Source organism: Ranitomeya variabilis, chromosome 2, assembly GCF_051348905.1.
Source record: "Ranitomeya variabilis isolate aRanVar5 chromosome 2, aRanVar5.hap1, whole genome shotgun sequence".
In the NCBI taxonomy this organism is placed as follows: Eukaryota; Metazoa; Chordata; class Amphibia; order Anura; family Dendrobatidae; genus Ranitomeya; species Ranitomeya variabilis.
This window is the reverse complement of record NC_135233.1, coordinates 1,011,336,702-1,011,408,790: the sequence shown is the minus strand read 5'-3', so window position 1 is coordinate 1,011,408,790 and position 72,089 is coordinate 1,011,336,702.

The following is a 72,089-nucleotide window of genomic DNA, read 5'->3' as shown; positions in this document are numbered from 1 at the left end:
AATAGAGATGGAGAGACAAGGGCTTCAGATCTTCAGCCTTTTTTGCATATCAATGCAAACGCTGATTTCTCAATAAAGGAGGAACAGACTGGCAATGGCAAAGTATTGCTGGACTTGTCTTTGACAGAGCTGAATGCACATGTAATTTGTTTGGGGTGTAAAATTTTGCTGACCAATAAAACAGTTTGCAAAGTTTACTTTCCTAGTTTAGGTTTTCAGCACCATGGACAGTGGATAAACCAGATAAACCAGATAAAAAGCAAAGTATGGTAGTATGATTGCAATTCTATATTAGGTATACAAAATCTTTGTCCTCTGGGTTCTTACATTTTGTCAATTTCTGTTTGTCAGGAGGGTCTACTGCAGTGCGACAAAGAGATAAATTACACAAAGTCTATGGAAAATATCAATAATCCAGAATAATAAAAGTGCTTTGTGATGCATCTAAAACTTATCTGTAGGTACAAAACAAAAGGACTCCATATATTAACTCAAAACTTGAAACTGCATTTCATTAATGTCCCTCACTGAGTCCAAATGGATTTTTAATCTTAATATTCTAGTTCCCAATACGGTGTCTGCAAATTGAGATTCTGGTTTGGCTTTTATCCTAAGTCATGTGACAAGGCTCTGTAAAGGGTTAACATTGACTGTTAGGATTGCTACTTCCAATAGGTGGCACTAGAGTTCTAGTCCTCTTCCTCTCTGAAGAGACAATTTGCATATTTCCCAGACGAGCATTGTGGCTTTAACCCCTTCCCGACCTATGACGCATACGCTGCGTCATGAAAGTCGGTGCCAATCCGACCTGTGACGCAGCGTATGCGTCATGGAATGATCGCGTCCCTGCAGATCGGGTGAAAGGGTTAACTCCAATTTCACCCAATCTGCAGGGACAGGGGGAGTTGTACTTTAGCTCGGGGGGGTGGCTTTGCCCCCACGTGGCTACGATCGCTCTGATTGGCTGTTGAAAGTGCAACAGCCAATCAGAGCAATTTGCAATATTTCACCTATGAAAATGGTGAAAAATTGCAATCCAGCCATGGCCGATGCTGCAATATCATCGGCCATGGCTGGAAATCCAGATCTGCCCCCCCACCGCCACCGATCTCCTCCCCAGTCATCCGTTCTGTCCCGTACTCCCATCCGTCCGCCTGTCCACTCCCCCTCCTCCTGTCCGCTCCCCCCGTGCTCCGATCCCCCCCCTGTGCTCCGATCCACTCCCCTACCACCCCTTCATACTTACCGATCCTCCCGGAGTCCGTCCGTCTTCTCCCTGGGCGCCGCCATCTTCCAAAATGGCAGGCGCATGCGCAGTGCGCCCGACGAATCTGCCGGCCGGCAGATTCGTTCCATGTACATTTTGATCACTGTGATAAAACCTATCACAGTGATCAAAATTAAAAAAAATAGTAACTGAACCCCCCCCCCTTTATCACCCCCATAGGTAGGGACAATAATAAAATAAAGAAAATATTTTTTTTTTTCCACTAGGGTTAGAACTAGGGTTAGGGTTAGGGGTAGTGTTGAGCGATACTTTCCGATATCGGAAAGTGTCGGTATCAGAAAGTATCGGCCGATACCGTCAAAATATCGGATCTAATCCGATACCGATACCCGATCCCAATGCAAGTCAATGGGACGAAAATATCGGAATTAAAATAAACCCTTTATAAACTTGTAGGTTCATTCTACATGAAGGAAAACAACTAAGAATAATGTAGGATGTATTGGGGGACGTGGCGGAGACATTAAAGGCACAGAGGTTTAGCCCAATGTAATAGAATAGCAGGTTTTTTTTTTTTTTATGACGTTCGGCGGTAGAAAGATTTTGACTATGTTAATTTTTTTTTATTTTGTCAGATATTGATGTTTCACTACTTCCACGCCCTTCACCTTCTTTTTTACTTCTCCCACACTTTCTTCTTCATTATCCTCATCATCAGCTTCTTTGGCATCAACTTCTTCACCTTATTCATCTTCTTCTTCATCTTCTACCTATTATTTTTTTCTTACATTGTTCATATTCTTTTTATTTTACTATTATCTTCATCATATTCTACTTCTTCATCATATTCTTATTTGTGACAGGCATTCCCGTAGTTGTTATCTATAAAAGTTTGAAGATTACACCTTCCGTTCTGCCTGTCACAAAAGAGTTACATTTGTCCGCGTTCAGTTTGGCCTGCAGCATCAGGCTTTATCCAGGGGCACCACGAGGAGGAACGGACTCACCCCCATACACTGCTTAGTCTTCTTCTGCTTATAATTTAGATAATATTTTTTGCTCTGATATTTAGTGTTATGCTTAATGTTCTTCTGCTCTTTGTTCTGCAGCCTCTTGTTCTTCTGCTTCTCGGTCTTCCAGGTCGTCGTCGTCTCCAGGGTCGTCGTCTCCGGGGTCGTCGTCATCGGGGTGGTCTTCAGGGTCATCGTCTCCGGGGTCGTCGTCATCGGGGTGGTCTTCGGGGTCATCGTCTCCAGGGTCGTTGTCATCACGGTGGTTGTCGTCTCTGGTGTCGTCGTCATCTTAGGGGTGGTCTTCCGGGTCATCGTGTTTAGTCTCTTGAACTTGGAAATGTAGCAGAAGGTACAAGAAGGCTGAGAAAATGCCGAGAACCAGCTGATGGAACTGGAACTCGGATGGCTACCCGAAGGTCCAAGAGCCAATGGAACTACCGAGGACCAGCTGACATTACTGGAACCCGGTTACTAAGCAGGAGGTACCCGTGCCTGAAAGCACTACCAAGGACCACCTGACGTTGGTGGAACTTGGATACCCAGAGGGAGGCACCTAAGCCAAAGGCTCTGCCCGGAACCAGCTGACGGTACTGGAACCAGGATGGGGAGCAGAAGGTACAAGAGCAAAAGACACTGCCGAGAACCAGCTGACGGTGCTGGAACCCGGATGGGTAGCCGAAGGTCCAAGAGCCAATGGAACTACCGAAGACCAGCTGACGTTACTGGAACCCGGTTACTAAGCAGGAGGTACCCGTGCCTGAAAGCACTACCAAGGACCACCTGACGTTGGTGGAACTCGGATACCCAGAGGGAGGCACCTAAGCCAAAGGCTCTGCCCGGAACCAGCTGACGGTACTGGAACCAGGATGGGGAGCAGAAGGTACAAGAGCAAGTGTCTGCGTGGCTTTTGCAGGACACGATGCCGGCTGCACAGCAGGGGAACAGCTGGCGGTGCTGAACCCCACTGACACATTGGCTGGTGTTTTTCTCTGTGCAGCTAGCAGTACTGGGCCCCAACTGGCGGTGTTAGAGCCCGGGGTCAGCAGGAGGAGGAGATGGAGCAGAGTGTAGGCCGAAGCCTGCACTGGCGGCAGCTTTGGGTCTGTTGTGCCTGCGTGGCTGTTGCAGGACACGTTGCCGGCTGCACAGCAGGGGAACAGCTGGCGGTGCTGAACCCCACTGACACATTGGCTGGTGTTTTTCTCTGTGCAGCTAGCAGTACCGGGCCCCAACTGGCGGTGTTAGAGCCCGGGGTCAGCAGGAGGAGGAGATGGAGCAGAGTGTAGGCCGAAGCCTGCACTGGCGGCAGCTTTGGGTCTGTTGTGCCTGCGTGGCTGTTGCAGGACACGTTGCCGGCTGCACAGCAGGGGAACAGCTGGCGGTGCTGAACCCCACTGACACATTGGCTGGTGTTTGGCTCTGTGCAGCTAGCAGTACCGGGCCCCAACTGGCGGTGTTGGAGCCCGGGCTCTGCAGGGGGAGCAGAGTGTAGGCCGAAGCCTACTTGAACCAATTTCAAAGGTAACCTTTAGCCCCCCCTCAGGGGTTACAAAGTAGAAGAGCCACAGCTTATGCAGCAGTAGTGCTGCACAAGTCAAAGGTTGCTCTTTTAATTTTGCTCCTTGCACACGCTGAATGAAACACGTATAACATTTAGCCCTTTATACAGTCAAACTGTGTTGGAGGCGCGAGTTCCCTTTGTAATGAGACGCAGCACAGATGTCAAGAATCCCACCTTGGTGCTGGGTGCAGCCTCCTGAGCGTTGTTATTTGCTGTACAGGAGTCTGCGCTGTCGTGTTATCCCCTGGCCTAGCGCTGTTAGCGCTGCCCATCTTCTGACCTCATTTAATGTCGGCCGCTGCGGTTCGCGATGACCATGAATCCCAGCCCCGCGGTGTCTTAACATTGTTAAAACACTGCGGGGCTGTGATTCATGGCCTGGCGCAGCACATATGTTCGCCTCTCGCACTCGGGTCCTTACACCCGCTGCAGACTGTGCGGCGTCAGCTGATCCCTTATCGCATGCCACGGCCATGAAGCCGCACAGTCTGAAGAAGGCGGAAGGAGATGAGGGACAGGCGAACTGATGCACTGCTCATGCCCATCAATCACACCCTCGCAGTCCCAAGAAATAAGACACCGAGGGGCGTTGTGTGGGTCAGGGTGGCCGCAGAGGCGCAGGCAGCCAAACAATGATGCCAGAAGACGGGCAGCGCTACCAAGGGGGTTGCAGCGTGTCATTACAAAGGAAAGGCACACCCCCGGGACGGTTAAATGGTCACACAGAGGACACATTTCAGACGTGTTTTCAGTTCCACATGTGCGAGGAGAATACGTTTATGAGCCACCTTGCACACATGCAGCATTACCGCTGTACAAGGTGGCCTTAAAAACGTACAAACGCCTGGGGGAGGGGGGACAGGTTCCCTTCAATTTCAGTTCTTGTGTCTGCGTGGCTTTTGCAGGACACGATGCTGGCTGCACAGCAGGGGAACAGCTGGCGGTGCTGAACCCCACTGACACATTGGCTGGTGTTTTTCTCTGTGCAGCTAGCAGTACCGGGCCCCAACTGGCGGTGTTAGAGCCCGGGGTCAGCAGGAGGAGGAGATGGAGCAGAGTGTAGGCCGAAGCCTGCACTGGCGGCAGCTTTGGGTCTGTTGTGCCTGCGTGGCTGTTGCAGGACACGTTGCCGGCTGCACAGCAGGGGAACAGCTGGCGGTGCTGAACCCCACTGACACATTGGCTGGTGTTTGGCTCTGTGCAGCTAGCAGTACCGGGCCCCAACTGGCGGTGTTGGATCCCGGGCTCTGCAGGGGGAGCAGAGTGTAGGCCGAAGCCTACTTGAACCAATTTCAAAGGTAACCTTTAACCCCCCCTCAGGGGTTACAAAGTAGAAGAGCCACAGCTTATGCAGCAGTAGTGCTGCACAAGTCAAAGGTTGCTCTTTTAATTTTGCTCCTTGCACACGCTGAATGAAACACGTATAACATTTAGCCCTTTATACAGTCAAACTGTGTTGGAGGCGCGAGTTCCCTTTGTAATGAGACGCAGCACAGATGTCAAGAATCCCACCTTGGTGCTGGGTGCAGCCTCCTGAGCGTTGTTATTTGCTGTACAGGAGTCTGCGCTGTCGTGTTATCCCCTGGCCTAGCGCTGTTAGCGCTGCCCATCTTCTGACCTCATTTAATGTCGGCCGCTGCGGTTCGCGATGACCATGAATCCCAGCCCCGCGGTGTCTTAACATTGTTAAAACACTGCGGGGCTGGGATTCATGGCCTGGCGCAGCACATATGTTCGCCTCTCGCACTCGGGTCCTTACACCCGCTGCAGACTGTGCGGCGTCAGCTGATCCCTTATCGCATGCCACGGCCATGAAGCCGCACAGTCTGAAGAAGGTGGAAGGAGATGAGGGACAGGCGAACTGATGCACTGCTCATGCCCATCAATCACACCCTCGCAGTCCCAAGAAATAAGACACCGAGGGGCGTTGTGTGGGTCAGGGCGGCCGCAGAGGCGCAAGCTGCCAAACAATGATGCCAGAAGACGGGCAGCGCTACCAAGGGGGTTGCAGCGTGTCATTACAAAGGAAAGTCACACCCCCGGGACGGTTAAATGGTCACACAGAGGACACATTTCAGACGTGTTTTCAGTTCCACATGTGCGAGGAGAATACGTTTATGAGCCACCTTGCACACATGCAGCATTACCGCTGTACAAGGTGGCCTTAAAAACGTACAAACGCCTGGGGGAGGGGGGACAGGTTCCCTTCAATTTCAGTTCTTGTGTCTGCGTGGCTTTTGCAGGACACGATGCCGGCTGCACAGCAGGGGAACAGCTGGCGGTGCTGAACCCCACTGACACATTGGCTGGTGTTTTTCTCTGTACAGCTAGCAGTACCGGGCCCCAACTGGCGGTGTTAGAGCCCGGGGTCAGCAGGAGGAGGAGATGGAGCAGAGTGTAGGCCGAAGCATGCACTGGCGGCAGCTTTGGGTCTGTTGTGCCTGCGTGGCTGTTGCAGGACACGTTGCCGGCTGCACAGCAGGGGAACAGCTGGCGGTGCTGAACCCCACTGACACATTGGCTGGTGTTTGGCTCTGTGCAGCTAGCAGTACCGGGCCCCAACTGGCGGTGTTGGAGCCCGGGCTCTGCAGGGGGAGCAGAGTGTAGGCCGAAGCCTTCTTGAACCAATTTCAAAGGTAACCTTTAACCCCCCCTCAGGGGTTACAAAGTAGAAGAGCCACAGCTTATGCAGCAGTAGTGCTGCACAAGTCAAAGGTTGCTCTTTTAATTTTGCTCCTTGCACACGCTGAATGAAACACGTATAACATTTAGCCCTTTATACAGTCAAACTGTGTTGGAGGCGCGAGTTCCCTTTGTAATGAGACGCAGCACAGATGTCAAGAATCCCACCTTGGTGCTGGGTGCAGCCTCCTGAGCGTTGTTATTTGCTGTACAGGAGTCTGCGCTGTCGTGTTATCCCCTGGCCTAGCGCTGTTAGCGCTGCCCATCTTCTGACCTCATTTAATGTCGGCCACTGCGGTTCGCGATGACCATGAATCCCAGCCCCGCGGTGTCTTAACATTGTTAAAACACTGCGGGGCTGGGATTCATGGCCTGGCGCAGCACATATGTTCGCCTCTCGCACTCGGGTCCTTACACCCGCTGCAGACTGTGCGGCGTCAGCTGATCCCTTATCGCATGCCACGGCCATGAAGCCGCACAGTCTGAAGAAGGCGGAAGGAGATGAGGGACAGGCGAACTGATGCACTGCTCATGCCCATCAATCACACCCTCGCAGTCCCAAGAAATAAGACACCGAGGGGCGTTGTGTGGGTCAGGGCGGCCGCAGAGGCGCAGGCAGCCAAACAATGATGCCAGAAGACGGGCAGCGCTACCAAGGGGGTTGCAGCGTGTCATTACAAAGGAAAGTCACACCCCCGGGACGGTTAAATGGTCACACAGAGGACACATTTCAGACGTGTTTTCAGTTCCACATGTGCGAGGAGAATACGTTTATGAGCCACCTTGCACACATGCAGCATTACCGCTGTACAAGGTGGCCTTAAAAACGTACAAACGCCTGGGGAAGGGGGGACAGGTTCCCTTCAATTTCAGTTCTTGTGTCTGCGTGGCTTTTGCAGGACACGATGCCGGCTGCACAGCAGGGGAACAGCTGGCGGTGCTGAACCCCACTGACACATTGGCTGGTGTTTTTCTCTGTGCAGCTAGCAGTACCGGGCCCCAACTGGCGGTGTTAGAGCCCGGGATCAGCAGGAGGAGGAGATGGAGCAGAGTGTAGGCCGAAGCCTGCACTGGCGGCAGCTTTGGGTCTGTTGTGCCTGCGTGGCTGTTGCAGGACACGTTGCCGGCTGCACAGCAGGGGAACAGCTGGCGGTGCTGAACCCCACTGACACATTGGCTGGTGTTTGGCTCTGTGCAGCTAGCAGTACCGGGCCCCAACTGGCGGTGTTGGAGCCCGGGCTCTGCAGGGGGAGCAGAGTGTAGGCCGAAGCCTACTTGAACCAATTTCAAAGGTAACCTTTAACCCCCCCTCAGGGGTTACAAAGTAGAAGAGCCACAGCTTATGCAGCAGTAGTGCTGCACAAGTCAAAGGTTGCTCTTTTAATTTTGCTCCTTGCACACGCTGAATGAAACACGTATAACATTTAGCCCTTTATACAGTCAAACTGTGTTGGAGGCGCGAGTTCCCTTTGTAATGAGACGCAGCACAGATGTCAAGAATCCCACCTTGGTGCTGGGTGCAGCCTCCTGAGCGTTGTTATTTGCTGTACAGGAGTCTGCGCTGTCGTGTTATCCCCTGGCCTAGCGCTGTTAGCGCTGCCCATCTTCTGACCTCATTTAATGTCGGCCGCTGCGGTTCGCGATGACCATGAATCCCAGCCCCGCGGTGTCTTAACATTGTTAAAACACTGCGGGGCTGGGATTCATGGCCTGGCGCAGCACATATGTTCGCCTCTCGCACTCGGGTCCTTACACCCGCTGCAGACTGTGCGGCGTCAGCTGATCCCTTATCGCATGCCACGGCCATGAAGCCGCACAGTCTGAAGAAGGTGGAAGGAGATGAGGGACAGGCGAACTGATGCACTGCTCATGCCCATCAATCACACCCTCGCAGTCCCAAGAAATAAGACACCGAGGGGCGTTGTGTGGGTCAGGGCGGCCGCAGAGGCGCAAGCTGCCAAACAATGATGCCAGAAGACGGGCAGCGCTACCAAGGGGGTTGCAGCGTGTCATTACAAAGGAAAGTCACACCCCCGGGACGGTTAAATGGTCACACAGAGGACACATTTCAGACGTGTTTTCAGTTCCACATGTGCGAGGAGAATACGTTTATGAGCCACCTTGCACACATGCAGCATTACCGCTGTACAAGGTGGCCTTAAAAACGTACAAACGCCTGGGGGAGGGGGGACAGGTTCCCTTCAATTTCAGTTCTTGTGTCTGCGTGGCTTTTGCAGGACACGATGCCGGCTGCACAGCAGGGGAACAGCTGGCGGTGCTGAACCCCACTGACACATTGGCTGGTGTTTTTCTCTGTACAGCTAGCAGTACCGGGCCCCAACTGGCGGTGTTAGAGCCCGGGGTCAGCAGGAGGAGGAGATGGAGCAGAGTGTAGGCCGAAGCATGCACTGGCGGCAGCTTTGGGTCTGTTGTGCCTGCGTGGCTGTTGCAGGACACGTTGCCGGCTGCACAGCAGGGGAACAGCTGGCGGTGCTGAACCCCACTGACACATTGGCTGGTGTTTGGCTCTGTGCAGCTAGCAGTACCGGGCCCCAACTGGCGGTGTTGGAGCCCGGGCTCTGCAGGGGGAGCAGAGTGTAGGCCGAAGCCTTTTTGAACCAATTTCAAAGGTAACCTTTAACCCCCCCTCAGGGGTTACAAAGTAGAAGAGCCACAGCTTATGCAGCAGTAGTGCTGCACAAGTCAAAGGTTGCTCTTTTAATTTTGCTCCTTGCACACGCTGAATGAAACACGTATAACATTTAGCCCTTTATACAGTCAAACTGTGTTGGAGGCGCGAGTTCCCTTTGTAATGAGACGCAGCACAGATGTCAAGAATCCCACCTTGGTGCTGGGTGCAGCCTCCTGAGCGTTGTTATTTGCTGTACAGGAGTCTGCGCTGTCGTGTTATCCCCTGGCCTAGCGCTGTTAGCGCTGCCCATCTTCTGACCTCATTTAATGTCGGCCACTGCGGTTCGCGATGACCATGAATCCCAGCCCCGCGGTGTCTTAACATTGTTAAAACACTGCGGGGCTGGGATTCATGGCCTGGCGCAGCACATATGTTCGCCTCTCGCACTCGGGTCCTTACACCCGCTGCAGACTGTGCGGCGTCAGCTGATCCCTTATCGCATGCCACGGCCATGAAGCCGCACAGTCTGAAGAAGGCGGAAGGAGATGAGGGACAGGCGAACTGATGCACTGCTCATGCCCATCAATCACACCCTCGCAGTCCCAAGAAATAAGACACCGAGGGGCGTTGTGTGGGTCAGGGCGGCCGCAGAGGCGCAGGCAGCCAAACAATGATGCCAGAAGACGGGCAGCGCTACCAAGGGGGTTGCAGCGTGTCATTACAAAGGAAAGTCACACCCCCGGGACGGTTAAATGGTCACACAGAGGACACATTTCAGACGTGTTTTCAGTTCCACATGTGCGAGGAGAATACGTTTATGAGCCACCTTGCACACATGCAGCATTACCGCTGTACAAGGTGGCCTTAAAAACGTACAAACGCCTGGGGGAGGGGGGACAGGTTCCCTTCAATTTCAGTTCTTGTGTCTGCGTGGCTTTTGCAGCATTACCGCTGTACAAGGTGGCCTGTTGTGAAATTGGATTTTGGGCTCCCCCGGTGGCCACTGGTGGAATTGAACTGGTGTGCATCATCCTCTCTGTTCACCTGTTTCCATCAGGATGTGGGAGTCGCTATTTAGCCTTGCTCCTCTGTCACTTCCATGCCGGTCAACATTGTAATCAGAAGCCTTTCTGTGCATGTTCCTGCTGCTAGACAACTCCCAGCTAAGTTGGACTTAGTCCTTGTTTGTTTTTGCATTTTGTTCCAGTTCACAGCTGTAGTTTCGTTTCTGTGTCTGGAAAGCTCTTGTGATCTGAAATTGCCACTCTGATGTTATGAGTTAATACTAGAGTCTTAAAGTAATTTCAGGATGGTATTTTGATAGGGTTTTCAGCTGACCATGAAAGTGCCCTTTCTGTCTTCCTGCTATCTAGTAAGCGGACCTCAATTTTGCTAAACCTATTTTCATACTACGTTTGTCATTTCATCTAAAATCACCGCCAATATTTGTGGGGGCCTCTGTCTGCCTTTCGGGGAAATTTCTCTAGAGGTGAGCCAGGACTATATTTTCCTCTGCCAGGATTAGTTAGTCCTCCGGCCGGCGCTGGGCGTCTAGGGATAAAACGCAGGCTACGCTACCCGGCTACTGTTAGTTGTGCGGCAGGTTTAGTTCATGGTCAGTTTAGTTTCCATCCTTCCAAGAGCTAGTTCTTATGTTTGCTGGGCTATGTTCTCTTGCCATTGAGAACCATAACAGTTTGACCGGCCTAAAAGGGTTAAATTAATTGACAGAGAAAGGAGAGAAAAGAGAAGTCTGCTGAAGATTTTTTTTTTTTTTTTTTTTTTCTCAGTTCTGAGTGTGCTTGTAGTTGAATCTCTTGCAGGTCTGCCTATGTTGCAGCCTTTCTCTCTCTCTCTCCTTCTAATCCTGGAATGGCTCTGTGTTCACCTGTTTAAAATGGATATTCAGAGTTTAGCTGCAGGTTTGAATAATCTCACCACGAAAGTTCAAAACTTACAAGATTTTGTTGTTCATGTTCCTATATCTGAACCTAGAATTCCTTTGCCTGAATTTTTCTCGGGGAATAGATCTTGCTTTCAAAATTTCAAAAATAATTGCAAGTTGTTTTTGTCCCTGAAATCTCGCTCTGCTGGAGATCCTGCTCAGCAGGTCAGGATTGTGATTTCTTTGCTCCGGGGCGACCCTCAGGATTGGGCTTTTGCATTGGCTCCAGGGGATCCTGCGTTGCTCAATGTGGATGCGTTTTTTCTGGCCTTGGGGTTGCTTTATGAGGAACCTCAGTTAGAACTTCAGGCGGAAAAGGCCTTGATGTCCCTATCTCAGGGGCAAGACGAAGCTGAAATATACTGCCAGAAATTCCGTAAATGGGCTGTGCTTACTCAGTGGAATGAGTGCGCCCTGGCGGCGAATTTCAGAGAGGGTCTCTCTGATGCCATTAAGGATGTTATGGTGGGGTTCCCTGTGCCTGCGGGTCTGAATGAGTCCATGACAATGGCTATCCAGATCGATAGGCGTCTGCGGGAGCGCAAACCTGTGCACCATTTGGCGGCGTCTACTGAGAAGACGCCAGAGAATATGCAATGTGATAGAATTCTGTCCAGAAGTGAACGGCAGAATTTTAGACGAAAAAATGGGTTGTGCTTCTATTGCGGTGATTCAACTCATGTTATATCAGCATGCTCTAAGCGTACTAAGAAGCTTGATAAGTCTGTTTCAATTGGCACTTTACAGTCTAAGTTTATTCTATCTGTGACCCTGATTTGTTCTTTATCATCTATTACCGCGGATGCCTATGTCGACTCTGGCGCCGCTTTGAGTCTTATGGATTGGTCCTTTGCCAAACGCTGTGGGTATGATTTGGAGCCTCTTGAAACTCCTATACCCCTGAAGGGGATTGACTCCACCCCATTTGCTAGCAATAAACCACAATACTGGACACAAGTAACTATGCGGATTAATCCGGATCACCAGGAGATTATTCGCTTTCTTGTGCTGTATAACCTACATGATGTGTTGGTGCTTGGATTGCCATGGCTGCAATCTCATAACCCAGTCCTTGACTGGAAAGCTATGTCTGTGTTAAGCTGGGGATGTAAGGGGACGCATGGGGACGTACCTGTGGTTTCCATTTCATCATCTATTCCCTCTGAGATTCCTGAATTCTTGACTGAATATCGTGACATTTTTGAAGAACCTAAGCTTGGTTCATTACCTCCGCACCGGGAGTGCGATTGTGCCATAGATTTGATTCCGGGTAGTAAATACCCTAAGGGTCGTTTATTTAATCTGTCTGTGCCTGAACATGCTGCTATGCGAGAATATATAAAGGAGTCCTTGGAAAAGGGACATATTCGTCCTTCGTCATCTCCCTTAGGAGCCGGTTTTTTCTTTGTGGCTAAGAAAGATGGCTCTTTGAGGCCGTGCATTGATTATCGGCTTTTGAATAAAATCACGGTTAAATATCAATATCCGTTGCCACTGCTGACTGATTTGTTTGCTCGCATAAAGGGGGCCAAGTGGTTCTCTAAGATAGATCTTCGTGGGGCGTATAATTTGGTGCGAATTAAGCAGGGGGATGAGTGGAAAACCGCATTTAATACGCCCGAGGGCCACTTTGAGTATTTGGTGATGCCTTTTGGTCTTTCAAATGCCCCTTCAGTCTTTCAGTCCTTTATGCATGACATTTTCCGTGATTATTTGGATAAATTTATGATTGTGTATCTGGATGATATTTTGATTTTTTCGGATGACTGGGACTCTCATGTCCAGCAGGTCAGGAGGGTTTTTCAGGTTTTGCGGTCTAATTCCTTGTGTGTGAAGGGTTCTAAGTGCGTTTTTGGGGTTCAAAAGATTTCCTTTTTGGGATATATTTTTTCCCCCTCTTCCATCGAGATGGATCCTGTCAAGGTTCAGGCTATTTGTGATTGGACGCAACCCTCTTCTCTTAAGAGTCTTCAGAAATTTTTGGGCTTTGCTAACTTTTATCGTCGATTTATTGCTGGTTTTTCTGATGTTGTTAAACCATTGACTGATTTGACTAAGAAGGGTGCTGATGTTGCTGATTGGTCCCCTGCTGCTGTGGAGGCCTTTCGGGAGCTTAAGCGCCGCTTTTCTTCCGCCCCTGTGTTGCGTCAGCCTGATGTTGCTCTTCCTTTTCAGGTTGAGGTCGACGCTTCTGAAATCGGAGCTGGGGCGGTTTTGTCGCAGAGAAGTTCCGATTGCTCCGTGATGAGACCTTGTGCTTTTTTCTCGCGTAAATTTTCGCCCGCCGAGCGGAATTATGATGTTGGGAATCGGGAGCTTTTGGCCATGAAGTGGGCTTTTGAGGAGTGGCGTCATTGACTTGAGGGGGCTAGACATCAGGTGGTGGTATTGACTGACCACAAAAATCTAATTTATCTTGAGTCCGCCAGACGCCTGAATCCTAGACAGGCGCGCTGGTCGTTGTTTTTCTCTCGGTTTAATTTTGTGGTGTCCTACCTGCCGGGTTCTAAGAATGTTAAGGCGGATGCCCTTTCTAGGAGTTTTGAGCCTGACTCCCCTGGTAATTCTGAACCTACAGGTATCCTTAAGGATGGAGTGATATTGTCTGCCGTTTCTCCAGACCTGCGGCGGGCCTTGCAGGAGTTTCAGGCGGATAGACCTGATCGTTGCCCACCTGGTAGACTGTTTGTTCCTGATGATTGGACCAGTAAAGTCATTTCTGAGGTTCATTCTTCTGCGTTGGCAGGTCATCCTGGAATCTTTGGTACCAGGGATTTGGTGGCAAGGTCCTTCTGGTGGCCTTCCCTGTCTCGAGATGTGCGAGGCTTCGTGCAGTCTTGTGACGTTTGTGCTCGGGCCAAGCCTTGTTGTTCTCGGGCTAGTGGATTGTTGTTGCCCTTGCCTATCCCGAAGAGGCCCTGGACGCACATCTCGATGGATTTTATTTCGGATCTTCCTGTTTCTCAGAAGATGTCTGTCATCTGGGTGGTGTGTGATCGTTTCTCTAAGATGGTCCATTTGGTTCCCCTGCCTAAGTTGCCTTCTTCTTCCGAGTTGGTTCCTCTGTTTTTTCAAAATGTGGTCCGTTTGCATGGTATTCCGGAGAATATCGTTTCTGACAGAGGTACCCAATTCGTGTCTAGATTTTGGCGAGCATTCTGTGCTAGGATGGGCATAGATTTGTCTTTCTCGTCTGCTTTCCATCCTCAGACTAATGGCCAGACCGAGTGGACGAATCAGACCTTGGAGACATATTTGAGGTGTTTTGTGTCTGCAGATCAGGATGATTGGGTTGCTTTTTTGCCTTTAGCGGAGTTTGCCCTCAATAATCGGGCCAGCTCTGCCACCTTGGTGTCTCCCTTTTTCTGTAATTCGGGGTTTCATCCTCGATTTTCTTCTGGTCAGGTGGAATCTTCGGATTGTCCTGGAGTGGATGCTGTGGTGGAGAGGTTGCATCAGATTTGGGGGCAGGTAGTGGACAATTTGAAGTTGTCCCAGGAGAAGACTCAGCTTTTTGCCAACCGCCGGCGTCGGGTTGGTCCTCGGCTTTGTGTTGGGGACTTGGTGTGGTTGTCTTCTCGTTTTGTCCCTATGAGGGTTTCTTCTCCCAAGTTTAAGCCTCGGTTCATCGGCCCGTACAAGATATTGGAGATTCTTAACCCTGTGTCCTTCCGTTTGGACCTCCCTGCATCTTTTTCTATTCATAATGTTTTTCATCGGTCATTATTGCGCAGGTATGAGGTACCGGTTGTGCCTTCCGTTGAGCCTCCTGCTCCGGTGTTGGTTGAGGGCGAGTTGGAGTACGTTGTGGAAAAAATCTTGGACTCCCGTGTTTCCAGACGGAAACTCCAGTATCTGGTCAAATGGAAGGGATACGGTCAGGAGGATAATTCTTGGGTGACTGCCTCTGATGTTCATGCCTCCGATTTGGTCCGTGCCTTTCATAGGGCTCATCCTGATCGCCCTGGTGGTTCTGGTGAGGGTTCGGTGCCCCCTCCTTGAGGGGGGGGTACTGTTGTGAAATTGGATTTTGGGCTCCCCCGGTGGCCACTGGTGGAATTGAACTGGTGTGCATCATCCTCTCTGTTCACCTGTTTCCATCAGGATGTGGGAGTCGCTATTTAGCCTTGCTCCTCTGTCACTTCCATGCCGGTCAACATTGTAATCAGAAGCCTTTCTGTGCATGTTCCTGCTGCTAGACAACTCCCAGCTAAGTTGGACTTAGTCCTTGTTTGTTTTTGCATTTTGTTCCAGTTCACAGCTGTAGTTTCGTTTCTGTGTCTGGAAAGCTCTTGTGATCTGAAATTGCCACTCTGATGTTATGAGTTAATACTAGAGTCTTAAAGTAATTTCAGGATGGTATTTTGATAGGGTTTTCAGCTGACCATGAAAGTGCCCTTTCTGTCTTCCTGCTATCTAGTAAGCGGACCTCAATTTTGCTAAACCTATTTTCATACTACGTTTGTCATTTCATCTAAAATCACCGCCAATATTTGTGGGGGCCTCTGTCTGCCTTTCGGGGAAATTTCTCTAGAGGTGAGCCAGGACTATATTTTCCTCTGCCAGGATTAGTTAGTCCTCCGGCCGGCGCTGGGCGTCTAGGGATAAAACGCAGGCTACGCTACCCGGCTACTGTTAGTTGTGCGGCAGGTTTAGTTCATGGTCAGTTTAGTTTCCATCTTTCCAAGAGCTAGTTCTTATGTTTGCTGGGCTATGTTCTCTTGCCATTGAGAACCATAACAGTGGCCTTAAAAACGTACAAACGCCTGGGGGAGGGGGGACAGGTTCCCTTCAATTTCAGTTCTTGTGTCTGCGTGGCTTTTGCAGGACACGATGCCGGCTGCACAGCAGGGGAACAGCTGGCGGTGCTGAACCCCACTGACACATTGGCTGGTGTTTTTCTCTGTGCAGCTAGCAGTACCGGGCCCCAACTGGCGGTGTTAGAGCCCGGGGTCAGCAGGAGGAGGAGATGGAGCAGAGTGTAGGCCGAAGCCTGCACTGGCGGCAGCTTTGGGTCTGTTGTGCCTGCGTGGCTGTTGCAGGACACGTTGCCGGCTGCACAGCAGGGGAACAGCTGGCGGTGCTGAACCCCACTGACACATTGGCTTGTGTTTGGCTCTGTGCAGCTAGCAGTACCGGGCCCCAACTGGCGGTGTTGGAGCCCGGGCTCTGCAGGGGGAGCAGAGTGTAGGCCGAAGCCTACTTGAACCAATTTCAAAGGTAACCTTTAACCCCCCCTCAGGGGTTACAAAGTAGAAGAGCCACAGCTTATGCAGCAGTAGTGCTGCACAAGTCAAAGGTTGCTCTTTTAATTTTGCTCCTTGCACACGCTGAATGAAACACGTATAACATTTAGCCCTTTATACAGTCAAACTGTGTTGGAGGCGCGAGTTCCCTTTGTAATGAGACGCAGCACAGATGTCAAGAATCCCACCTTGGTGCTGGGTGCAGCCTCCTGAGCGTTGTTATTTGCTGTACAGGAGTCTGCGCTGTCGTGTTATCCCCTGGCCTAGCGCTGTTAGCGCTGCCCATCTTCTGACCTCATTTAATGTCGGCCGCTGCGGTTCGCGATGACCATGAATCCCAGCCCCGCGGTGTCTTAACATTGTTAAAACACTGCGGGGCTGGGATTCATGGCCTGGCGCAGCACATATGTTCGCCTCTCGCACTCGGGTCCTTACACCCGCTGCAGACTGTGCGGCGTCAGCTGATCCCTTATCGCATGCCACGGCCATGAAGCCGCACAGTCTGAAGAAGGCGGAAGGAGATGAGGGACAGGCGAACTGATGCACTGCTCATGCCCATCAATCACACCCTCGCAGTCCCAAGAAATAAGACACCGAGGGGCGTTGTGTGGGTCAGGGCGGCCGCAGAGGCGCAGGCAGCCAAACAATGATGCCAGAAGACGGGCAGCGCTACCAAGGGGGTTGCAGCGTGTCATTACAAAGGAAAGTCACACCCCCGGGACGGTTAAATGGTCACACAGAGGACACATTTCAGACGTGTTTTCAGTTCCACATGTGCGAGGAGAATACGTTTATGAGCCACCTTGCACACATGCAGCATTACCGCTGTACAAGGTGGCCTGTTGTGAAATTGGATTTTGGGCTCCCCCGGTGGCCACTGGTGGAATTGAACTGGTGTGCATCATCCTCTCTGTTCACCTGTTTCCATCAGGATGTGGGAGTCGCTATTTAGCCTTGCTCCTCTGTCACTTCCATGCCGGTCAACATTGTAATCAGAAGCCTTTCTGTGCATGTTCCTGCTGCTAGACAACTCCCAGCTAAGTTGGACTTAGTCCTTGTTTGTTTTTGCATTTTGTTCCAGTTCACAGCTGTAGTTTCGTTTCTGTGTCTGGAAAGCTCTTGTGATCTGAAATTGCCACTCTGATGTTATGAGTTAATACTAGAGTCTTAAAGTAATTTCAGGATGGTATTTTGATAGGGTTTTCAGCTGACCATGAAAGTGCCCTTTCTGTCTTCCTGCTATCTAGTAAGCGGACCTCAATTTTGCTAAACCTATTTTCATACTACGTTTGTCATTTCATCTAAAATCACCGCCAATATTTGTGGGGGCCTCTGTCTGCCTTTCGGGGAAATTTCTCTAGAGGTGAGCCAGGACTATATTTTCCTCTGCCAGGATTAGTTAGTCCTCCGGCCGGCGCTGGGCGTCTAGGGATAAAACGCAGGCTACGCTACCCGGCTACTGTTAGTTGTGCGGCAGGTTTAGTTCATGGTCAGTTTAGTTTCCATCCTTCCAAGAGCTAGTTCTTATGTTTGCTGGGCTATGTTCTCTTGCCATTGAGAACCATAACAGTTTGACCGGCCTAAAAGGGTTAAATTAATTGACAGAGAAAGGAGAGAAAAGAGAAGTCTGCTGAAGATTTTTTTTTTTTTTTTTCTCAGTTCTGAGTGTGCTTGTAGTTGAATCTCTTGCAGGTCTGCCTATGTTGCAGCCTTTCTCTCTCTCTCTCCTTCTAATCCTGGAATGGCTCTGTGTTCACCTGTTTAAAATGGATATTCAGAGTTTAGCTGCAGGTTTGAATAATCTCACCACGAAAGTTCAAAACTTACAAGATTTTGTTGTTCATGTTCCTATATCTGAACCTAGAATTCCTTTGCCTGAATTTTTCTCGGGGAATAGATCTTGCTTTCAAAATTTCAAAAATAATTGCAAGTTGTTTTTGTCCCTGAAATCTCGCTCTGCTGGAGATCCTGCTCAGCAGGTCAGGATTGTGATTTCTTTGCTCCGGGGCGACCCTCAGGATTGGGCTTTTGCATTGGCTCCAGGGGATCCTGCGTTGCTCAATGTGGATGCGTTTTTTCTGGCCTTGGGGTTGCTTTATGAGGAACCTCAGTTAGAACTTCAGGTGGAAAAGGCCTTGATGTCCCTATCTCAGGGGCAAGACGAAGCTGAAATATACTGCCAGAAATTCCGTAAATGGGCTGTGCTTACTCAGTGGAATGAGTGCGCCCTGGCGGCGAATTTCAGAGAGGGTCTCTCTGATGCCATTAAGGATGTTATGGTGGGGTTCCCTGTGCCTGCGGGTCTGAATGAGTCCATGACAATGGCTATCCAGATCGATAGGCGTCTGCGGGAGCGCAAACCTGTGCACCATTTGGCGGTGTCTACTGAGAAGACGCCAGAGAATATGCAATGTGATAGAATTCTGTCCAGAAGTGAACGGCAGAATTTTAGACGAAAAAATGGGTTGTGCTTCTATTGCGGTGATTCAACTCATGTTATATCAGCATGCTCTAAGCGTACTAAGAAGCTTGATAAGTCTGTTTCAATTGGCACTTTACAGTCTAAGTTTATTCTATCTGTGACCCTGATTTGTTCTTTATCATCTATTACCGCGGATGCCTATGTCGACTCTGGCGCCGCTTTGAGTCTTATGGATTGGTCCTTTGCCAAACGCTGTGGGTATGATTTGGAGCCTCTTGAAACTCCTATACCCCTGAAGGGGATTGACTCCACCCCATTTGCTAGCAATAAACCACAATACTGGACACAAGTAACTATGTGGATTAATCCGGATCACCAGGAGATTATTCGCTTTCTTGTGCTGTATAACCTACATGATGTGTTGGTGCTTGGATTGCCATGGCTGCAATCTCATAACCCAGTCCTTGACTGGAAAGCTATGTCTGTGTTAAGCTGGGGATGTAAGGGGACGCATGGGGACGTACCTGTGGTTTCCATTTCATCATCTATTCCCTCTGAGATTCCTGAATTCTTGACTGAATATCGTGACGTTTTTGAAGAACCTAAGCTTGGTTCATTACCTCCGCACCGGGAGTGCGATTGTGCCATAGATTTGATTCCGGGTAGTAAATACCCTAAGGGTCGTTTATTTAATCTGTCTGTGCCTGAACATGCTGCTATGCGAGAATATATAAAGGAGTCCTTGGAAAAAGGACATATTCGTCCTTCGTCATCTCCCTTAGGAGCCGGTTTTTTCTTTGTGGCTAAGAAAGATGGCTCTTTGAGGCCGTGCATTGATTATCGGCTTTTGAATAAAATCACGGTTAAATATCAATATCCGTTGCCACTGCTGACTGATTTGTTTGCTCGCATAAAGGGGGCCAAGTGGTTCTCTAAGATAGATCTTCGTGGGGCGTATAATTTGGTGCGAATTAAGCAGGGGGATGAGTGGAAAACCGCATTTAATACGCCCGAGGGCCACTTTGAGTATTTGGTGATGCCTTTTGGTCTTTCAAATGCCCCTTCAGTCTTTCAGTCCTTTATGCATGACATTTTCTGTGATTATTTGGATAAATTTATGATTGTGTATCTGGATGATATTTTGATTTTTTCGGATGACTGGGACTCTCATGTCCAGCAGGTCAGGAGGGTTTTTCAGGTTTTGCGGTCTAATTCCTTGTGTGTGAAGGGTTCTAAGTGCGTTTTTGGGGTTCAAAAGATTTCCTTTTTGGGATATATTTTTTCCCCCTCTTCCATCGAGATGGATCCTGTCAAGGTTCAGGCTATTTGTGATTGGACGCAACCCTCTTCTCTTAAGAGTCTTCAGAAATTTTTGGGCTTTGCTAACTTTTATCGTCGATTTATTGCTGGTTTTTCTGATGTTGTTAAACCATTGACTGATTTGACTAAGAAGGGTGCTGATGTTGCTGATTGGTCCCCTGCTGCTGTGGAGGCCTTTCGGGAGCTTAAGCGCCGCTTTTCTTCCGCCCCTGTGTTGCGTCAGCCTGATGTTGCTCTTCCTTTTCAGGTTGAGGTCGACGCTTCTGAAATCGGAGCTGGGGCGGTTTTGTCGCAGAGAAGTTCCGATTGCTCCGTGATGAGACCTTGTGCTTTTTTCTCGCGTAAATTTTCGCCCGCCGAGCGGAATTATGATGTTGGGAATCGGGAGCTTTTGGCCATGAAGTGGGCTTTTGAGGAGTGGCGTCATTGGCTTGAGGGGGCTAGACATCAGGTGGTGGTATTGACTGACCACAAAAATCTAATTTATCTTGAGTCCGCCAGACGCCTGAATCCTAGACAGGCGCGCTGGTCGTTGTTTTTCTCTCGGTTTAATTTTGTGGTGTCCTACCTGCCGGGTTCTAAGAATGTTAAGGCGGATGCCCTTTCTAGGAGTTTTGAGCCTGACTCCCCTGGTAATTCTGAACCTACAGGTATCCTTAAGGATGGAGTGATATTGTCTGCCGTTTCTCCAGACCTGCGGCGGGCCTTGCAGGAGTTTCAGGCGGATAGACCTGATCGTTGCCCACCTGGTAGACTGTTTGTTCCTGATGATTGGACCAGTAAAGTCATTTCTGAGGTTCATTCTTCTGCGTTGGCAGGTCATCCTGGAATCTTTGGTACCAGGGATTTGGTGGCAAGGTCCTTCTGGTGGCCTTCCCTGTCTCGAGATGTGCGAGGCTTCGTGCAGTCTTGTGACGTTTGTGCTCGGGCCAAGCCTTGTTGTTCTCGGGCTAGTGGATTGTTGTTGCCCTTGCCTATCCCGAAGAGGCCCTGGACGCACATCTCGATGGATTTTATTTTGGATCTTCCTGTTTCTCAGAAGATGTCTGTCATCTGGGTGGTGTGTGATCGTTTCTCTAAGATGGTCCATTTGGTTCCCCTGCCTAAGTTGCCTTCTTCTTCCGAGTTGGTTCCTCTGTTTTTTCAAAATGTGGTCCGTTTGCATGGTATTCCGGAGAATATCGTTTCTGACAGAGGTACCCAATTCGTGTCTAGATTTTGGCGAGCATTCTGTGCTAGGATGGGCATAGATTTGTCTTTCTCGTCTGCTTTCCATCCTCAGACTAATGGCCAGACCGAGTGGACGAATCAGACCTTGGAGACATATTTGAGGTGTTTTGTGTCTGCAGATCAGGATGATTGGGTTGCTTTTTTGCCTTTAGCGGAGTTTGCCCTCAATAATCGGGCCAGCTCTGCCACCTTGGTGTCTCCCTTTTTCTGTAATTCGGGGTTTCATCCTCGATTTTCTTCTGGTCAGATGGAATCTTCGGATTGTCCTGGAGTGGATGCTGTGGTGGAGAGGTTGCATCAGATTTGGGGGCAGGTAGTGGACAATTTGAAGTTGTCCCAGGAGAAGACTCAGCTTTTTGCCAACCGCCGGCGTCGGGTTGGTCCTCGGCTTTGTGTTGGGGACTTGGTGTGGTTGTCTTCTCGTTTTGTCCCTATGAGGGTTTCTTCTCCCAAGTTTAAGCCTCGGTTCATCGGCCCGTACAAGATATTGGAGATTCTTAACCCTGTGTCCTTCCGTTTGGACCTCCCTGCATCTTTTTCTATTCATAATGTTTTTCATCGGTCATTATTGCGCAGGTATGAGGTACCGGTTGTGCCTTCCGTTGAGCCTCCTGCTCCGGTGTTGGTTGAGGGCGAGTTGGAGTACGTTGTGGAAAAAATCTTGGACTCCCGTGTTTCCAGACGGAAACTCCAGTATCTGGTCAAATGGAAGGGATACGGTCAGGAGGATAATTCTTGGGTGACTGCCTCTGATGTTCATGCCTCCGATTTGGTCCGTGCCTTTCATAGGGCTCATCCTGATCGCCCTGGTGGTTCTGGTGAGGGTTCGGTGCCCCCTCCTTGAGGGGGGGGTACTGTTGTGAAATTGGATTTTGGGCTCCCCCGGTGGCCACTGGTGGAATTGAACTGGTGTGCATCATCCTCTCTGTTCACCTGTTTCCATCAGGATGTGGGAGTCGCTATTTAGCCTTGCTCCTCTGTCACTTCCATGCCGGTCAACATTGTAATCAGAAGCCTTTCTGTGCATGTTCCTGCTGCTAGACAACTCCCAGCTAAGTTGGACTTAGTCCTTGTTTGTTTTTGCATTTTGTTCCAGTTCACAGCTGTAGTTTCGTTTCTGTGTCTGGAAAGCTCTTGTGATCTGAAATTGCCACTCTGATGTTATGAGTTAATACTAGAGTCTTAAAGTAATTTCAGGATGGTATTTTGACAGGGTTTTCAGCTGACCATGAAAGTGCCCTTTCTGTCTTCCTGCTATCTAGTAAGCGGACCTCAATTTTGCTAAACCTATTTTCATACTACGTTTGTCATTTCATCTAAAATCACCGCCAATATTTGTGGGGGCCTCTGTCTGCCTTTCGGGGAAATTTCTCTAGAGGTGAGCCAGGACTATATTTTCCTCTGCCAGGATTAGTTAGTCCTCCGGCCGGCGCTGGGCGTCTAGGGATAAAACGCAGGCTACGCTACCCGGCTACTGTTAGTTGTGCGGCAGGTTTAGTTCATGGTCAGTTTAGTTTCCATCCTTCCAAGAGCTAGTTCTTATGTTTGCTGGGCTATGTTCTCTTGCCATTGAGAACCATAACAGTGGCCTTAAAAACGTACAAACGCCTGGGGGAGGGGGGACAGGTTCCCTTCAATTTCAGTTCTTGTGTCTGCGTGGCTTTTGCAGGACACGATGCCGGCTGCACAGCAGGGGAACAGCTGGCGGTGCTGAACCCCACTGACACATTGGCTGGTGTTTTTCTCTGTGCAGCTAGCAGTACCGGGCCCCAACTGGCGGTGTTAGAGCCCGGGGTCAGCAGGAGGAGGAGATGGAGCAGAGTGTAGGCCGAAGCCTGCACTGGCGGCAGCTTTGGGTCTGTTGTGCCTGCGTGGCTGTTGCAGGACACGTTGCCGGCTGCACAGCAGGGGAACAGCTGGCGGTGCTGAACCCCACTGACACATTGGCTGGTGTTTGGCTCTGTGCAGCTAGCAGTACCGGGCCCCAACTGGCGGTGTTGGAGCCCGGGCTCTGCAGGGGGAGCAGAGTGTAGGCCGAAGCCTACTTGAACCAATTTCAAAGGTAACCTTTAACCCCCCCTCAGGGGTTACAAAGTAGAAGAGCCACAGCTTATGCAGCAGTAGTGCTGCACAAGTCAAAGGTTGCTCTTTTAATTTTGCTCCTTGCACACGCTGAATGAAACACGTATAACATTTAGCCCTTTATACAGTCAAACTGTGTTGGAGGCGCGAGTTCCCTTTGTAATGAGACGCAGCACAGATGTCAAGAATCCCACCTTGGTGCTGGGTGCAGCCTCCTGAGCGTTGTTATTTGCTGTACAGGAGTCTGCGCTGTCGTGTTATCCCCTGGCCTAGCGCTGTTAGCGCTGCCCATCTTCTGACCTCATTTAATGTCGGCCGCTGCGGTTCGCGATGACCATGAATCCCAGCCCCGCGGTGTCTTAACATTGTTAAAACACTGCGGGGCTGGGATTCATGGCCTGGCGCAGCACATATGTTCGCCTCTCGCACTCGGGTCCTTACACCCGCTGCAGACTGTGCGGCGTCAGCTGATCCCTTATCGCATGCCACGGCCATGAAGCCGCACAGTCTGAAGAAGGCGGAAGGAGATGAGGGACAGGCGAACTGATGCACTGCTCATGCCCATCAATCACACCCTCGCAGTCCCAAGAAATAAGACACCGAGGGGCGTTGTGTGGGTCAGGGCGGCCGCAGAGGCGCAGGCAGCCAAACAATGATGCCAGAAGACAGGCAGCGCTACCAAGGGGGTTGCAGCGTGTCATTACAAAGGAAAGTCACACCCCCGGGACGGTTAAATGGTCACACAGAGGACACATTTCAGACGTGTTTTCAGTTCCACATGTGCGAGGAGAATAAGTTTATGAGCCACCTTGCACACATGCAGCATTACCGCTGTACAAGGTGGCCTTAAAAACGTACAAACGCCTGGGGGAGGGGGGACAGGTTCCCTTCAATTTCAGTTCTTGTGTCTGCGTGGCTTTTGCAGGACACGATGCCGGCTGCACAGCAGGGGAACAGCTGGCGGTGCTGAACCCCACTGACACATTGGCTGGTGTTTTTCTCTGTGCAGCTAGCAGTACCGGGCCCCAACTGGCGGTGTTAGAGCCCGGGGTCAGCAGGAGGAGGAGATGGAGCAGAGTGTAGGCCGAAGCCTGCACTGGCGGCAGCTTTGGGTCTGTTGTGCCTGCGTGGCTGTTGCAGGACACGTTGCCGGCTGCACAGCAGGGGAACAGCTGGCGGTGCTGAACCCCACTGACACATTGGCTGGTGTTTGGCTCTGTGCAGCTAGCAGTACCGGGCCCCAACTGGCGGTGTTGGAGCCCGGGCTCTGCAGGGGGAGCAGAGTGTAGGCCGAAGCCTACTTGAACCAATTTCAAAGGTAACCTTTAACCCCCCCTCAGGGGTTACAAAGTAGAAGAGCCACAGCTTATGCAGCAGTAGTGCTGCACAAGTCAAAGGTTGCTCTTTTAATTTTGCTCCTTGCACACGCTGAATGAAACACGTATAACATTTAGCCCTTTATACAGTCAAACTGTGTTGGAGGCGCGAGTTCCCTTTGTAATGAGACGCAGCACAGATGTCAAGAATCCCACCTTGGTGCTGGGTGCAGCCTCCTGAGCGTTGTTATTTGCTGTACAGGAGTCTGCGCTGTCGTGTTATCCCCTGGCCTAGCGCTGTTAGCGCTGCCCATCTTCTGACCTCATTTAATGTCGGCCGCTGCAGTTCGCGATGACCATGAATCCCAGCCCCGCGGTGTCTTAACATTGTTAAAACACTGCGGGGCTGGGATTCATGGCCTGGCGCAGCACATATGTTCGCCTCTCGCACTCGGGTCCTTACACCCGCTGCAGACTGTGCGGCGTCAGCTGATCCCTTATCGCATGCCACGGCCATGAAGCCGCACAGTCTGAAGAAGGCGGAAGGAGATGAGGGACAGGCGAACTGATGCACTGCTCATGCCCATCAATCACACCCTTGCAGTCCCAAGAAATAAGACACCGAGGGGCGTTGTGTGGGTCAGGGCGGCCGCAGAGGCGCAGGCAGCCAAACAATGATGCCAGAAGACGGGCAGCGCTACCAAGGGGGTTGCAGCGTGTCATTACAAAGGAAAGTCACACCCCCGGGACGGTTAAATGGTCACACAGAGGACACATTTCAGACGTGTTTTCAGTTCCACATGTGCGAGGAGAATACGTTTATGAGCCACCTTGCACACATGCAGCATTACCGCTGTACAAGGTGGCCTTAAAAACGTACAAACGCCTGGGGGAGGGGGGACAGGTTCCCTTCAATTTCAGTTCTTGTGTCTGCGTGGCTTTTGCAGGACACGATGCCGGCTGCACAGCAGGGGAACAGCTGGCGGTGCTGAACCCCACTGACACATTGGCTGGTGTTTTTCTCTGTGCAGCTAGCAGTACCGGGCCCCAACTGGCGGTGTTAGAGCCCGGGGTCAGCAGGAGGAGGAGATGGAGCAGAGTGTAGGCCGAAGCCTGCACTGGCGGCAGCTTTGGGTCTGTTGTGCCTGCGTGGCTGTTGCAGGACACGTTGCCGGCTGCACAGCAGGGGAACAGCTGGCGGTGCTGAACCCCACTGACACATTGGCTGGTGTTTGGCTCTGTGCAGCTAGCAGTACCGGGCCCCAACTGGCGGTGTTGGAGCCCGGGCTCTGCAGGGGGAGCAGAGTGTAGGCCGAAGCCTACTTGAACCAATTTCAAAGGTAACCTTTAACCCCCCCTCAGGGGTTACAAAGTAGAAGAGCCACAGCTTATGCAGCAGTAGTGCTGCACAAGTCAAAGGTTGCTCTTTTAATTTTGCTCCTTGCACACGCTGAATGAAACACGTATAACATTTAGCCCTTTATACAGTCAAACTGTGTTGGAGGCGCGAGTTCCCTTTGTAATGAGACACAGCACAGATGTCAAGAATCCCACCTTGGTGCTGGGTGCAGCCTCCTGAGCGTTGTTATTTGCTGTACAGGAGTCTGCGCTGTCGTGTTATCCCCTGGCCTAGCGCTGTTAGCGCTGCCCATCTTCTGACCTCATTTAATGTCGGCCGCTGCGGTTCACGATGACCATGAATCCCAGCCCCGCGGTGTCTTAACATTGTTAAAACACTGCGGGGCTGGGATTCATGGCCTGGCGCAGCACATATGTTCGCCTCTTGCACTCGGGTCCTTACACCCGCTGCAGACTGTGCGGCGTCAGCTGATCCCTTATCGCATGCCACGGCCATGAAGCCGCACAGTCTGAAGAAGGCGGAAGGAGATGAGGGACAGGCGAACTGATGCACTGCTCATGCCCATCAATCACACCCTCGCAGTCCCAAGAAATAAGACACCGAGGGGCGTTGTGTGGGTCAGGGCGGCCGCAGAGGCGCAGGCAGCCAAACAATGATGCCAGAAGACGGGCAGCGCTACCAAGGGGGTTGCAGCGTGTCATTACAAAGGAAAGTCACACCCCCGGGACGGTTAAATGGTCACACAGAGGACACATTTCAGACGTGTTTTCAGTTCCACATGTGCGAGGAGAATACGTTTATGAGCCACCTTGCACACATGCAGCATTACCGCTGTACAAGGTGGCCTTAAAAACGTACAAACGCCTGGGGGAGGGGGGACAGGTTCCCTTCAATTTCAGTTCTTGTGTCTGCGTGGCTTTTGCAGGACACGATGCCGGCTGCACAGCAGGGGAACAGCTGGCAGTGCTGAACCCCACTGACACATTGGCTGGTGTTTTTCTCTGTGCAGCTAGCAGTACCGGGCCCCAACTGGCGGTGTTAGAGCCCGGGGTCAGCAGGAGGAGGAGATGGAGCAGAGTGTAGGCCGAAGCCTGCACTGGCGGCAGCTTTGGGTCTGTTGTGCCTGCGTGGCTGTTGCAGGACACGTTGCCGGCTGCACAGCAGGGGAACAGCTGGCGGTGCTGAACCCCACTGACACATTGGCTGGTGTTTGGCTCTGTGCAGCTAGCAGTACCGGGCCCCAACTGGCGGTGTTGGAGCCCGGGCTCTGCAGGGGGAGCAGAGTGTAGGCCGAAGCCTACTTGAACCAATTTCAAAGGTAACCTTTAACCCCCCCTCAGGGGTTACAAAGTAGAAGAGCCACAGCTTATGCAGCAGTAGTGCTGCACAAGTCAAAGGTTGCTCTTTTAATTTTGCTCCTTGCACACGCTGAATGAAACACGTATAACATTTAGCCCTTTATACAGTCAAACTGTGTTGGAGGCGCGAGTTCCCTTTGTAATGAGACGCAGCACAGATGTCAAGAATCCCACCTTGGTGCTGGGTGCAGCCTCCTGAGCGTTGTTATTTGCTATACAGGAGTCTGCGCTGTCGTGTTATCCCCTGGCCTAGCGCTGTTAGCGCTGCCCATCTTCTGACCTCATTTAATGTCGGCCGCTGCGGTTCGCGATGACCATGAATCCCAGCCCCGCGGTGTCTTAACATTGTTAAAACACTGCGGGGCTGGGATTCATGGCCTGGCGCAGCACATATGTTCGCCTCTCACACTCGGGTCCTTACACCCGCTGCAGACTGTGCGGCATCAGCTGATCCCTTATCGCATGCCACGGCCATGAAGCCGCACAGTCTGAAGAAGGCGGAAGGAGATGAGGGACAGGCGAACTGATGCACTGCTCATGCCCATCAATCACACCCTCGCAGTCCCAAGAAATAAGACACCGAGGGGCGTTGTGTGGGTCAGGGCGGCCGCAGAGGCGCAGGCAGCCAAACAATGATGCCAGAAGACGGGCAGCGCTACCAAGGGGGTTGCAGCGTGTCATTACAAAGGAAAGTCACACCCCCGGGACGGTTAAATGGTCACACAGAGGACACATTTCAGACGTGTTTTCAGTTCCACATGTGCGAGGAGAATACGTTTATGAGCCACCTTGCACACATGCAGCATTACCGCTGTACAAGGTGGCCTTAAAAACGTACAAACGCCTGGGGGAGGGGGGACAGGTTCCCTTCAATTTCAGTTCTTGTGTCTGCGTGGCTTTTGCAGGACACGATGCCGGCTGCACAGCAGGGGAACAGCTGGCGGTGCTGAACCCCACTGACACATTGGCTGGTGTTTTTCTCTGTGCAGCTAGCAGTACCGGGCCCCAACTGGCGGTGTTAGAGCCCGGGGTCAGCAGGAGGAGGAGATGGAGCAGAGTGTAGGCCGAAGCCTGCACTGGCGGCAGCTTTGGGTCTGTTGTGCCTGCGTGGCTGTTGCAGGACACGTTGCCGGCTGCACAGCAGGGGAACAGCTGGCGGTGCTGAACCCCACTGACACATTGGCTGGTGTTTGGCTCTGTGCAGCTAGCAGTACCGGGCCCCAACTGGCGGTGTTGGAGCCCGGGCTCTGCAGGGGGAGCAGAGTGTAGGCCGAAGCCTACTTGAACCAATTTCAAAGGTAACCTTTAACCCCCCCTCAGGGGTTACAAAGTAGAAGAGCCACAGCTTATGCAGCAGTAGTGCTGCACAAGTCAAAGGTTGCTCTTTTAATTTTGCTCCTTGCACACGCTGAATGAAACACGTATAACATTTAGCCCTTTATACAGTCAAACTGTGTTGGAGGCGCGAGTTCCCTTTGTAATGAGACACAGCACAGATGTCAAGAATCCCACCTTGGTGCTGGGTGCAGCCTCCTGAGCGTTGTTATTTGCTGTACAGGAGTCTGCGCTGTCGTGTTATCCCCTGGCCTAGCGCTGTTAGCGCTGCCCATCTTCTGACCTCATTTAATGTCGGCCGCTGCGGTTCGCGATGACCATGAATCCCAGCCCCGCGGTGTCTTAACATTGTTAAAACACTGCGGGGCTGGGATTCATGGCCTGGCGCAGCACATATGTTCGCCTCTTGCACTCGGGTCCTTACACCCGCTGCAGACTGTGCGGCGTCAGCTGATCCCTTATCGCATGCCACGGCCATGAAGCCGCACAGTCTGAAGAAGGCGGAAGGAGATGAGGGACAGGCGAACTGATGCACTGCTCATGCCCATCAATCACACCCTCGCAGTCCCAAGAAATAAGACACCGAGGGGCGTTGTGTGGGTCAGGGCGGCCGCAGAGGCGCAGGCAGCCAAACAATGATGCCAGAAGACGGGCAGCGCTACCAAGGGGGTTGCAGCGTGTCATTACAAAGGAAAGTCACACCCCCGGGACGGTTAAATGGTCACACAGAGGACACATTTCAGACGTGTTTTCAGTTCCACATGTGCGAGGAGAATACGTTTATGAGCCACCTTGCACACATGCAGCATTACCGCTGTACAAGGTGGCCTTAAAAACGTACAAACGCCTGGGGGAGGGGGGACAGGTTCCCTTCAATTTCAGTTCTTGTGTCTGCGTGGCTTTTGCAGGACACGATGCCGGCTGCACAGCAGGGGAACAGCTGGCAGTGCTGAACCCCACTGACACATTGGCTGGTGTTTTTCTCTGTGCAGCTAGCAGTACCGGGCCCCAACTGGCGGTGTTAGAGCCCGGGGTCAGCAGGAGGAGGAGATGGAGCAGAGTGTAGGCCGAAGCCTGCACTGGCGGCAGCTTTGGGTCTGTTGTGCCTGCGTGGCTGTTGCAGGACACGTTGCCGGCTGCACAGCAGGGGAACAGCTGGCGGTGCTGAACCCCACTGACACATTGGCTGGTGTTTGGCTCTGTGCAGCTAGCAGTACCGGGCCCCAACTGGCGGTGTTGGAGCCCGGGCTCTGCAGGGGGAGCAGAGTGTAGGCCGAAGCCTACTTGAACCAATTTCAAAGGTAACCTTTAACCCCCCCTCAGGGGTTACAAAGTAGAAGAGCCACAGCTTATGCAGCAGTAGTGCTGCACAAGTCAAAGGTTGCTCTTTTAATTTTGCTCCTTGCACACGCTGAATGAAACACGTATAACATTTAGCCCTTTATACAGTCAAACTGTGTTGGAGGCGCGAGTTCCCTTTGTAATGAGACGCAGCACAGATGTCAAGAATCCCACCTTGGTGCTGGGTGCAGCCTCCTGAGCGTTGTTATTTGCTATACAGGAGTCTGCGCTGTCGTGTTATCCCCTGGCCTAGCGCTGTTAGCGCTGCCCATCTTCTGACCTCATTTAATGTCGGCCGCTGCGGTTCGCGATGACCATGAATCCCAGCCCCGCGGTGTCTTAACATTGTTAAAACACTGCGGGGCTGGGATTCATGGCCTGGCGCAGCACATATGTTCGCCTCTCACACTCGGGTCCTTACACCCGCTGCAGACTGTGCGGCATCAGCTGATCCCTTATCGCATGCCACGGCCATGAAGCCGCACAGTCTGAAGAAGGCGGAAGGAGATGAGGGACAGGCGAACTGATGCACTGCTCATGCCCATCAATCACACCCTCGCAGTCCCAAGAAATAAGACACCGAGGGGCGTTGTGTGGGTCAGGGCGGCCGCAGAGGCGCAGGCAGCCAAACAATGATGCCAGAAGACGGGCAGCGCTACCAAGGGGGTTGCAGCGTGTCATTACGAAGGAAAGTCACACCCCCGGGACGGTTAAATGGTCACACAGAGGACACATTTCAGACGTGTTTTCAGTTCCACATGTGCGAGGAGAATACGTTTATGAGCCACCTTGCACACATGCAGCATTACCGCTGTACAAGGTGGCCTTAAAAACGTACAAACGCCTGGGGGAGGGGGGACAGGTTCCCTTCAATTTCAGTTCTTGTGTCTGCGTGGCTTTTGCAGGACACGATGCCGGCTGCACAGCAGGGGAACAGCTGGCGGTGCTGAACCCCACTGACACATTGGCTGGTGTTTTTCTCTGTGCAGCTAGCAGTACCGGGCCCCAACTGGCGGTGTTAGAGCCCGGGGTCAGCAGGAGGAGGAGATGGAGCAGAGTGTAGGCCGAAGCCTGCACTGGCGGCAGCTTTGGGTCTGTTGTGCCTGCGTGGCTGTTGCAGGACACGTTGCCGGCTGCACAGCAGGGGAACAGCTGGCGGTGCTGAACCCCACTGACACATTGGCTGGTGTTTGGCTCTGTGCAGCTAGCAGTACCGGGCCCCAACTGGCGGTGTTAGAGCCCAGGGTCAGCAGGAGGAGGAGAGGGAGCAGAGTGTAGGCCGAAGCCTGCACTGGAGCAAGTTGAAAGGGAAACTTTAACCCCCCCCAGGCGTTTGTAGCTGAAAGAGCCATCGTGTACAGCACTAATGCTGGAAAAGGTAAACTTAGCTCTTTTAATTATGGTCCTTGCACATGCTGAACCTAACACTTATAAAAAGTGTTCCCTCCTACCGTGATACCGTCCGGTAGGTGGAACTTTCCTTTGTGATGTGACGCAGCACAGCCGTCATTCTTACCCCCTTGGCGCCGTGCGCCGCCTCCTCAGCGTTGTTTGAATCAGTCCCGGAGCCTGCGCTGTTAGGTTAGCCCTTGGTCATGCACACATTTTGCGCTGCCCGTCTTCTGACATCATTTGGTGTCAGGCTGGCTGCGCCTGTGCGGCCGTGCTGGCAGAGAGCCCGCCTCGTACTGTCTTCTGATTAAATCCCACTGGGGGCCTGAGATCCATGGCCATGCGCAGTGCATATCTGAACCTCCACCTCTCACTCATCTCCCTACGGCTTCTTCTGACCGTGCGGTGTCACGGCCGTGGCATGCTATTAGGGACCAGCTGACACCGCACAGTTTGAATAAGCCGTAGGGAGATGAGTGAGAGGTGGAGGTTCAGATATGCACTGCGCATGTCCATGGATCTCAGGCCCCCAGTGGGATTAAATCAGAAGACACTGCGAGGCGGGCTCTCGGCCAGCGCGGCCGCACAGGCGCAGCCATCCTGACACCAAATGATGCCAGAAGACGGGCAGCGCTAAGTGTGCCTGGCCACGGGATAACATAACAGCGCAGGCTCCGGGACAGAATCAAACAACGCTGAGGAGCCGGGGCGCAGCGCCGGGGGGGTAGGAATGACGGCTGTGCTGCGTCATATTACGAAGGAAAGTCCCACCTCCGGGACGGTTTTACGGTATCAGTGGACACATTTTATAAGTGTTAAGTTCTGCGTGTGCAAGGAGCTAAACCAAAATAGCTACCTTTTCCTTGTGCAGCATTACTGCTGCACAAGGTGGCTCTTTCAGTAACAAACGCCTTGGGGGGGGGGGACAGATTCCCTTACATTTCAGTTGTTGTGTCAGCGTGGCGGTCGCATGACACATTGCCGGCTACACAGCTGGGGATCAGCTGACGTTACTGAAACCCAATAACACTGGGTTGTATATTTTGACTGTGCAGACGGCACTTCTGAGCCTCAACTGGCGGTGTTGGAGCCCAGGAATTTAAGTTCAGGTGGTAGAAAGATGAACACAACAGGAGACCTGGATAACATATACAGTGACCTAATTATTTAATCAGGAGGAGGAGTGGCAAATTCCTGCGAGATCCAGGCCTTGTTCATTTTCAGGAAAGTAAGCCGGTCAACGTTATCGGAGGATAGTCGCATGCGACGGTCAGTTAGTACACCACCTGCAGCACTAAAGACACGTTCCGATAATACACTGGCCGCAGGGCAAGACAGCACCTCCAATGCATACTGGCTTAGCTCTGGCCATGTATCCAGCTTTGAGACCCAAAACTTGAAAGGGGAAGAGCCGTCTGGGAGTACAGCAAGAGGGCAAGACATGTAGTCTGTCACCATCTGACGGAACCGTTGCCTCCTGCTGACTGGAGTCGTCTGTGATGGTGTAGACTTTTGTGGGGGGCACAGAAAACTGTGCCACAGTTGGGCCATACTGGTCTTGCCTTGGGCAGAGGCACTGCTTCTGCTCCCTCTTTGTGCAGAGCCTCCACCACTGCCTGGACGCACTGAGCTGCTTTGGAATGCACTAGCAGCACTTCTCTCAGTTGGAATGGAGAAGATGATGGAGTTGACCAGTGTGTCTTGGTACTCCCGCATTTTTCGCTCCCGGTTCAACGGTGTGATGAGGCTTTCTACGTTGTCCCGGTAGCGAGGATCGAGGAGGGTGAACACCCAATAATCAGACATGTTGAGAATGTGGGCGATGCGGCGGTCGTTTCTCAGGCACTGCAGCATGTAATCCACCATGTGCTGCAGACTGCCAACTGCCCAAGAAACGCTGTCCCCTGCTGGAGGCGTGGTCTCTGCCCGCTCGTCATCACCCCACCCTCGCTATACACACTGAGTACTGGACAATTCGGTAACTCACTCCTCTGGACGGATGTCTTCCTCCTCCATTGACTCCTCCTCATCCTCCTCACAAACTGTCCCCTTCCTACGCGTTTGTGAGGAACCACGTGGCGCTGACTGTCCAAAAGATGATGGAAATGGTGAATCCTCATCCTCCACCTCTTCCACAACATCATCCCTTAGCGCTTGCAGTGATTTTTCAAGCAGGCAGATAAGGGGGACAGACATGCTGACTAGTGCATCATCTGCACTCGCCATCCGCGAGGAATAATCAAAGGGACGCAAAACCTGGCAGACGTCATTCATAGTGGCCCACTCTGTGGTTGTGAAGTCTGTACGGCGCTGACTGCGACTTCTTTGCGCCTGAAGCAGCTGGTACTCCATTACAGCTTGCTGCTGCTCACACAACCGCTCCAACATATGTAACGTGGAATTCCACCTGGTAGGTAGGTCACATATGATGCGATGTTCCGGCAGGCGGTGTCGGCGCTGCAGAGCCGCAATGCGCGCTTTTGCCGTGCTGGAACGCCGCAAGTGAGCACACTCTAGGCGGACCTTGTGCAGCAGTGCATCAAGATCCGGATAGTCCCTCAAAAAGCTCTGCACGACCAAATTGAGCACATGTGCCAGACATGGGATGTGAGTGAGGTTGCCGAGGCCCAGAGCTGCCACCAGATTTCAGCCATTATCACACACTACCATGCCTGGCTGGAGATTCGCTGGCACAAACCACACATCGCTCTCCTGCTTGATGGCATTCCAGAGCTCCTGCGCTGTGTGGCTACGATTCCCCAAAAAAATTAATTTCAACACGGCCTGTTGACGTTTGGCCACGGCTGTGCTCATGTCGGTCGTAACAGGTACACGTTCATCACGGGTCCATGTGGAGGTGGACTGTGACGGCTCCTGCAGCGATGATTCTGAGGAACTGGTGTAAGAGGAGGAGTCAATGCGTACAGAATGGATTCCTGCAATCCTTGGAGTGGGCAGGACACGTCCTGCGCCACTCGCACAGTCTGTACCCGGCTCAACGACATTAACCCAATGGGCAGTGAGGGAAAGGTATCGCCCCTGTCCATGTTGACTGGTCCACGCATCGGTGGTGAGGTGGACCTTGCTACTGACGGCGTTCAGTAGCGCGTGTTTTATGTGTCCCTCCACATGCTTGTGCAGGGCAGGGACGGCTTGCCTGCTGAAGTAAAAGCGGCTGGGCACATTGTACTGTGGGACTGCCAATGACATCAAGTCACGGAAGCTGTCAGTCTCCACCAGCCTGAATGACAGCATTTCCAGTGAAAGAAGTTTGGCAATGCCTGCAGTCAGAGCCTGTGCTCGTGGGTGGTTTGACGAGAAAGGCCGCCTTTTCTCCCATGCCTGTACTACCGATGGCTGTAGAGTGGGCTGGGAGTGTGTGGATGACTGGGAAAGTGGTGCTGCGGGTGGAATTACAGCGGGTCTCTGGACAACAGGGCCAGAGGTTCTTCCACGGCGATCCTGGGAGGAAGCCGAACCAGCTGCGTGTGAGCTAGAGGAAGAGGCAACACGAGCTGAAGAGGTGGTAGCTGCCGCTGTTGGTTGGCCTAGCTCTTCAGTGTGTTTTTCTAACTCCGCCGGGTGCCTGTTGCGCACATGTTTCCACATGTTGGAGGTATTGAGGTTGCTGACATTTTTCCCTCTTTTGACTTTTTGATGACACACCTTGCATCTGACATAGCAAATGTCATCTGCAACTGTGTCAAAAAAGGACCAGGCACTGCAAGTCTTGGGAGCGCCCTTTTTGGCTTTTGGAAGAGACATGCTCCTAACGGGTGCCAAAGCGGAGGCTGCAGGATCCGCAGTCTTCCCCCTCCCTCTCCCTCTTTGGGCCGTACGGGGAATCTCTTCCTCAGAGCTGCTCCCACCACCTTCCTGTCCCTCACGCCAAGATGGGTCAAGGACCTCATCATCTACACTACCCTCTGCCCCCAACTGCTCCTCCTGGGTAGTCTCAGCAGCAGAGCACGCACCAGTAAGTGGCACCTGAGTGTCATCATCAGCTGATGCGGCCTGCGATGTGGTGACCGGAGCCACTGGCCCACCCGCCTCTTCAGAGGAAGAGAGAAAAAGCTGTTGGGCATCACTGCACCCTGCCTCTTCTTCCATTTCTCCAATGCTGCTTGGCTGGCCCCCTGTTTCCAAGCCAAGAGATTCAGAGAACAGAAGTAGAGACGGCTCCTGTCCTGGGCTCTCTGTCTGCCTGGGCAATTTGGCAGGTGGTGAAGAGACAGATGGCTGCTCTCCAGTGCTCTGTGTCTGAGAGGATGTGGCACTAATTGAAGTTGATGCATTAGCTGCCATCCATCCGACAACGGCTTCAATTTGTTCTTCACGCAGCAGCGGTGTACGGCGCTCTGACACAAAGCTGCGCATGAACGACTGTTGCCTGGTGAATGTGGGTGCTGATGAGTCACCGGTGCCCGCAGCAGGCACAGAATCCCCACGTCCCCTCCCTGCTCCGCGCCCACGCCCACGTGCCTTACTCACTGCCTTCTTCATCTTGGTTGACTGATAAAGATAAGCAGAAAAGTACTAACGGCTTTGTGTGCTTATTCCTGAGCAACTCCTCCTAACAGGTATAAGAAACACTAATTTTCTAAAGTGTGGACTAGACTTTAATATGAGCCAATGTGGCCTACACAAATGTAAAGTGGTGTAACTGGTGTGTTTGGTGAACTTTATTATTTATTTATTTTTGGGGGGCTGAACTGACAACGGATAGAGCTGCAGTCACACGGAGACCGTGCAGACAGACGTAAACGGCGCTGCAAGGCCCAAAAACCCTCCTCTACGTTATCCTATGTAGTGTTTTTCCACAAGTTAGCTGGAGACGGGTGGAAAGACACTAATAGGAATTTTTTGAAAAAATGTGCAGCAGCCTGCACTACTTAAAACAAAATGAAAATTGATTTGGCAGTATGACGCAGTGAACAACCCTGAGCTGGAGACAACCAGGCTACGGCTGCTCACAGACTACAGGGCGAGCTGCAGTCACACGGAGACCGTGCAGACAGCCGTAAACGGCGCTGCAAGGCCCAAAAACCCTCCTCTACGTTATCCTATGTAGTGTTTTTCCACAAATTAGCTGGAGACGGGTGGAAAGACACTAATAGGAATTTTTTGAAAAAATGTGCAGCAGCCTGCACTACTTAAAACAAAATGAAAATTGATTTGGCGGTATGACGCAGTGAACAACCCTGAGCTGGAGACAACCAGGCTACGGCTGCTCACAGACTACAGGGCGAGCTGCAGTCACACGGAGACCATGCAGACAGCCGTAAACGGCGCTGCAAGGCCCAAAAACCCTCCTCTACGTTATCCTATGTAGTGTTTTTCCACAAATTAGCTGGAGACGGGTGGAAAGACACTAATAGGATTTTTTTGAATAAATTAGCAGCAGACTACACTACTTGAAAAAAAAAAAAAAAAAAGAACAGTATGAGGCAATGAACCACCCTCCCTGAACTGAATACAACCAGCTATGGATGGCCTATGTGGCTGCACTCAGACTAGAGAGTGGGCTGCACTCACACACACACACACACAGATCTTGCAGATCGCTGTGAAAACAGCGCTACAAGGCAAAAGCAAGGTGAATAGTAGGTGAACACAGCGGTTGCTAAATTAGCCTTTGGAAAGCACAAAGAAGCAAATCGCTATCTCTAAACTGTCCCTCAGTCAGCAAACAGCGTCCTGTCACTAACTGAATTCACAGCAGAGTGATCGCAAAATGGCGCCAGCGACTTTTAAACTGCATCATGACATCATTTCAGCAGCCAATCACAGCCTTGCCAGTAGTTTCATGCCCTCCATGCTAAACAGGATGTGCCCACACTTGGAATCATTCTCATTGGCTGAATTTCTGCATTTTGAATCTTGGAACTTCCGATTCCGGTATCCGATACGCGGCAAGTATCGGAATCCCGGTATCGGAATTCCGATACCGCAAGTATCGGCCGATACCCGATACTTGCGGTATCGGAATGCTCAACACTAGTTAGGGGTAGGGGTAGGGTTAGGGTTAGGGGTAGGGTTAGGGGTAGGGTTATGGTTAGGGGTAGGGTTAGAACTAGGGTTAGAACTAGGGTTAGCGTTAGAATTAGTCTATGTGCACACGGTGCGGATTTGGCTGCGGATCCGCAGCGGATTGGCCGCTGCGGATTCGTAGCAGTGTTCCATCAGGTTTACAGTACCATGTAAACCTATGGAAAACCAAATCCGCTGTGCCCATGGTGCAGAAAATACAGCGCGGACATGCTGCGTTGTATTTTCCGCAGCATGTCAATTCTTTGTGCGGATTTCGCAGCGTTCCTCAATAGGAATCCGCAGGTAAAATCCACATAAAAAACACTGGAAATCCACGGTAAATCCGCAGGCAAAACGCAGTGCCTTTTACCTGTGGATTTTTCAAAAATGGTGCGGAAAAATCGCACACGAATCCGCAACGTGGGCACATAGCCTTAGGGTTGGAATTAGAGTTAGGGTTGGAATTAAGGCTAGGGTTAGAAATAGGGTTAAGAATAGGCTTGTGGTTAGGGTTATGGTAAGGGTTAGGGGTGTGTTGGGGTTAAAGTTGTGGTTAGGGTTGAGGTTAGGGTTAGGGTTGGGATTAGGTTTAGGGTTGGGATTAGGGTTAGGGTTGTGGTTAGGGGTGTGTTGGGGTTAGGGTTGTGATTAGGGTTATGGCTAGAGTTGGGATTAGGGTTAGGGGTGTGTTGGGGTTAGTGTTGGAGTTAGAATTGAGGGGTTTCCACTGTTTAGGCACATCAGGGGTCTCCAAACGCAACATGGCGCCACCATTGATTCCAGCCAATCTTGCGTTCAAAATGTCAAATGGTGCTCCCTCCCTTCCGAGCCCCTACGTGCGCCCAAACAGTGGTTTACCCCCACATATGGGGTACCAGCATACTCAGGACAAACTGGGCAACAATTATTGGGGTACAATTTCTCCTGTTACCCTTGCAAAAATAAAAAATTGCTTGCTAAAACATAATTTTAGAGGAATGAAAAATTATTTTTTATTTTCACGGCTCTGCGTTATAAACTTCTGTGAAGCACTTGGGGGTTCAAAGTGCTCACCACACATCTATATAAGTTCCTTGGGGGGTCTAGTTTCCAAAATGGGGTCACTTGTGGGGGTTTCTACTGTTTAGGCACATCAGGGGCTCTGCAAATGCAATGTGACACCCGCAGTCCATTGCATCAAAATCTGCATTTCAAAACGTCACTGCTCCCCTTCTGAGCCCCGATGTGTGCCCAAACAGTGGTTTACCCCCACATATCGGGTACCAGCGTACTCAGGACAAACTGTACAACAACTATTGGGGTCCAATTTCTCCTGTTACTCTTGCGAAAATAAAAAATTGCTTGCTAAAACATAATTTTTGAGGAATGAAAAATTATTATTTTTTTCTCTGCTCTGCGTTGTAAACTTCTATGAAGCACTTGAGGGTTCTAAGTGCTCACTACACATCTAGATAAGTTCCTTGGGGGGTCTAGTTTCCAAAATGGGGTCACTTGTGGGGGGTTTCTACTGTTTAGGCACATCAGGGGCTCTGCAAATGGAATGTGATGCCCGCAGACCACTCCATCAAAGCCTGCATTTCAAAACGTCACTACCTCCCTTCCGAGCCCCGACTTGTGCCCAAACAGTGGTTTACCCCCACATATGGGGTATCAGTGTACTCAGGACAAACTGGGCAACAAATATTGGGGTCCAATTTCTCCTCTTACCCTTGTGAAAATAAAAAATTGCTTGCTAAAACATCATTTTTGAGGAAAGAAAAATGATTTTTTATTTTCACGGCTCTGCGTTGTAAACTTCTGTGAAGCACTTGGGGGTTCAAAGTGCTCACCACATATCTATATAAGTTCCTTGGGGGGTCCAGTTTCCAAATTGAGGTCACTTGTGGGGGGTTTCTACTGTTTAGGCACATAATGGGCTCTGCAAACGTAACATGATGCCAGCAGACCATTCCATCAAAGTCTGCATTCCTAAACATCACTACTTCCCTTCCGAGCCCCGGCATGTGCCCAAACAGTGGTTTTCCCCCACATATGGGGTATCAGCGTACTCAGGAGAAACTGGAAAATAACTATTGGGGTCCAATTTCTCCTGTTACCCTTGGGAAAATAAAAAATTGTGGGCTAAAAAATCATCTTTGAGAAAAGAAAAATTATTTTTTATTTTCATGGCTCTGCGTTATAAACTTCTGTGAAGCACTTGGGGGTTCAAAGTGCTCACCACACATCTAGATTAGTTCCTTGGGAGGTCTAGTTTCCAAAATGGGGTCACTTGTGGGGGAGCTCCAATGTTTAGGCACACAGGGGCTCTCCAGACGCGACATGGTGTCCGCTAATGATTGGAGCTAATTTTCCATTCAAAAAGCCAAATGGCGTGCCTTCCCTTCCGAGCCCTGCCGTGCGCCCAAACAGTGGTTTACCCCAACATATGGGGTATCATCGTACTCAGGACAAACTGGACAACAACATTTGGGGTCCAATTTCTCCTGTTACCCTTGGAAAAATAACAAATTCCGGGCTAAAAATCATTTTTGAGGAAAGAAAAATTATTTTTTATTTTCATGGCTCTGCGGTATAAACTTCTGTGAAGCACCTGGGGGTTTAAAGTGCTCACTATGCATCTAGATATGTTCCTTGGGGGGTCTAGTTTCCAAAATGGGGTCACTTGTAGGGGATCTCCAATGTTTAGGCACACAGCGGCTCTCCAAATGGTGAGACATGGTGTCCGCTAACGATTGGAGCTAATTTTCCATTCAAAAAGTCAAATGGCGCGCCTACCCTTCCGAGCCTTGCCGTGCACCCAAACAGTGGTTTACCCCCACATATGAGGTATTGGTGTACTCAGGAGAAATTGCCCAACAAATTTTAGGATCCATTTTATCCTGTTGCCCATGTGAAAATGAAAAAATTGAGGCTAAAAGAAATTTTGTGTGAAAAAAAGTACTTTTTCATTTTTACAGATCAATTTGTGAAGCACCTGGGGATTTAAAGTGCTCACTATGCTTCTAGATAAGTTCCTTGGGGGGTCTAGTTTCCAAAATGGGGTTACTTGTGGGGGAGCTCCAATGTTTAGGCACACGGGGGCTCTCCAAACACGACATGGTGTCCGCTAAAATTGGAGCCAATTTTTCATTCAAAAAGTCAAATGGCACTCCTTCCCTTCCGAGCCCTGCCGTGCGCCCAAACGGTGGTTTACCCCCACATATGAGGTATCAGCGTACTCAGGACAAATTGGACAACAACGTTCATGGTCCAGTTTCTCCTTTTACCCTTGGGAAAATAAAAAAATTGTTGCTAAAAGATAATTTTTGTGACTAAAAAGTTAAATGTTCATTTTTTCTTCCATGTTGCTTCTGCTGCTGTGAAACACCTGAAGGGTTAATAAACTTTTTGAATGTGGTTTTGAGCACCTTGAGGGGTGCAGTTTTTAGAATGGTGTCACTTTTGGGTATTTTCAGCCATATAGAACCCTCAAACTGACTTCAAATGTGAGGTGGTCCCTAAAAAAAATGGTTTTGTAAATTTTGTTGTAAAAATGATAAATCACTGGTCAAATTTTAACCCTTATAACTTCCTAGCAAAAAAAAATGTTGTTTCCAAAATTGTGCTCATGTAAAGTAGACATGTGAGAAATGTTATCTACTAACTATTTTGTGTCACATAACTCTCTGGTTTAACAGAAAAATAATTCAAATTTGAAATTTTCTAAATTTTCGCCAAATTTCCGTTTTTTTCACAAATAAGCTCAGAAATTATCGACCTAAATTTACCACTAACATGAAGCCCAATATGTCACGAAAAAGCAGTCTCAGAATCGCTGGGATTCGTTGAAGCGTTCCTGAGTTATTACCTCATAAAGGGACACTGGTCAGAATTGCAAAAAACGGCCAGATCATTAAGGTCAAAATAGGCTGGGTCATGAAGGGGTTAAGTCTCCTTATCTTGACATGCTTAACATGTCACTCTCCGCAAGGAGAAGCAATACTTCTTGGACCCAGTTCTCAATATTGTAAATCATGATATTGAACTTTTTGCCTTTCAATTATATCATATATTAATATACATTTATTCCTTGCAATTTTAATTTTATAAACTGTCTGGTTTTTAATAATCAATTTTAACATTTATTTAATAAAGTATGTGTTTTTAACGTATGCTTCGAACGCACTGTAAGACTATGTATAGTAACATGGAAGCACTGCATTTCTCATTATCTCATAGTGGGATTGAGTGGAGCTGTAGGGTATATATAAAGTCACATGAGCAACAACTCTCTACTACCCCCTGATGAAGGAAACCGAGTGTTTCCGAAATGCGTAAGGGATCAGTACAGCCCTCTGAGGCATCCGTACCTTGAAAAGTGTGTGACTTTACACGTCAGTTGCTCCAGCGCTCTGAATCCAGCTTCAGGTCTGTCTCCTGCCGGGTTGCCCTGAATACCACAGCACATCTACTTCTAGCATCTACATCATGGCCAGTGTCACTGGCATTATACCGCTGGACTTTATGACAACCAACAATGAGTCAGTCTGCGGATTATCACCTGGGATACATTATCATACCTTAACTGATGCAGTTTGCCCTGGAATGCATTGATCCTGGTTAAACACGTGGGCTTATCCTCATACGATGGCTGCAATACTGTAATTATTCCGCTATATGTATGCCAAACAGGCTATGGTTTTTTTCATCAATACAGCTACCAATCAATTGTTAACCTTTTATAGCCTGGTAATTCAGCCTTACAGGGCCATCTTCCATAATACGGTGGTGTTATCTCCTTTCTGGTGATTTAGTATTATGTGGAACTATGGGGTGTGTTATTCCTCTGCAACTTGGGAAGCTTTTTTGGACTAAGCGCAGATTCAATACATTATATACTTAAAATATAAGAGGCTATTGACACAATATGAACTACAAGATATTTTCATTGTCTTCTCATCCTTGTTCTACAAAATTATGAAACACAATAATCAGATACATCTCCTGGCCTTACCAAAGAAATGTTTGTTACATTGTATCATCTTGAACGCATTTAATAACCGCGAGACACAGTCGGTAAGACCGTCCACATCTATGTTCTCTTTACAATGACTGTCCAACTATTATTTCCAGCTTCTTCATGCTCCACCAGCTGGCCATTCGGTCGAGCCTTTTAATTTCAAGCTTTTCTTCTAGAAATCAATCTGTATTTCGTCTTCTATCCATGCATCATCTCATCTAATTAACTAAATCAGTTACGGTGCAGCAAGACGACGGGCTAATCCTAGACTCCATCTATCACATTAGCTTCAAGTCCAAACGCTGAATTACTTGGTAAACCTGGAACTTTCGATCTTTTTGTTTATAAGAGCTAACTCATTTTATACATAGCTCAGGAGAAATTAAAAAAAATATATATATTTGTTTTTAATTTGATGTTTTATTGCGAAAATCTAAATTTTTCTTGTCTCCACACTTTCATGTTATTTGGCACAGTACTGTCTCTGTGGGAACATAAAATGGCCTCCACTGCTCAGTTTTATTGCTCGAATGGCGGTTACCTTGACAACTGATAATAACTAATAACCAATAAACAACTCTAAGTGAAATAAATATTGTCTGCTCTGATGCTGAGATGTTTGTAGTTAAAAGGCAAATTTAAGATTACATTGTTTAAGATCACATTGAAAAAGTCTAGAAAAAAGTAATGCGGAAAATTTGTTTTTTTTTTCATCCTGAATCCTACAATATTTACTATTTGTTATTACAGTTCTCATGTACAGCACCATGGAATTAATGGTGCTATATAAATAAATAATAATAATAATAATAATAATAATAATAATTACAGTGCTCATCAGCTTCCTTTTCCCAATAATTAAATACATTAAATACATGTATCTAGCTTTGCATGAAAAAGGTTAAATATAAACTAGATGTATCGTTTAAATACAAAAAAATACATTGAAGAATTAAGGGAAAAATCTGCTTTATTTTAGAAAAGCTCCATTTCTTTAGAGAGCATCAGATAACACATGAAAGTGAATTGATAGGGGTGTCATCAGCCCAAGAGAGAATACACCCTGGTGGATCTCATTAAATGGCTGCTCTGCAGTTAGTCCACATTTTTTGAACTTGGGGAAACTCTCAAGGTAAAAGATTTATTACAGAACGGCTTCATTTAAATGAAACATCCATAGCTTCTTGGATTCTATGAAGGAAAATGGGAAAGTGCATGGCAAACCTTACATTAACAGATATGTCATTTACACTATGTCCAAATGGTAATTTTTAACCATTAAATTCAGAGAGGAGATTCTGTAATCTAAAATGATTCCTTTATTCTGGTAAATGTTGTACTAAAGAGGAAACAATATTGCTGCCCAGGTTCCATTTCTGGCTGTTTAGCATTATTATAATAGACATAGACAATTTGTTTAAGTGAAATAGATTTGTCGTTTCCAACCTAAAACAGAAAGGTAGATTGCTGTATAATAAATTAAATACGTAGTGTTAAAAAAAAGAAAATATAAGTGTAAATATTGGATGGTTAGAGTTGTTAGTATTCAACTACACTGTAATACCATACTACAGAGCTATGACCAAGGTTGGGCTGGCCGTTGGGCAAATTTGACAAATGCCAAATGTGCAGGTCCTCTCATGGGACATTTCAATTGTGACAACAGTATTGGCATCCTCAGGATGTTGGTAATGTTAATGTCAACGGCTCTATGCTCTGTCACTTACTCCGGCAGGCCACTGGATACTTTTAGCCCTCAACCTGCCCGTGTCCACTGCAAATCTTGATAGAAGAGGATACAGCAGCTGCAACTGCATTAGGTAAGTATAAAGGTTTTTTGTGGTCTGTGTGTTGGTATGAATTGGTTCTCTGTACAACCATCATACTATATGGGAGAATGTAAGGGGAGATCATTCTGTACTATGGCTATGGAGGTGACCATTATACTATTTGGTGAGATTGTGGGGGACCATCATACCATATTGAGACTGTGGGGGACCACTAAATGGGAGGATGTAGTGGGACCAAAATACTGTATTGGGAATGTGAGGAACAATCAACGATATGGATGACTGTGGGGGATCATTACACTGTATTGGGCCTATAGGGTGGGACCATCAACTATATGGAGGACTATATGTACTGTGTGAGAACCATCATGCTGTATTGGGTTTTTGAAGGAGTAGCTATCATACTTTACATTCTGAGCTGACATTTTTAATACCATTTTGGTGTGGTTACAATCTTTTTATCGCCCATTTTTGCATTTTAATGCAATGTTGCAGTGACCAAAAAAACATAATTCAGGCGATTTAACTTTTTTCTCTTTACGCCGTTTAGCGATCAGGTTAATTCTTTTTTAAAATTGATAGATCAGGCGAAACAGAACACGGTGATACCAAATATGTGTATGTTTGATTTTTTTTATTGTTTTATTTTGAATTGGGCAAAAGGAGGGTGATTTGAATATTTATATTTTTTACTTTTTTAAATATTTTTAAAAACATTTTTTTTGCTTTAGGCGTGCTTCAATAGTCTCTATGGGAGACTAGAAGCTGCCATAATCCTATTGGCTCTGCTACATACAGGTGACGATCAGATCGCCGGTATGTAGCAGAATTGCTCACTTGCTAGGAGCGCTGTCCACCGGGTGGCGCTCATAGCAATCCGGCAGTGACAACTATAGAGGTCTGCTGGAGACCTCTGGTTGTCATGCCAACCCATCGTTGACCCGCGATCATGTGACTGGATCATTGATGGGCGGGATTTCCGGCATGCTAGCCGGAAGCGCGCGTTAAATGCTGTTGTCAGAGATTGACAGCGTCAATTAACTATTTAACAGCAGCAGGTGAATTGCTATTCCACCCGTGGCTGTTAGAGGCACATGTCAGCTGTTCAAAACAGCTGACATGTGCCAGAAAAGATGTGGGCTCAGTGCCGGAGAGAGAGAGAGAGGGAGACCGACATCGGCGTACTATTACACCTGATGTCGGAAAGGGGTTAAAGGAGGCACAGGACATAATATTTCTATATGGTGCTTAATAATTGCAAGAAGGCATGGGGGAACAATTACTATAATGAAGTATAGCTTTATTACTGTGTAGGGACACAGAGGGGGCACTTTTCTTGTGTGGGCATGGCAGGAAATTACTAATGTAAAGTTTTGTTTGGCCAAGTGTAATGTGTAAACTCTGAATGCCATTGAGGAACATGAGGTAGTGACAATATTTTCCCCTACAGGAATGTTATTGCTCACTTGGGGTCATTGACAATGGCCTGCGATGTAGTGTAGTGGTGGAGAGGACAAACAATGAAGCAGGAAAGGAAATTATAGTACACAACAGAGAGAAAGTCTTTTACTAAGATAGATGTTGAAAAGACAATAACAATATCTGGCATCAGACTGGAAGTTATTAACATTAGGGTTTGACAGACTTTTATTATAAATGGTTATACAGTGTTAGGAGTCGAGCCATGTCTACTGTGGTCTCCCATTCTGCATCAGCCGCAGTGGAGCCTGCTTAGCGGAGACATCGGTCCCAGCGTCTCACTGAGTCTGATATTGTGCAAAGGGTTACTGCTGCCTCTCCAGGCTCTGCTATTGTACCCTGCACTGATCTGCGGCGAGCAGGCTTTTCTGGGACTAAGTCCTGCTTTGCACACACTGAGCATGCCCAGGGTAAAATCTCTCAGTGGAGATCAAGGGTCACATGCTCAGGTACTGCAGCAACTTCCATTGGTCCTCCAAGAAGGTCCTGTACCTGATCGAGTTCTGTGGCAGCTTCCATTGGTCCTTCTTGGAAGGTCCTGTAGGTGCTGCAGCTATATAAGGTTCTCATGACCGCACGGCCATGCGCTAGTGTCAAATATGTATGAGCTCAGCGCCAGTGTGGTCGTGTGTGTGGTTAGGGACCCGGCTGAAATAAGCCCCTAGAATGCTGGCACCTCCGTCGAGGAGTTTTGTGTATGCAGTCAGGGACCTGGCTGAAATAAGCCCCTAGAATGCTGGCACCTCCGGTGAGGAGTTTTATGTGTGAATTCAGGGCTGGCTAATAACCGATAGAATTCCGGCACCACCGGAGAGGAGCTGCGTGTTGGTTGGACTGCATGACCACTGTCGGCTCTACACAGTAGCTGTGTCCCCTGTGAGCTAAACAGGGCACAGCATTCTCTTTGCTACAGGCTCTGTGAAGTAACAGAGTTCGTTTATTCTATTTTGCTTTGCCGCCTTACTTAGCAGCGGGTTATTTCCTGCACGGTGGATCCCGGGTTGCGAACGCACCTATCCCATCTAATAAATATATTCGGTGCGTTCCGCCAACCCTAACATATAGTGCTTCCAATATCACCTTCAACACATTCTCACAATCCTACATTTCCATTTTAGCAGAATCCTTTTGAGCTTCTTTCATCACAAAGGTTGCAGCAGTTATCTTTTAAAGGGGGTTCCTTGAGGCAAGTTATAGAATTCCTTCTTTAAATTTTCCACACTAGGTTGGCAACTTGTAATCCACCACAGTATCAGGGTGACCTTGTCTAGCCCACTGCAGTCTCAGGACTACCAGTAGATCTGCTCCACCGTTGTTCCCAACTATGCTCTCCCAGCTTCACATTAAGCTGAACTCACTTCCAGGATAATGCTTTTGCCACCTTTTTGGTGATTCCTATTCTGGTGGAATTTGCTTCCTGACCGGATGATGCTCGCTGTGCTGTAACTAAAGGCACTCTGGTGTACTAGGACTTTACAGCCTTTTAAATTGTTGAAATCCTTCTCTGAGTTTCCCGCTAATTACTAACTCTTTTGTGGAGACAAAGGGGTGAGCGGGTGCTCTAGTTCACTAGCCGAAACTGGATGGACCAGGACACATCCCACCGAATGCCGACTCTCCTTTTACTGTGGTCGTAATACTACTCAGACAACACAAGTAGAGGGTAAAACAGTGTGGCAATAGTTTATTGAACCATAAAACAGGCAAATAACACATAAAACAGTTACACCCTTCTGCTGACTCGCCGGGATAAGAGCAACAGTTACTTCAGAGCTTCCAGGGCAGACTACCCCACCTGTGGCATGCACAGAGAGGAGGCAACAAGAAGTTTAGGAAGATGACAGTCCATTGAGGTATGGAGGGTCACAACCTGGCTTCCCTGAACATCTCCATGGAGTCAGGTGACTGGTGGGTCCAATTCCTGGCTTTCATAAACAAGTCCATGGGGCTCAGGTGACCAGTGGGTCTAAATCCTGACTACTTGAAACATATCCATGATTCAGTGATGGTCAGTGGAGCAGATCAGTATTCTCTCAGCTGGAGCCGTAATATCTTAAGCTTGCATCCTGTAGAATATCAAATCTGTGTCCCTCATGATGGAGCCATGGTGTCTTGGCTGCTGTCTTGTAAAGAGTCTCTGGATCTTTGTATCTCTGGATGTCTTTGATGTTAGAAAGTATAAGGTTATTATCTCACAGAAGTATATTTTCCCTTTCTATTGTTCACAACTGTTCTTCAAGCCTTCATTCACAGGTAAAGTGGAAGAATGGTGGCGAGATCAACTCGCAGTGTTTGATTATTTAATCTATTTGCATAATTTTTCCTCCTCTGTTTTGCAAGTCAACAAACTAGCTTGCCTGGACAATGTGTAATCAACATATCAGCAAACATCATTGTTCAATTATCCTGCATCACTGTTTTACAAAGACAGCAGAAAATAAGTTGCAGGAGCTGATATAAGATGCAAACATTAGACATTCAAAAATAACAATTTAACCTAAAAGAGGAGTCAATATTTCAGAGTCTTGACCAACTGAAGTAAAAAGTTTGCATACTGGTACCAGAATGATACTCAAACACAGACAGAATTCAGAAGTATAGGGGGCCTGAATATCTGCTGTTTGCCACGTTGTCATCTGCATGACAACACGTCAAACAAGGGGTCTGATTGGCGGTAAGATCATTACAGCTGGTCAGAGAGCTGCGGTTCACACACTGTCAGATAACGGCATAAGCCAGTAGCTGGAGCCAAACTTAGAGGAGTGGTATTGTACACTAACCAACGTCTTAGCGACAAATCACCATTAGGGTTATTCTTTTTTTAGAATATTGCATGATCTGTTCTTTCTTTTTTGGATGTGCACTCCTCCCATTTGGCACAGGTAGTTTTAATTAGCAGGAGACTGCAAAGGGGGTCCATCCTATTTTTTCTCTCATTTGAGAGCTTGAAGAATGTGAGTCACAATGCTCCTTACTAGTGGTCAGAGCATCAGCAGCTGTGACGAAAAAGTTTACCTCCGGTCACAGGTGTCAGCTGATGAAAGAGTACTACTCTCAGCCTACACCTGCAGACGCTGAAAATATGCAGTGAGCAGTGCTGTAGATGAGTTTAGCGGGCTTCACCTATGAACTCCAGTGAACTTTCTCATGGTGACAGCTCAGTGCTTGACACTGACAGGAGCGTTCAGATTCCTGTTAGTGTATGCTGGTTGGCAGAGAGAGCAGTCACTGATGTAAACGCTCTCCCAATCATCTGAATAGTTATGGAACAGTATGATTAGCTGCATTTTGGATGGGTGAGGGATATGGCTTTGCATGCAGTGCAAAGCTATAAAAATTATAAGGAGTATATCCCATCAAGGACAACATCTGAAAGGAGTTTGTATGTTCGCCCCGTTTTTGTGTGGGTTTCCTCCAGGTACTCCGGTTTCCTCCCACATTCTAAAGACATACTGATAGGGAATTTAGATTGTGAGCCCCATCGGGGACAGAGATGATATTGTGTTCAAACTGTAAAGCGCTGTGGAATATGTTAGCAATATATAAAAATAAAGACTATTATTATTATTATTATTATTATTATTAAGGAGGGACAACCAGTCATCCATATACCCATGAAGGCAACAAATGGCTTTCCTCATTCAAATGTTTTGAAAGTGTAGTTGTAATCTTATACTCATAAAAACTTTCCATGAATTGCAAAAATTTAAGGAGGTAATACAGTAATCTACTTCAGGTGTCTTCTTCTTCTTTTCCTTCCTTGGAATGTTGGGGGGACTGCATGCATCTGCTTCTTGGAGCCCAATACCCAGGTGCCTTGGCTGTAAGTGACCAAGCTTCGGGCAGTGCTTGAGCCCCTGACATGTAGAAATGGGTGACAGCCCCCAGTGTCCCTTGCATCATTGCCTGCTTTCGCATAGGATGGGGGAACCACAATGACACTACAATCTCTTTGGGGTGGTAGCCCAGTCTCGAAACACATTCAGGAGCCTCTCACAGGCTTGCTCATTTCACGAGATGGGTTCCTTCTTGGATCACACCTACCACAGACCAGCAATGTTGCCCCTCCATTTTGAGGAATCAGCCATCAGCTCTAGCACCCTTTGAGGCAAGTGTTCCATCTCTACTGCCCGCTGGTTGAAAAAGATGTCATGAAGGGTCACAACATTTTCCCCTGGGATGTCAACTCTCGGTACCTTGTGGCTAGCAAGCTACTAGCATGTCTCTATCCCTGGTACTTGTCGACTCTGTGGCTCTTCTGATGAGCCTAGGCCCCACAGTCTGCTCACTAGTTGCTTGATCCTGGCTCTTTCCCCCGCAGAGCGAAAAAAACCCAGTCATGAAGGCTGCATATACTCCATAATACAGTACAATACATTTTATATATTAACAATGTAATCAAAAAGTGAATATATACTGTAGTTTACAACAAGCACACAATATGTTTTGAAAAGCAGAAATCTACATCCTTGCAGGACACCATAGATACCAGATCCCCCTTATCTGCCTCTTATATTCTTTCCTTTCGATCACTTTTCTAATGGTGCTAATAAATGTTGAAAGTCAGTCTTCATTCTTATAAGGATAAAAGCAGCCAGTGACCTGTCTTGTCTGCTTAAAATTGTACAAAGCGGCCTTCCATGTTCTCTGTAGAGGTTATTGTGTGATTTTAGTGAATAATGCTATATTATTGCCATAAGAAAAAATACCATGTAGGTAATATCTGAATCCAATGTTAAACTCTAACAGAGATTTTGTTTAAAGGCAATCTGTCAGCAAGATTTTACCTTTTCCTAAATATATTACAATGCCTTGAAAAAACATTCATGGCCTGTGAACTTTCTTGATTACTTCATGCTACGTCTACATTGTTAAATTATTTTTGATTGGATTTTATGTGATATACCTACAGTTAGTAGCAAGTATTTGTGAAGTGTAAAGGAAATGATACATGGTTTTCTAATTATTTTAAAAATATACATTTTAAAATTGTGACATGCATATGTGCTTGCTACTTTGTGTTGGTATGTCACATAAAATTGAAATAAAAAACATTTAAGTTTGTGAGTGTAACGTGAAAAAATTTGAATAATGTCATGGGGTTTGAATACGTTTTTAATGCCCTGTATATGAGCAGGTAGTTTTTTTCAATTCCATCTATACCTTTAAAAGGCCAGTCCAATCTTTCATTACTAAGAAATCAGTGTTTGAATTGTCATGAAAATCAGGATGAAAAGCTATTGCAGTTCTGAATCCTTTGTCACTCCAGCTCTATTCCTTACCCAGCGCCACTTCCTACTGCTTGCCTAATGACTAGTAATGAGTGAACATCCTCGGAGGACGTGTTATCCGAGCATGCTTGGGCATTACCCGGGCATCTGGGCGTGCTCGGATAATATATTCGAGTTCCTGCGGCTGCATGTTTTGCGGCGGTAGACAGCCAGAACATATGCAGGGATTGCCAAACAAAAACATCCGAGAAAGTTCGCTCATCACTAATTACTTCTTTGCCTTATTTCCCCCCAGGATAGAGGGTGTCAGTCAAGTGGGAGGAGATGGATTGAAAATAGAGTGACAGAGACTTTAGATCTACCATAATCATTCTGCCTCATTTGCAAATCAATTCAAATGCTGATTTTTAATTATCAAAGGAACAAACTGGCCATGTAAAGGTATTGCTGGAATTGTCTTTGCAAAAGCTACATGCTCATGTAAATAGTTGGGTTGGTGAAATCCTGCTGACAGATTCCCTTTAAGCTAACATTATTTAAAACATTTCCAACCCAAATCCAAAAGGATTCTGGGTTATAACTGTAATTACTGTCTTTTTTATCATTCAAATGAGTAAATTAGCTAAATAATAAATAATATGTTGTTTATTGAAAAATAAATATTATTTGGTGTTTCATAAATGGTTGGGGAAACTCAAAGGATGTCGAAATCCTGAATCCTATTTTACCATTGGAGACATGGAAGATATGCGCTTGGATGTAACAAAAAGTTAACTCATTTGGTACCAAATAGTTTGATTGCTATTATCTCCTCAATGGAGAAGAAATGTTTTTATTACATCCAATTCGACATGAAAAATTTAGTGAAAGGTTCTCTTTAACTACATTACATACCGTATATGCATGGCAGCTCAGTGGTTAGCAGTGTAGCCTTGGAGTGTTGGGGTCCTGGGTTAAAATCCATGGACAACATATGCAAGGAGTTTGCATGTTCTCCCTGTGTTTGGGTGGGTTTCCAACATGTTTTCTCCCACACTCCAAAGCCATAATAGAGAATATAGAGAATCTAGATTGTGATCCCCAATGAGGACAGCCATGATAATGTCTGTAAAGCGCTGTGGAATTAATGGTGATTTGTAAGTTGGTTAATCAACTACACATAGTTGTTTATAATTCTAGAAAGCTCCTTAAAAAGGCATTTGGACATTGCAGAGTTGTGTCATCTTCTTTTACTTGTCCTAGGTTTTGTCATGCATGGCTGCCCAGAGCAATTACAGACACCGTTCACAGCACTGAGAATGGCGGCAGCTATAAGCACGACCTGGCACTGATTGACAGCCTGCTCTGTACTGACGCACTGTAGAACCGGCCGTCAGTGAGTATCACAATGTGATTACAGCCGCCACTCTCAATGCTGTGAGTGGTGACTAATTCCTCCTGAAAAAAGGACAGCACTCCTGTATTATTACTTTGTGTCCGGATAGGGTCCCAACCCTTTATACATAAAAAATTCCAGAATCTGGCACTCAGTTTAGTGGATTTATATACGGCATGAACTTCACGCTGCAAATAAGTCCACTAAACTGAGTGCCGGATTCTGGAACTTTTTATGTAATTTAATGTAATTCCTCCAAACACACACCTGGATGACTAAAAGCCGTCATATCCCGGGAGAACGAAAGTTAATATTCTCCTGGGTCTGGCACTTTCAGTACAGAGTCTGTGCACCTTCATAACACCATTAACCTGCAGATTAATCCAATATCTGCAGGTTTACCCCTTCACCACCTTAAATTTTTCCGTTTTGAGTTTCCGTTTTTTACTTCTTTTCTTCCCAGAGCCAAAACGTTTTTATTTTTCCATCAATATGGCCATTTGATGGCTTGTTTTTTGTGGGACCAGTTGTCATTTTGAACGACACCATTGGTTTTACCATATAGCGTACTGGCAAATGGGAAAAAAATTCAAAGTGCGATGAAATTGCAAAAAAATAAATAAATGCAATTCCACAATTGTTTTTTTGTTTTTAAATGCTAAAACAAACCTGCCATTATGATTCTCCAAGTCATCACAAGTTTGTAGATACCAAACATGTATAGTCTCTTTTTTATTTAAAGGGAACCAGTCAGCAGGATTGTGCAAAGTATCCTATACACAGTGTCAGGTCGGCGCCATTATACTGATTGCAATGATAACTTGGTTAATGAAATCCATCTTGTGGTTGTTGTTTAATCTTTATTTTCAGTTTTGCGTTAATGATATGCTTGTGCTCCGGGGCAGCCTGTGTGGGGGTCTTTATGTGGTGCTCTGATTAGGTATTCATGTCTATGGCTTCTGATGGATCACTGATCGCTCATTCCTGTGGCACCTGCGCTGCAGCATAATTGCATGTTTGCTGTGTCAATAATAAATATGATTGAAGCTGTCCTGATAGTATAAAAAAAAAAATAATTTGAAATTGGTGCCCGCCGTACCTGCGCAGTACCAGCTATTGGTGTATATAGAGGTGTATATAGAGGTGATCCAATAGCTGCTATTGCGCTGGCACCGATGGTGCCATCTTGTTAGAGAAGAAAAAAAAGTCCTCCTCATAATAATCTCAAGCACATTTATTATTAACACAGTAAGGGCTCATACCCACTTGCGATGAAATTGGACACATTCAATCCCCCCCCCAAAAATCGGACTGAATTCAGACCAATGTTAATCTATGACTGAGTGCTCATCTGTGTTTTTTTTCCAGCTCGGATTGGATCATGGTCGGTCTGAAAAAAATGGCAGCATGCTGAGAAAACGGATCACATCCTGCAATAGAAGTCAATGGGTGTGATAAAAATTCGCACAGCACTCTCACCACGCGAGTGCTGTGTGATTTTTACGCATCGGTGTCCTTTAAAAAGCCGGCATTTCATATGCGGCTAATGTAAAAAGCACACTGACAGGTTATAATATAAAATATAGATTACATATATACACATAGAATAGGTATATATACATATATAAATATATATATATATATATATATATATATATATATATATATATATATATATGTCAGTGACACACATATATATATATATATATTTATATTTTATAGATAGATAGATAGATAGATAGATAGATAGATAGATAGATAGATAGCAGAATAGCCGATAATGCATTTGTCGGCTTCTGTAAAATCATTGCAGAAGCCGACAGTATAGGAGACATGGTTTACATACAATAAACCATTGCAGAATAGTTAAATTTATAGATGTCAGTTACTAATACTGTTAGTACTATGTGTGTTCAAAATGTGGGACCTGTATGTATTTAATAAAATAATATTTTCATGGAAAAAAAGTAGCGTGGGCTCCAGCGCAATTTTCTGCGCCAGAGAGGGAAAGCCAGTGAGTGAGGGCAGATATTAATGGCCTAGAGAGGGACCACAGTTATTGCCCCCCCCCCCGATAAGATAAAAACATCTGCCCTAGCCACCCCATTCCGGCACTTAGCCTCTCTCTTCCCACTGCCCTGTAGTGGTGGCATATGTGGTAATAAGGGGTTAATGTCACCTTGGTATTGTAAGGTGACATTAAGCCAGCTTTGTAATGGATAGGTGTCAATAAGACACCTATCCATTACTAATCCTGTAGTATGCAAAGGGTTAAATAAACACACACACATGCAGAATAAAGTATTTGAATGAAATAAAACACTAAACACTGTTTGACCATTTTGTTACTGCCATTCCAAGCAAAGCCCTTGATCTCCTGTAAAAAAATTATAATAAAAAACCAACAATATCCCACACCTGTCCGGCATACAATTAACCCAAAGAAAGGGGAAGTACAAAACCCAAGATAAAATAGAATGTTTATTGACAAATAGATAAAATCAAGAATCGCAGGTATGAACAAGGGAAAATCAAACAAGGCAAAGTGAACTCCAAACAACCCACACCATAATTGGTAATATTAAAAACCACATAAAGAAGAATAGAAATCAATGTGCATCAAGTAGATCAAACTATTTTGTGGTATAAGCATATATTAAACACAGGTGCAGAAGCAGACTCTGGATTATTAGAATAAAAAAAATCAAGGATACTGGTGTGGTAAATGCAGGGTCTAAAGGAATAAATCCTGTGAGGGCAAAAGGTAACTTGTGCTAAAATGCAAGTGCATAGCTTATAAGCAGATCTAAGTACATCATAGCCCTTGTAATGCCAGGGACCAAAGTGAAAAGGCGCTTACACCATGCTGTCAGTACCTGTGATGTGGAGGTTGCTGGGAGAGAAAAACATCGACGCACATTTCGCTTATCGCTTTTTCCTCGGGGGTCGTTGTCTGGCATACAGTCAGTCCCACGCTGTAATCCATATCTGAGGGATATACAGCTTACAACCGGGAGCAGTGCTAATGCGACCGTCCCGCTTCTAAACTACTGGGGAATGAATGAAATGCTGGGAGTGGAGCATATATATGTTTTGAAGAATTTTTTTTGAAAACGATGTGTAAATGATGTAGAGAATTGCTGTATGTAAATGCTCATGTTAAAATCGCATTGCAATCGGATAGCAATCGCACTGCATTCTGATGTAAATCGGATGCTAGGTGTGAAAAATCGGATTGTACTCACATAGAAATGGAATGACAATCACTTGACACTTGCATTGCAATCATCCGACTCTCCTGCATCAAAATCGCTATTGTGTCTCCATCCTAAACATGCTATTATGCTGCAGCACAGGTTTCATGGCTGGCACCTTCCTGAATAAGGTTTTTTTTTTTACAGTATGCACTTAAATTCATTAACCCCTTAAGCCCCGAGGGTGGTTTGCACCTTAATGACCGGGCCAATTTTTACAATTCTGACCACTGTCCCTTTATGAGGTTATAACTCTGGAACGCATCAACAGATCTTGGCGATTCTCACACTGTTTTCTTGTGACATATTGTACTTCATGAAAGTGGTAAAATTTATTTGATATAACTAGCATTTATTTGTGAAAAAAATGAAAATTTGGCTAAAATTTTGAAAATTTTGCAATTTTCCAACTTTGAATTTTTATGCTCTTAAATCACAGAGATATGTCACACAAAATACTTAATAAGTAACATTTTCCACATGTCTACTTTACATCAGCTTGGAACCAAATTTTTTTTTTGTTAGGGAGTTATAAGGGTTAAAAGTTGACCAGCAATTTCTCATTTTTACAACACCATTTTTTTTTTAGGGACCACATCTCATTTGAAGTCATTTTGAGGGGTCTATATGATAGAAAATACCCAAGTGTAACACCATTCTAATAACTGCACCCCTCAAGGTGCTCAAAACCACATTCAAGAAGTTTATTAACCCTTCAGGTGTATCACAGGAATTTTTGGAATGTTTAAATAAAAATGAACATTTAACTTTTTTTCACACAAAATTTATTTCAGCTCCAATTTGTTTTATTTTACCAAGGATAACAGGAGAAAATGGACCCCAAAAGTTGTTGTACAATTTGTCCTGAGTACGCTGATATCCGATATGTGGGGGTAAACCACTGTTGGACGCCATGTTGCGTTTGGAGAGCCCCTGATGTGTCTAAACATTGAAACCCCCCCCAAGTGACACCATTTTGGAAAGTAGACCCCCTAAGGAACTTATCTAGATGTGTGGTGAGCACTTTGACCCACCAAGTGCTTCACTGAAGCTCATAATGCAGAGCCGTAAAAATAAAAATCATATTTTTTCACAAAAATGAAAAAATATGATTTTTTTCGCCCCCAATTTTTTATTTTCCCAAAGGTAAGAGAAAAAATTGGACCCCAAAAGTTGTTGAGCAATTTGTCCTGAGTACGCTGATACCCCATATTTTTTTGTGTAAACCACTGTTTCGGCGCATGGCAGAGCTTGGAAGGGAAGGAGCTCCATTTGACTTTTCAATGCAAAATTGACTGGAATTAAGATGGGATGCCATGTTGCGTTTGGAGAGCCCCTGATGTGCCTAAACATTGAAACCCCCCACAAGTTACACCATTTTGGAAAATAGACCCCCCAGGGAACTTATCTAGATGTGTTTTGAGAGCTTTGAACTCCAAGTGTTTCACTACAGTTTATAACGCAGAGCCGTGAAAATAATATATTTTTTTTCACAAAAATGATTTTTAGCACTCAGTTTTGTCTTTTCACAAGGGTAACAGGATAAATTGGACCACAAAAGTTGTTGTTAAATTTGTCCTGAGTACGCTGATACCCCATATGTGGGGGGGAACCACTGTTTGGGCGCATGGCAGAGCTCGGAAGGGAAGGAGCGCCTTTTGGAATGCAGACTTAGATGGATTGGTCTGCAGGCATCACGTTGCGTTTGCAGAGCCCCTGATGTACCCAAACAGTAGAAAAGTGACAATTGACCCAATATTGGAAACTAGACCTCCCAAGGAACTTATCTAGATGTGTTATGAGAACTTTGAACCCCCAAGTGTTTCACTACAGTTTATAATGCAGAGCCGTGAAAATAAAAAATATTTTTTTCCACAAAACTTATTTTTTAGCCCACAGTTTTGTATTTTCCCAAGGGTAACAGGAGAAATTGGACCCCAATAGTTGTTGTCCAATTTTTCCTTAGTACGCTGATACCCCATATGTGGGGGGGAACCACTGTTTGGGCGCATGGCAGAGCTCGGAAGGGAAGGAGCGCCATTTGAAATGCAGACTTAGATGGATTGGTCTGCAGGCGTCACGTTGCATTTGCAGAGCCCCTGACGTGCCCAAACAGTAGAAACCCCCATAGGTGACCCCATATTGGAAACTAGACCTCCCAAGGAACTTATCTAGCTGTGTTGTGAGAACTTTGAACCCCCAAGTGTTTCACTACAGTGTATAACGCAGAGCCGTAAAAATAAAAAATCTTTTTTTCCCACAAAAATGATTTTTAGCCCCCCAAATTTTTATTTTCCCAAATGTAACAAGAGAACTTGGACCCCAAAAGTTGTTGTCCAATTTTTCCCGAGTACACTGATACTCCATATGTTGGGGTGAACCCCTGTTTGGGCACACGAGAGAGCTCGGAATGGAAGGAGTACTGTTTTACTTTTTCAACGCAGAATTGGCTGGAATTGAGAAGGTTTGGAGAGCCCCTGATGTGCCTAAACACCCTAACCACACCCCTAACCCTGACACACCCCTAACTCTAATCCCAACCCTAATCCCAACCATAAATGTAATCCAAACCCTAACCCTATCTTTAGCCCCAACCCTAACCCTAACTTTAGCCCCAACCCTAACCGTAACTTTAGCCCTAACCCTAACCCTAACCCTAGCTCTAACCCTAGCCCTAGTCCTTACCATAGCCCTATCCCTAGCCCTAACCCTAGCCCTAACCCTAGCCCTAGCCCCAACCCTAACCCTCTCCCTAACCCAAGCCCTAACCCTAGCGGGAAAATGGAAATAAATAATTTTTTTAAATTTTATTATTTTTCCCTAACTAAGGGGGTGATGAAGGGGGGTTTGATTTACTTTTATAGCATTTTTTATAGCGGATTTTTATGATTGGCAGCTGTCACACACTAAAAGACGCTTTTTATAGTGAAAAAGTTTTTGCGTCTCCACATTTTGAGACCTATAATTTTTCCATATTTTGGTCCAAAGAGTCATGTGAGATCTTGTTTTTTGCAGGACGAGTTGACGTTTTTATTGGCAACATTTTCGGGCACGTGACATTTTTTGATCGCTTTTTATTCTAATTTTTGTGAGGCAGAATGACCAAAAACCAGCTATTCATGAATTTCTTTTGTGGGGGAGGGTGTTGTGAATTCCGTCTGGGCTCCCTCTGGTGGCCTTTAGCGATACTGCGGGTTTGGAGCTGGGCTCAGCTGCCTCATTTCCTGCTATGCTGGTTCCTATTTAACTCCACCTGGACCTTTACTTGTTGCCTGCTGTCGTTGTATTCAGTACTGGTTCTGACCTCTCCTGGATCTCCCTGGTGACCTGTCTCTTTCTGAGAAGCTAAGTCTTGCTAGTTCTTTTTGCTCATTGTTTCCTTGAATATGTTTCTCAGTATATGATGTGTTCAGTCCAGCTTGCTTATATGTGATTTTTCGCTTGCTGGTAGCTCTGGGGTGCAGAGTGCACCCCTCACATCGTGAGTCGGTATGGGGGTTCTTGTACTTTCTGCGTGGATAGTTTTTGATAGTTTTTGTACCGACCGCACAGATCCCTTGCTTTCTTCTGACTATTTAGTGTTAGTGGGCCTCATTTGCTTAAACCTGTTTTTCATTCCTACGGTTGTATTTTCCCCTTAACTCACCGTTATTATTTGTGGGGGGCTGTCTAAACTTTGGGGTTATTTCTCTGAGGCAAGTGAGGCTTTGCTTTCTCTCTAGGGGTAGCCAGTTTCTTAGGCTGTGAAGAGGCGTCTAGGTTTTTAGGTAATGCTGCCTTTAGTGTGTGTGGATAGGATCAGGATTGCAGTCGGTATAGTTCCCATATTCCCGGAGCTTGTCCTACAATTCAGGTTTACCTATCAGGTCAGTTTTGTGATCCTACCACCGGATCATAACAGGAGGGGTTTATACCGTTCCACGTTTTGTAAAATTGATAAAGCAGTTTTATTCTTTGTGTCAGTACGATTACAGCGATACCTCTTTTATATTTTTTTTTATATTTTGGCGCTTTTATACGATAAAAACTATGTTATAGAAAAAATAATTATTTTGGCATCACTTATTCTGAGGACTATAACTTTTTTATTTTTTCGCTGATGATGCTGTATGGCAGCTCTTTTTTTGCGGGACAAGATGACGTTTTCAGCGGTACCATGGTTATTTATATCCTTCTTTTTGATCGCGTGTTATTCCACTTTTTGTTCGGCAGTATGATAATAAAGAGTTGTTTTTTGCCTCGTTTTTTTTTACGGTGTTCACTGAAGGGGATAACTAAATATGTGTACTTTTATTGTTTTTTTATTATTTAAACAGAGAAATGTATTTATGGGAATAATATTTTATTTGTTTCTATATTTAGGAATTTATTTTTTATTTTTACACATGTGGAAATTTTTTTTTAACTTTTTTACTTTGTCCCGCGGGGACATCACAGATCATTGATCTGACAGTTTGCACAGCGCTGCAGGCTTACCAGCGCTTGCTCTGAGCAGGCACTTGGTAAGCCACCTCCCTGCAGGACCCGGATGCAGCCCCGCGGCCATTTTCGATCCGGGGCCTGCAGGGAGAGGAGGTAAGAGACGCTCGGAGAATTGCGATCACATCGCGTTGCTCCGAGGGTCTCAGGGAAGCATGCTTCCCTATACCGCCAGAACACTGCGATTATGTTTGATCGCAGTGTGCCAGGGGTTAATGTGCCGGGGGCGGTCCGTGACCGCTCCTGGCACATAGTGCCAGATGTCAGCTGCGATAGTCAGCTGACACCCGGCTGCGATCGGCCACACTGCCCCCGTGAGCACGGCTGATCGCATATGAAGTACTATCCCGTCACTGTGAATTAAGTCCCAGGTCACCTTGACGGGATAGTACGTCATATGGGATTAAGGGGTTAAGCAAACTAGTGGGCAGGTCACTGAGGGATTAATGACCTCTCAGAAGCCTGAATATCTAAGCAGAGCACCACATGAAGACCCCTCCCCACAGGTCACCCAGGAACATGAGCATATCATTAACTTTTATCATTAATACTAACCTACAAAGCCATCCATAACCTGTCTCCTCCATATATCTCTGAACTAATCTCCCGATATCTTCCCTCACGTAATCTCCGGCCCTCCCAAGAACTCCTCTCCTCCACACTTATTCGCTCCTCACCCAACCGCCTCCAAGACTTCTCCTGAATATCCCCCACTCTCTGCAATTCTTTACCCCAACACGTCCGACTATCAACCACATTCGGATCCTTCAGACAGAACCTGAAAACCTACCTCTTCAGGAAAGCCTACAGCCTGCACTGATCTCGCTGCCTCCTCACCACTACCGAAGCTACCGCCTCACCAACACCGGAGCTCCTGCAACCCTCAACCTATTGTCTCCTTCCCCACCATCCAGTAGAATGTAAGCCCCCAAGGGCAGGGTCCTCTCCCCTCTGTATCAGTCTGTATTTGTTAGTTTGCTTATTGTAAGTGATATCTGTAGTTTGTATGTAACCCCTTCTCATGTACAGCACCATGGAATCAATCAAATCAAATAAATAATAATAATAACTCAAAATTGAAAATAAGGATTAAAGAACAACCACAAGATTGATTTCATCAACCAAGGTATCATTTTAATCAGTAAAACAGCCTGACGCTATCTGTAGGTTACTGTACACAATTCTACCGACAAGTTCCCTTTAAGTGGTGAAAAAAAATCCAAAGTTTCTAAAAAAGTTGCCATTTTCCAAGACCCATAGCGTCTTTATTTTTTTAGATCTTTGGCTGGTTGAGGGCCTTTTTTTTTGCGTGCCGAGCTGATGTTTTTATTGACACCATATTGGTATAAGTGCGATCTTTTGATCAGCTGTTATTGCATTTAAATGCAATGTTGCGGCGACCAAAGAAACATAATTCTGGACTTTTAATTTTTGTCTCGTTACACCGCTTACTGATCGGATTAATTATTTTTATATATTAATAGATCGGGTGATTCTGAATGCGGCTTTAGCCCTGCTCTGTGTAGCAGAAATGCTCTTGCTATGAGCACCGACAGTTGGGCGGCGCTTAAAGCTATCCAGCTATGACAGCAACAGGGGTCTGCTGCAGACCTCCGGTTGTCATGCCAACCCATCAGCGACCAGCGGTCATGTGACATGGGCATCGATGCGCGGGATTAGTGATGTGCTTCCAGCGTGATCATGTGAAATGCTGTCAGAGATTGACAGCAGCATTTAACATATTAACAGCCACGGGTGGATCATGATTCCACCCGCGGCTGTTAGAGGCACATGTAAGCTGATTAAATCAGCTGATATGTGCTGGAAAAGTTGCGGGCTCATCACTGCAGCCTGCAGCAAATGGGGGAGGGAAGTGATAAAGGGGTTAAAAGTGTTATTGGACACAACAGGTTCCTTTATTTGCCTCTTATACACTTTGTTTTTGACCATAGAAATGTATTTTTAGGGTGGAGAGGGAGATTATGAGTTTAAGTAGGTTAATATTCTTCAAATAATGGCTGACAGAGGTTTATAAGCAAGGAGAGCAATTTGGTAAAAAGTGACTGGGACTGATAAATAGGTCTAGCTGTGATCATGAGAAATAGTAACTGGACAAAGAAGCACAGGCTGCTTTATTTGATAAAACAGAAAACTGAAAAACATTTATCCCCGTTCAGTTCTGTTCATTTATCTGTAAATCTAATCCCGATGCATTACGAAAATGAATGTTCATCAATAAATAAAACACAGAGCAGAGTGATGTCCCATACATTAATAACTCGGCAGGCAATGTACTCAGTCCATTTTTCTTAATTCCTTCATGTTCGAGCAACATTCCTACTTCTATTTGTTGTGTAGATAATCAAACATCAATAGAGTGAAGAGTGTGAAATTATCAAATTAGAGAGGAATCAATCAGTAGTAGCTGCAATACTCATATGTCATGCAGAGTAATGTGCTCCCCGAGCCAACACAATTTAGTGGAAGAGGAAATAGAAAATACTGTGATTTTCTATAGACAAACTATATTTCTGAAAAATAATATTACTCATGGTATAGGAGTATGAGTATAGATATGTATGAAAACTATGTATACTGTAAGTGTGTGAAATGGCAGCTCACAATTCACTCTCATGTGAATAGATACAATAGAAACCCTTTTTTTCCCTCAAGAAGAAGTCTTAACTTATGTCACTGGTAGTGTTGAGCATTCCGATACCGCAAGTATCGGGTATCGGCCGATACTTGCGGTATCGGAATTCCGATACCGGGATTCCGATACTTGCCGCGTATCGGATACCGGAATCGGAAGTTCCAAGATTCAAAATGCAGAAATTCAGCCAATGAGAATGATTCCAAGTGTGGGCACATCCTGTTTAGCATGGAGGGCATGAAACTACTGGCAAGGCTGTGATTGGCTGCTGAAATGATGTCATGATGCAGTTTAAAAGTCGCTGGCGCCATTTTGCGATCACTCTGCTGTGAATTCAGTTAGTGACAGGACGCTGTTTGCTGACTGAGGGACAGTTTAGAGATAGCAATTTGCTTCTTTGTGCTTTCCAAAGGCTAATTTAGCAACCGCTGTGTTCACCTACTATTCACCTTGCTTTTGCCTTGTAGCGCTGTTTTCACAGCGATCTGCAAGGTCTGTGTGTGTGTGTGTGTGAGTGCAGCCCACTCTCTAGTCTGAGTGCAGCCACATAGGCCATCCATAGCTGGTTGTATTCAGTTCAGGGAGGGTGGTTCATTGCCTCATACTGTTCTTTTTTTTTTTTTTTTCAAGTAGTGTAGTCTGCTGCTAATTTATTCAAAAAAATCCTATTAGTGTCTTTCCACCCGTCTCCAGCTAATTTGTGGAAAAACACTACATAGGATAACGTAGAGGAGGGTTTTTGGGCCTTGCAGCGCCGTTTACGGCTGTCTGCACGGTCTCCGTGTGACTGCAGCTCGCCCTGTAGTCTGTGAGCAGCCATAGCCTGGTTGTCTCCAGCTCAGGGTTGTTCACTGCGTCATACCGCCAAATCAATTTTCATTTTTTTTCAAGTAGTGTAGTCTGCTGCTAATTTATTCAAAAAAATCCTATTAGTGTCTTTCCACCCGTCTCCAGCTAATTTGTGGAAAAACACTACATAGGATAACGTAGAGGAGGGTTTTTGGGCCTTGCAGCGCCGTTTACGGCTGTCTGCACGGTCTCCGTGTGACTGCAGCTCGCCCTGTAGTCTGTGAGCAGCCATAGCCTGGTTGTATCCAGCTCAGGGTTGTTCACTGCGTCATACCGCCAAATCAATTTTCATTTTTTTTCAAGTAGTGTAGTCTGCTGCTAATTTATTCAAAAAAATCCTATTAGTGTCTTTCCACCCGTCTCCAGCTAATTTGTGGAAAAACACTACATAGGATAACGTAGAGGAGGGTCTTTGGGCCTTGCAGCGCCGTTTACGGCTGTCTGCACGGTCTCCGTGTGACTGCAGCTCGCCCTGTAGTCTGTGAGCAGCCATAGCCTGGTTGTATCCAGCTCAGGGTTGTTCACTGCGTCATACCGCCAAATCAATTTTCATTTTTTTTCAAGTAGTGTAGTCTGCTGCTAATTTATTCAAAAAAATCCTATTAGTGTCTTTCCACCCGTCTCCAGCTAATTTGTGGAAAAACACTACATAGGATAACGTAGAGGAGGGTTTTTGGGCCTTGCAGCGCCGTTTACGGCTGTCTGCACGGTCTCCGTGTGACTGCAGCTCGCCCTGTAGTCTGTGAGCAGCCATAGCCTGGTTGTATCCAGCTCAGGGTTGTTCACTGCGTCATACCGCCAAATCAATTTTCATTTTTTTTCAAGTAGTGTAGTCTGCTGCTAATTTATTCAAAAAAATCCTATTAGTGTCTTTCCACCCGTCTCCAGCTAATTTGTGGAAAAACACTACATAGGATAACGTAGAGGAGGGTTTTTGGGCCTTGCAGCGCCGTTTACGGCTGTCTGCACGGTCTCCGTGTGACTGCAGCTCGCCCTGTAGTCTGTGAGCAGCCGTAGCCTGGTTGTCTCCAGCTCAGGGTTGTTCACTGCGTCATACCGCCAAATCAATTTTCATTTTGTTTTAAGTAGTGCAGGCTGCTGCACATTTTTTCAAAAAATTCCTATTAATGTCTTTCCACCCGTCTCCAGCTAATTTGTGGAAAAACACTACATAGGATAACGTAGAGGAGGGTTTTTGGGCCTTGCAGCGCCGTTTACGTCTGTCTGCACGGTCTCCGTGTGACTGCAGCTCTATCTGTTGTCAGTTCAGCCCCCAAAAAATAAATAAATAATAAAGTTCACCAAACACACCAGTTACACCACTTTACATTTGTGTAGGCCACATTAGCTCATATTAAAGTCTAGTCCACACTTTAGAAAATTAGTGTTTCTTATACCTGTTAGGAGGAGTTGTTCAGGAATAAGCACACAAAGCCGTTCTTACTTTTCTGCTTATCTTTATCAGTCAACCAAGATGAAGAAGGCAGTGAGTAAGGCACGTGGGCGTGGGCGTGGGCGCGGAGCAGGGAGGGGACGTGGGGATTCTGTGCCTGCTGCGGGCACCGGTGACTCATCAGCACCCACATTCACCAGGCAACAGTCGTTCATGCGCAGCTTTGTGTCAGAGCGCCGTACACCGCTGCTGCGTGAAGAACAAATTGAAGCCGTTGTCGGATGGATGGCAGCTAATGCATCAACTTCAATTAGTGCCACATCCTCTCAGACACAGAGCACTGGAGAGCAGCCATCTGTCTCTTCACCACCTGCCAAATTGCCCAGGCAGACAGAGAGCCCAGGACAGGAGCCGTCTCTACTTCTGTTCTCTGAATCTCTTGGCTTGGAAACAGGGGGCCAGCCAAGCAGCATTGGAGAAATGGAAGAAGAGGCAGGGTGCAGTGATGCCCAACAGCTTTTTCTCTCTTCCTCTGAAGAGGCAGGTAGGCCAGTGGCTCCGGTCACCACATCGCAGGCCGCATCAGCTGATGATGACACTCAGGTGCCACTTACTGGTGCGTGCTCTGCTGCTGAGACTACCCAGGAGGAGCAGTTGGGGGCAGAGGGTAGTGTAGATGACGAGGTCCTTGACCCATCTTGGCGTGAGGGACAGGAAGGTGGTGGGAGCAGCTCTGAGGACGAGATTCCCCGTACGGCCCAAAGAGGGAGAGGGAGGGGGAAGACTGCGGATCCTGCAGCCTCCGCTTTGGCACCCGTTAGGAGCACGTCTCTTCCAAAAGCCAAAAAGGGCGCTCCCAAGACTTGCAGTGCCTGGTCCTTTTTTGACACAGTTGCAGATGACATTTGCTATGTCAGATGCAAGGTGTGTCATCAAAAAGTCAAAAGAGGTCGAAATGTCAGCAACCTCAATACCTCCAACATGTGGAAACATGTGCGCAACAGGCACCCGGCGGAGTTAGAAAAACACACTGAAGAGCTAGGCCAACCAACAGCGGCAGCTACCACCTCTTCAGCTCGTGTTGCCTCTTCCTCTAGCTCACACGCAGCTGGTTCGGCTTCCTCCCAGGATCGCCGTGGAAGAACCTCTGGCCCTGTTGTCCAGAGACCCGCTGTAATTCCCACCGCAGCACCACTTTCCCAGTCATCCACACACTCCCAGCCCAGTCTACAGCCATCGGTAGTACAGGCATGGGAGAAAAGGCGGCCTTTCTCGTCAAACCACCCACGAGCACAGGCTCTGACTGCAGGCATTGCCAAACTTCTGTCACTGGAAATGCTGTCATTCAGGCTGGTGGAGACTGACAGCTTCCGTGACTTGATGTCATTGGCAGTCCCACAGTACAATGTGCCCAGCCGCTTTTACTTCAGCAGGCAAGCCGTCCCTGCCCTGCACAAGCATGTGGAGGGACACATAAAACACGCGCTACTGAACGCCGTCAGTAGCAAGGTCCACCTCACCACCGATGCGTGGACCAGTCAACATGGACAGGGGCGATACCTTTCCCTCACTGCCCATTGGGTTAATGTCGTTGAGCCGGGTACAGACCGTGCGAGTGGCGCAGGACGTGTCCTGCCCACTCCAAGGATTGCAGGAATCCATTCTGTACGCATTGACTCCTCCTCTTACACCAGTTCCTCAGAATCATCGCTGCAGGAGCCGTCACAGTCCACCTCCACATGGACCCGTGATGAACGTGTACCTGTTACGACCGACATGAGCACAGCCGTGGCCAAACGTCAACAGGCAATCTTGAAATTAATTTTTTTGGGGAGTCGTAGCCACACAGCGCAGGAGCTCTGGAATGCCATCAAGCAGGAGAGCGATGTGTGGTTTGTGCCAGCGAATCTCCAGCCAGGCATGGTAGTGTGTGATAATGGCCGAAATCTGGTGGCAGCTCTGGGCCTCGGCAACCTCACTCACATCCCATGTCTGGCACATGTGCTCAATTTGGTCGTGCAGAGCTTTTTGAGGGACTATCCGGATCTTGATACACTGCTGCACAAGGTCCGCCTAGAGTGTGCTCACTTGCGGCGTTCCAGCACGGCAAAAGCGCGCATTGCGGCTCTGCAGCGCCGACACCGCCTGCCGGAACATCGCATCATATGTGACCTACCTACCAGGTGGAATTCCACGTTACATATGTTGGAGCGGTTGTGTGAGCAGCAGCAAGCTGTAATGGAGTACCAGCTGCTTCAGGCGCAAAGAAGTCGCAGTCAGCGCCGTACAGACTTCACAACCACAGAGTGGGCCACTATGAATGACGTCTGCCAGGTTTTGCGTCCCTTTGATTATTCCACGCGGATGGCGAGTGCAGATGATGCACTAGTCAGCATGACTGTCCCCCTTATCTGCCTGCTTGAAAAATCACTGCAAGCGCTAAGGGATGATGTTGTGGAAGAGGTGGAGGATGAGGATTCACCATTTCCATCATCTTCTGGACAGTCAGCGCCACGTGGTTCCTCACAAACGCGTAGGCAGGGGACAGTTTGTGAGGAGGATGAGGAGGAGTCAATGGAGGAGGAAGACATCCGTCCAGAGGAGGGAGTTACCGAATTGTCCAGTACTCAGTGTGTACAGCGAGGGTGGGGTGATGACGAGCGGGCAGAGACCACGCCTCCAGCAGGGGACAGCGTTTCTTGGGCAGTTGGCAGTCTGCAGCACATGGTGGATTACATGCTGCAGTGCCTGAGAAACGACCGCCGCATCGCCCACATTCTCAACATGTCTGATTATTGGGTGTTCACCCTCCTCGATCCTCGCTACCGGGACAACGTAGAAAGCCTCATCACACCGTTGAACCGGGAGCGAAAAATGCGGGAGTACCAAGACACACTGGTCAATTCCATCATCTTCTCCATTCCAACTGAGAGAAGTGCTGCTAGTGCATTCCAAAGCAGCTCAGTGCGTCCAGGCAGTGGTGGAGGCTCTGCACAAAGAGGGAGCAGAAGCAGTGCCTCTGCCCAAGGCAAGACCAGTATGGCCCAACTGTGGCACAGTTTTCTGTGCCCCCCACAAAAGTCTACACCATCACAGACGGCTCCAGTCAGCAGGAGGCAACGGTTCCGTCAGATGGTGACAGACTACATGTCTTGCCCTCTTGCTGTACTCCCAGACGGCTCTTCCCCTTTCAAGTTTTGGGTCTCAAAGCTGGATACATGGCCAGAGCTAAGCCAGTATGCATTGGAGGTGCTGTCTTGCCCTGCGGCCAGTGTATTATCGGAACGTGTCTTTAGTGCTGCAGGTGGTGTACTAACTGACCGTCGCATGCGACTATCCTCCGATAACGTTGACCGGCTTACTTTCCTGAAAATGAACAAGGCCTGGATCTCGCAGGAATTTGCCACTCCTCCTCCTGATTAAATAATTAGGTCACTGTATACGTTATCCAGGTCTCCTGTTGTGTTCATCTTTCTACCACCTGAACTTAAATTCCTGTGCTCCAACACCGCCAGTTGAGGCTCAGAAGTGCCGTCTGCACAGTCAAAACATACGACCCAGTGTTATTGGGTTTCAGTAACGTCAGCTGATCCCCAGCTGTGTAGCCGGCAATGTGTCATGCGACCGCCACGCTGACACAACAACTGAAATGTAAGGGAATCTGTCCCCCCCCCAAGGCGTTTGTTACTGAAAGAGCCACCTTGTGCAGCATTACTGCTGCACAAGGAAAAGGTAGCTATTTTGGTTTAGCTCCTTGCACACGCAGAACTTAACACTTATAAAATGTGTCCACTGATACCGTAAAACCGTCCCGGAGGTGGGACTTTCCTTCGTAATATGACGCAGCACAGCCGTCATTCCTACCCCCCCGGCGCCGCGCCCCGGCTCCTCAGCGTTGTTTGATTCCGTCCCGGAGCCTGCGCTGTTATGTTATCCCGTGGCCAGGCACACTTAGCGCTGCCCGTCTTCTGGCATCATTTGGTGTCAGGATGGCTGCGCCTGTGCGGCCGCGCTGGCCGAGAGCCCGCCTCGCAGTGTCTTCTGATTTAATCCCACTGGGGGCCTGGGATCCATGGACATGCGCAGTGCATATCTGAACCTCCACCTCTCACTCATCTCCCTATGGCTTCTTCAGACTGTTCGGTGTCAGCTGGTCCCTAATAGCATGCCACGGCCGTGACACCGCACAGTCTTAAGAAGCCGTAGGGAGGGGAGTGAGAGGCGAGGATATGCACTGCGCATGTCCATGGCTCCCAGGCCCCCAGTGGGATTAAATCAGAAGACACTGCGAGGCGGTCTCTCGGCCAGCGCGGCCGCACAGGCGCAGCCATCCTGACACCAAATGATGTAAGAAGACGGGCAGCGCTAAGTGTGCCTGGCCACGGGATAACATAACAGCGCAGGCTCCGGGACGGAATCAAACAACGCTGAGGAGCCGGGGCACGGCGCCGGGGGGTAGGAATGACGGCTGTGCTGCGTCATATTACGAAGGAAAGTCCCACCTCCGGGACGGTTTCACGGTTTCAGGGGACACATTTTATAAGTGTTTAGTTCTGTGTTTGCAAGGAGCCTGATGAAAAGAGCCACCTTTTCCTTTTGCATCTTTTGTGCTGCACAAGCTGGCTCTTTCAGCTACAAACGCCGTGGGGGGGGGTTAAAGGTTCCCTCTCGACTTTCTCAGGCTTCGGCCTACATTGTGTTCCTCTGCTTTTCCACCTGTCCCTGGGCTCCAACACCGCCAGTTGCCGTCCAGAAGTGCTGTACGCACAGTCAACAGTCGCTCCTCTGTTATTGGGGTTCAGTAACGTCAGCTGTTCCCCTGCTGTGTGTGTGGCAATCCCTCCTACCTCCTCCACCTCCCCCTCCTGTCCCTGGGCTCCAACACCGCCAGTTGCCGTCCAGAAGTGCTGTACGCACAGTCAACAGTCCCTCCACTGTTATTGGGGTTCAGTAACGTCAGCTGTTCCCCTGCTGTGTGTGTGGCAATCCCTCCTACCTCCTCCACCTCCTCCTCCTCCACCTGTCCCTGGGCTCCAACACCGCCAGTTGCCGTCCAGAAGTGCTGTACGCAGAGTCAACAGTCCCTCCACTGTTATTGGGGTTCAGTAACGTCAGCTGTTCCCCTGCTGTGTGTGTGGCAATCCCTCCTACCTCCTCCACCTCCTCCTCCTCCACCTGTCCCTGGGCTCCAACACCGCCAGTTGCCGTCCAGAAGTGCTGTACGCACAGTCAACAGTCGCTCCTCTGTTATTGGGGTTCAGTAACGTCAGCTGTTCCCCTGCTGTGTGTGTGGCAATCCCTCCTACCTCCTCCACCTCCCCCTCCTGTCCCTGGGCTCCAACACCGCCAGTTGCCGTCCAGAAGTGCTGTACGCACAGTCAACAGTCCCTCCACTGTTATTGGGGTTCAGTAACATCAGCTGTTCCCCTGCTGTGTGTGTGGCAATCCCTCCTACCTCCTCCACCTCCTCCTCCTCCACCTGTCCCTGGGCTCCAACACCGCCAGTTGCCGTCCAGAAGTGCTGTACGCACAGTCAACAGTCGCTCCTCTGTTATTGGGGTTCAGTAACGTCAGCTGTTCCCCTGCTGTGTGTGTGGCAATCCCTCCTACCTCCTCCACCTCCCCCTCCTGTCCCTGGGCTCCAACACCGCCAGTTGCCGTCCAGAAGTGCTGTACGCACAGTCAACAGTCGCTCCTCTGTTATTGGGGTTCAGTAACGTCAGCTGTTCCCCTGCTGTGTGTGTGGCAATCCCTCCTACCTCCTCCACCTCCTCCTCCTCCACCTGTCCCTGGGCTCCAACACCGCCAGTTGCCGTCCAGAAGTGCTGTACGCACAGTCAACAGTCGCTCCTCTGTTATTGGGGTTCAGTAACGTCAGCTGTTCCCCTGCTGTGTGTGTGGCAATCCCTCCTACCTCCTCCACCTCCTCCTCCTCCACCTGTCCCTGGGCTCCAACACCGCCAGTTGCCGTCCAGAAGTGCTGTACGCACAGTCAACAGTCGCTCCTCTGTTATTGGGGTTCAGTAACATCAGCTGTTCCCCTGCTGTGTGTGTGGCAATCCCTCCTACCTCCTCCACCTCCCCCTCCTGTCCCTGGGCTCCAACACCGCCAGTTGCCGTCCAGAAGTGCTGTACGCACAGTCAACAGTCCCTCCACTGTTATTGGGGTTCAGTAACGTCAGCTGTTCCCCTGCTGTGTGTGTGGCAATCCCTCCTACCTCCTCCACCTCCTCCTCCTCCACCTGTCCCTGGGCTCCAACACCGCCAGTTGCCGTCCAGAAGTGCTGTACGCACAGAGCCAAACACCTCGCCAATGTGTTATTGGGGTTCAGCACCGCCAGCTGTTCCCCTGCTGTGTATACGGCAACGTGTACTGCGACCGCCACGCAGGCACAACAAGTTACATTTAAGGGAACCTGTCCCCCCCCCCCAGGCGTTTGTTACTGAAGGAGCCACCTTGTGCAGCAGTAATGAATGATGCAAAGGGAAAAAGTGCCTCTTTTCGTGGTGCTCCTTGCACATGCTCAACCTAACACTTATGAAATGTGTCCTCTCACAGCGTTAAACCGTCCGGTAGGTGGAACTTTCCTTTGTCGTGTGACGCAGCACAGCCATCAGTTTTACCCCCTTGGCGCCGTGCGCCGCCTCCTCAGCGTTGTTTGAATCTGTCCCAGAGCCTGCGCTGTTAGGTTAGCCCTTGGCCATGCACACATTTTGCGCTGCCCGTCTTCTGACATCATTTGGTGTCAGGCTGGCTGCGCCTGTGCGGGTGCGCTGGCCGAGATCCCGCCTCGCAGTGTCGTCTAATGTAATCCCACCGCGGGCCTGGGAACCGTGGCCATGCGCAGTGCATATCTGAACCTCCACCTCTCACTCATCTCCCTATGGCTTCTTCAGACTGTTCGGTGTCAGCTGGTCCCTAATAGCATGCCACGGCAGTGACACCGCACAGTCTGAAGAAGCCGTAGGGAGGGGAGTGAGAGGCGAGGATATGCACTGCGCATGGCCACGGATCCCAGGCCCGCGGTGGGATTACATTAGACGACACTGCGAGGCGGGATCTCGGCCAGCGCACCCGCACAGGCGCAGCCAGC